A 72089-nucleotide genomic window follows, 5' to 3' on the forward strand; every position below is an offset into this window, starting at 1 on the left:
CTGATTTACTTCGGTTGGTTAGAAAATTAGCTATCCAATTTGTAATCCTGCTGTTTATGTTAAGATTCGTCAGCTTCATTAATAAGCAGATGTGCGGAACTTTATCAAATGCTTTTTGCAAAATCAATAAATATAGCAATTATTTTTAGTCCACCTTGAACGGCTTCGTGGAGGTCAGTTACCAATTCGAATAGTTGGGTTTCACAGGAACGACCACGAAGGAAACCATGCTGATTGCTCGAGAAGAAATTGTGATCTGATAGAAATTTCATGACGGTGAATGATATGATGTGCTCTAGTAATTTACAACAGATGCTTGTCAATGATATGGGCCTGTAGTTTGAGACTAAGGAGGGATCACCAGATTTAAAAATGAGAATCACGCGTGCACACCTCGAGGCGTCAGGCACACATCCTGTATTAACTGACTGTTGAAAAATAGCTACCAAAATACGTGATATAGCTGGTTTTGTAAGTTTTAGCAATTTTGCGCAAATGTCATCTGGTCCGGGTGCCGAATCGACTGGCAGACGATCTATAGCGGCTTCTACACCTTCGCGAGTGATTATGAGGTCATGCATCGAAGTATTTAGGCTGATAAAGTTCTATTTTTATTACACGGCTCCGAAGAAAGAGATAGCGCTTGGTGCCCACCAGGGCTCATTGAATATGTTCCGCAGGAACATTTTCTGTAGCACATATATACCCTGAACGCAAGTAAGTGTTCCTGTCCAACTAGACTAAGTCACAATAGTTTAAGTGGATGTGGAAGAGAGAATTATAGAGTAGTAGCTTTATAGGCTTTGAAATGTTATATCTCAGACGACCAACTCCTTTTATCTGTGCCAGCTTTGTTGTTAAAGTGACATAACTGGCGCTCTCATGACATATTGCCAGAATCCTATGCCCAGGCACCTAAACTGGTCAACAATACCAATGTCTCTTGTGTTTAATACAATATCCAAGCTGCAAGGGAAAGGTTTGTTTTTAGGACGAGATATGACGGCTTTTGTTCTCGTGTCCTTTATGCGCGTGGAATTGATTCAGACAACCTTTGCAGTGCACTCATTATGTCATTGCATACATGAACGAAGAGGTTGATGTCATTTCCAGAAAAAGAAATGCTGGTATCATCAGCACACGTAACAGATTTGGCGGTGGGGTTGATTTTTGAGATATCACTCAAGTATAGATTAGAGAGTGAAGGTCCTAATGTACTGCCCTGTGAAACACCACAAAGCAAAATTTTGATTTCAGAGAGTGCCCTATCCAAATAAACAACCTCTTTTTTAGGGAAAAATACGGTTTGGAAAGCATCTGTGCCAGTCCACGAATTCCATAACGCTATAGCTTCACTTGAAGCACGTCGTGGTTCACTAAATCGAAAGCCTTCAAGAAGTCTACAAGAACCCCCATAACAAAGGATTTGTTTTCAAATTGTGTTAGAATGTACTCCTTCTTTTGAAGGAGCACTAATTCTGTATATTTACTTTTACAACCACCAAGATGACTCGGCGAAAGAAGGCGATTTTATCCCCGAAATTAGATAACCTTATGTACAAAATTTTTTTAAATGCTTCATAAAAATGGGGATTATAGACGCTGGCCTATAATTTCCTAAATAATTGCTGTCTCCCTTCTTATACAGGAGCATTACTTAAGCTGTCTGCAATTCCTGAGGAAATGTACCAATAGTTAAGGATATGTTAAATACATTTGTGAGAACTGGCACTATGATTTCAACAACATACTTCACGGGCGTTGATTGAGTGCCATCTATGTCCCAGCAGCATCTATTAATAATGTTTTTAATGACAGATATAGCTTCATCTTTCGTAACCGGTTGCAAAAACACTGCTTCTTTTTTATTGTGGGTATTACTATATTCATTTTGATCATGTGACGTGCTGGTGGGGGCAAGACTCGTAAAAAAAGTTACTAAACGCACCAGCGAGCTCTGCTCCTGATGTAACTTTATCATTAAGCATTATGTTCCGAGGAGTAGCACGTGGTTGCTCTCGCTTCAGTCATCCATTTAATTCAGACTACCATAAAACATGTCTCCGATCTTTAGCGTCAAGTAAGGCATAATAGTATGCCGTGCGAGCACGTCGTAGCTTCTTCGTTAATCTATTACTGTACGTTTTAAATTTACTAATATAACCAATTGAGCGTGAATGTAAACATAGTTTCTATAGTTTATCTTTAGTCTTAATTGGATGCCGTAAATCGTGTGGCACCCAACGTTTGCGTGTTTTACGCTTTCATTCTCGTACTTTTAATTTCAAATAATAATGGTATAACTGTTTACAGATTTCCACGAACTCATATAAGCTTCATTAGCGTCAATTGTAATGATCTCATCACATGTAGCTTGTGTCGGTGACTCGTAAAAATAATTAAGCGTTGTTTCAGTTATACACTGACACGTTACTTTTCCCTTTCGGTGAGTTATCTGTCCTGACCTATTCAAACAAAGGAAAACGGGTACGTGATCACTGCTCGCGCATAACACGCCGGCATTTGCATTGTGTAATGAAGAATTCGCAATTAGTAAGTCTAGTATAGATTCAATTTCTGGTTTAACCCTTGTTTGGTTGTTTACTACATCAACAAATGCATTAGAAACCTAAACAGGGCTAAATTCTCTTACAGAAGCGTTGTCCCTCACAATATCGGTATTAAAATCTCCACCAGCAGTCAGAGTGTAGTTATTATTGGCGATAAAAGACAGAAAATGCTTATTTAGGATGCACTTTGGGTTATTCTCACTGGGAGGGCGGTAGCAAATGTAAAACACGAACCTTCCAGTACAAACGGATAAACTCTCAACATCGTCGGCAATTTGACTATACATGTCCGACATGTCGCATTCAATATCATCCAAAACATGCAAGGAAACGCCATTACAGCGGAGGCCAGTGCGGTTGGAGTAATATTGTCGCAGCACTGCGCGACTGGGGCAAAAAAAGAAGCAGAGTGTGCGCGCGTGATCTCGCGGTACTCTGCGCCGGCTGGGCCTGGCCTGTAGCTTCCATCTCGGACCTCGTTTCACCCTGTAAATAAAAATCATTCGTAACATCTTTGGTGGACGTGCGGGGCAAATCTTGGACGATCCTGGACAACCCAGCTCTACCAACTGTTCGACGGAGTAGACGCTTGGCCGGTCTACAACCACAAGCAGCGGACATGACCGATTCCGGAGAAGGCAATGAAGACCCCGCCTGTGGCGGACCAGCCAGCAATCACGCAGGTCAGGCTGGCTACTGGACACCGCTGCAAGAGCCACCCACCTTTTCGGGGAAGGCGAATGAAGACGTCGACGACTGGCTTAAACACTACAACAGAGTGAGTCGCCACAACCATTAGAACACTGCGAAGCAGCTCGAAAACGTGTTTTTTTTCTCGCTGGAAGCGCGCTCCTCTAGTTTGAAAACCACGAGGGCGTTCTGACAAGCTGGGATAATTTTGTAGAAGAATTCACCAAGTGCTTCGGGGAACCGATCTCTAAGAAAAAGAAGGCTGAGCAGACGCTTTCCCGACGAGCTCAATTACCTGGCGAAACGTGTACAACGTACATAGAGGCTATTCTGAAATTATGCGGAACATCTGCCTAAAGGAATCGCCGAAGATGTTTATAATTTTCTTATAACGAAGGAAGGTCTTAGTACTCCGTCTGATCTGAACAAACACTGCCGGGCGTTTGAAGCGCTGAAAATGAGAAGGATTGGGCCAAAGTTTGGACGCTTGGACAATGTTACTACTATTACAAGTGTGTCCGTCCCAACCCACGACGACATCTCCTCGGTGATTCGGCAAATGGTTAAAGAAGAGCTTGAACGTCTTAAAGTTGTTGACGACGCTCATGTGTGCCATCAGTGTGCATTTGATCATCGCACTCGTGTGCCACCGGCCACCTAGGCACCTCGGAGTTACCGAGAACCTCGCAGAACCTATGCTGATTGCATGGTGAGCCGCAACTTGCCACCGCAGCCGACAAGTCTGGGACGCCGACAAGATGCACCACAACGATTTGTTCCGCGGGCTCTTCCTTCCTACAACCAGCCTGAGAGTACGTTTCCACCCATAACACCCATGTCACCAGGTGTCACCCGCGACAAGCCGCGACTCCCGCATTTGCTACAGCTGTGGTGTGCCTGGACACATTGCTAGGTATTGCCACCGCCGCCAGCAGCGTGCTCCACGGTTTAATTCCTACACACCCCGCGTACCCGCTGACGAGTCGTGGCCGTATCCCAGTTTATTCCAGCGGCTGCAGCAGGGACGCGCAAACCGCATTGATCGTTTCCGATCGCAGCCTCACACCACCACCGACACGACAACGACGCTCTCCATCACCTCGTCGTCGCTCGTTATCACCGCCACCGCTTGGAAACTAGCTGGTGCGACCAACGGGGGTGAGGCCGCAATATGTTCATCTTCATCAAGACCCCCTTGTGTAAAATTGTTTAAAAACAAAGTGTGCGTTTTAGTTGACAATGTGAGTGCTTTTGGTTTAGTTGACACCGGGGCGACAGTTTCTGTTATGAGCCTGTCCTTCAAAAACCTTCTTGGACAAAAAGTTATGTTTTCTTGGGATCGGAACGCTACCTTCCGTGGAGTTATGCCCACTTGGGGTCTGTTCTGTTTCAGTTACGATAGGGGACGAGACATTTCGAAGTGAATTTCCTGTGCTTGAACGTGCAGCGCATGACATTATTTTAGAAATTGATTTCTTGCGTGAGTGGGGGGCAACTTTGGATTGTGGAAGTGGCGTGATTTCTCTTCGCCGCGACGCGCGAACTTCAATGACAGATAGCTCCAATGATGCCGCCGACGTCCTCTCCGTGTCACGAGATGTGTGTTTGCCCCCTCAGACAGCAATGTTTGTACCTGTGAATACTTCTCGCCCTCGTACAGCTTCTTGTTGTGGTTGAGCCGAGCCCAATTATGACAATGCACTCAAGAAAAATGCGATAGTCCCTCGCTCCTTCGTTGTCACCACTGATGGTTCTACTCCTTTCTGGACAGTGAACGTTTCAACCCAATCCATAACATTGCCGCTAGGACTTAAACTGGCAAGTTTTGATGAACAAGCCATGGTCAGCGTCGGAACGGTCGAAATGTCAAGTGCCGAAAAAAATCCAACCCCGATTCCAACCATGATTATTCTGCTGACTTTCAGCGCATGATTAACAAGTCGCTGCCTTCTAGTGAGCAGTGTCTGCTGGAGGCTGTGCTCGCTCGCTACGCCACAGTGTTTGATTTTGCTCAAGGCCAACGAGCGTCCCATACACCACCGGCGTCTCGTATGCAACACCGCATTCATACAGGGTAAGCAACGCCAATTCGCCAGAAGCCCTACCGCGTTTCACCTTCAGGGAGAAAAGTCATCGCCGAGCAGGTCGAAAAAATGTTACAGAAAGAAGCGATCCAGAAATCATGTAGCCCTTGGGCTGCTCCTGTGATCCTAGCGAAGAAAAAAGACAACTCATGGAGATTCTGTCTGGACTATCGCCGCCTAAATACCATCATAAAGAAAGACGTGTACCCTCTCCCACGAAAAGATGACGCCGTCGACTGCCTCCACTCCGCGTCGTATTTCTCTTCTGTTGATTTACGGTCAGGATATTGGCAAATTCCCATGCACCCCTCAGACAAGGAGAAGACAGCCTTCGTGACACCTGACGGTCTCTTTGAGTTCAACGTTATGCCCTTTGGCTTATGCAACGCTCCAGCGACATTCGAGAGATTTATGGATACCATGCTCCGCGGACTCAAATGGGAAATTTGCATGTGCTATTTAGACGACGTCATTATCTACGGCCGGACATTTCACGAGCACAATCAGCGCCTGTCGATCGTTCTTGACTTGTATTCAGCAAGGTGGCCTTATTTTAAACTCGAAGGAATGTCATTTCGGTGAGCGTCAAGCCCTCGTACTAGGCTTTCTGGTCGACAAAGACGGCATACGACCAGACCCTGAAAAGAGAGCAGCAGTTCGCGACTTCCAACAGCCACAAACGGTGAAAGATCTGCGAAGCTTTCTGGGCCTTTGTTCATATTTCCGGCGCTTTATCAAGAATTTCGCACAGCTTGCCTCTCCCCTCACGTCTCTCCTTCACAAAGACACCCCATACTTGTGGACTGCTGACTGCGAGTCGGCGTTTCAACAGCTGAAATTTTTGCTGACTTCTGGACCGGTACTGCGGCATTTTGATCCGGAAGCGTCAACTGAGCCGCACACTGACGCCAGCGGTGCGGGTGTCGGCGCTGTCCTTGTTCAGCTCTGCGATGGCCGTGAGCATGTCATTGTTTACCCTAGTCGGACACTTACAAAAGCGGAAACAAACTACACCGTTACTGAACTCGAGTGCCAAGCCGTCGTATTCGCCATTCAGAAGTTCCGTCCATATCTACATGGCTGCACATTCACGATAGTGACTGACCATCATTCACTCTGTTGGCTGGTTGGGCTGCGTGACCCGGCTGGCCGGTTGGCCCGCTGGGCTTCGCGCCTTCAAGAGTACAGCTTTTCCGTTAACTACAAGAGCGGACGCTGTCACACGGATGCTGATTGCCTATACCGTCTCCCTTCGCCGCACACTAAAGCTGAGGATGATGACTTCGATGACTACCTAGTTTCCATCTCTTCCGACTTTCCAGACCTGCGTATCTTCGAGAGCGAGCAACGTTGCGACCTTACCTTTAAATCCCCACGTACAGTTGCACGTGAGCCAGCAGGAACAACACCGTTTACTTTTCGTAATGGTTTGCTGTACAAAATAAATTACTCGGCTGATGGTCCCCCATTGCTTCTAGTTGTGCCCGAAAACCTGCACCCTGCTGTCCTTCGTTCCAAGCATGACGATATCACGTCCGGGCACCTTGGCTTTGCACGCACACTACACAGACTTAGACAGATTTTTCTGGCCCAAGCTCTGGAAAACAACGAAGCAGTATGCCGCCAGCTGTAATGCTTGCCAGCGCCACAAGCAAACAACGACGGCCCCAGCAGGCTATTTAGAACCAGTTAGGCCACCGACGTTACCCTTTGAAAAAGTCGGCATCGACTTGCTTGGCCCGCTCCCAAAGACGGCAGCTGGCTATCGTCGGATTGTAGTATGCGTAGATTATCCTACTCGCTACACGAAAACGGCGGCACTTCCATCTGCCACTGCAGCAGATGTCTCTTCATTTTTGTTGCATCACATCATACTGCGTCACGGCGCTCCCCGGGTTGTCATCAGTGACCGTGGACGGCAATTCACCGCCGTCGTCGTTGAAGAACTTTACGGCTTTGTGGTTCTGCATATCGTCATTCCACTCCTTACCACCCGCAAACCAATGGCCTCACGGAGCAGACGAATCGAACCCTTACCAACATGTTATCAATGTATGTCGCTGCTGACCACTAGAATTCGGACGCCGTCTTACCTTTTGTAACGTACGCGCACAATAGTGCCAAGCACGAAGTTACTGGATATGCACCGTTCTTTTTGCTGTACGCGCGCGCTCCCCAGAGCTTTCTGGACACTATTCTACCTTTATCGTGCCAAGAAGATCCTTCCATCGCCCAAACTCTGTGTCGCGCTTAGGAAGCACGTCGACTGGCGCATCTTAGGACGTTGTCCTCACAAGACCACAGCAAGATTCGCTGTGATGCTCGGCATATCCCCGTCAGCTTTACTCCCGGTGATTATGTTTTTTTGTGTGGACACCTGTTCGCAAAAAGGGATTGTACCGCCAGTTTCTCGCCACTTACACATTCGTTATACTCAGCTGCTTGAGTGATGTCAACTATGTCGTCGCCAAAGTGACGGCAAGTAATCGGCGTTCACGTGCGATGCAAGTTGTTCACGTGGCCAGACTCAAGCAGTACAATCACAGGTCCCTTTAACTAGCTCAGCGAACTTCGTCTGCCCCCGGGGAAAATGTCGCAGCACTGCGCGAATGAGGCAGAGAAAGAAGAAGTAGAGCGTGCGCGCGTGATCTCGGGGTACTCTGCGCCGGCTGGGCCTGGCCTGTAGCTTCCATCTCGGACCTAGTTTCCCCTGTAAATAAACGTAACTCGTAACAATATGTTTTGTAGTAGGTCAGCCCGTATACATCAAAACTGTTTGTACTGCAAGTTTCAGTGAACATAATAGTAGAGAACACAAATGAAACTTCGCCAAATAATTCTTCCAAACACGCTGTCAGGGAGCGAGCATTGCTTTCCCCTTTCCACCCTGCTGTTCTTGTCCTTTCCCGCTAGTTCATATGGCCCCTCTTTAGCCAAGTCCGACAATGACGGCACAGGTTCCACATAAACAGCTTCGCTGTAAAATATCGCGATAAGGCTCCAAGTCGCGGCGTGTTTCAGCAGCCTGCGTAGGAAGAAGGTCGGGTACAGCTATTTTGCTTCGGCTATCTGGTGTAGGATTGGGTTGATGGAATTTCCCTGCGGATGATGGCGGAACTTTCGCGTCCAATAGAGATATCTCGCAGTCATCTATACAAGAGATATCAACCAACGACATGCCTCTCTGGACAACTTGTGCGAAGTAGTTAAAGTTCAGGAAATGTAGTGTGGTCCGGTTGTCAGCCACGGTGAGTAGGGTGGGCGGAAAGGCGACATGCCTTTCAAGCATTACGCATGCACTCGGACACACCACATAGACGCCGTCGCGAACAGGTGGAAATGAGGTCACACTAGCGTATTTGGTGGCTTGCGGTGGCAGGCAGATGTCATCGAAGGGAACATAAGCGCCGCCATGTCTCTTGTGGATTGTCGCATCTTTGGGGCAGTTGAAGTTTAATCACACCAAACGCGCCGTCAAAGAGGTTGGAATGAGATGATAACAAGTCTGATCCTAGAATAATGCCGAGAGGGCACTGATTCAAAACTACAAGCAAAACAGTGCTAAGGAGCTCTGCGATGCTCAACCGAGCAGTGCACATTGCGGGCATGGCAGGCGTTCCCCCGTCAGCGACGTGGAGGGTACGTGATGCAGAAGGTGTGAGCACTTTGTTCAAGTGGTGGTGCAGTTGGCCCTCATCACAGATAGTTGCGCACCAGTGCCAATCAATGCCGGAATGTTTACGTCGTTGACTGTAACGTCTATCACGTTTTCTCATGTAGTTAAAGTGAGCTGTGGAATTTTAAGTCGAGTCGTCAGTGCAGCGTCACCTCCGAGAGCTACAGCAGTTAGTTTTCCGGGGAAGAGTGTCGGAAGTTGATTGGGGCAGGCGGGCAACGAGCCTGAGGCGATAGGAAAACGGCCCACGAGCTAGTGGCGAACGGGACCGGCAACGTTAAAATAAAGTAGCGGAACTCTTCCATGTAAAAAAAAATTATGGGGTTTTACGTGCCAAAACCCCTTTTGATTATGAGGCACGCCGTAGTGGAGGACTCCGGAAATTTTGACCACCTGGGGATCATTAACATGCACCTAAATCAAAGTACACGGGTGTTTTCGCATTTCGCCCCATCGAAATGCGGCCGCTGTGGCCGGGATTCAATCCCGCGACCTCGTGCTCAGCAACCCAACACCATAGCCACTGAGCAACCCCGGCGGGTATGTTCCATGTAGCAGTAGCATCGGGGTTCGGCGGTCGCTGTTCAAATGGAGGCTGGAGATGGCGTAGGCTCTCACCGGAGCGGTAGTAACCATAGGTTGGTCGTGGAAGTAAAGAAGCAATAGGGTTACGGAAATGGCGGGCAAGCTGACTGTTTCGATGGCAGGCAATACAGATAGGTCGATTATCGGCAGGCTGGATTATCGGCAGGGTGGCTTAACGGGGGAGCCAACGAAACACTGCCATTCCGCAGGGTTTCGATAGCCTGGAGGGCACCGCTGGCTAGGCGAAGGATAAGGTCCATCAGCCAGTCGTGGAGTTGCAATAGAGGAAACGGTATGAACTCCAAGATTTCGGAGTTACTCGCACACTATTTCTTAAACAAACACTGGGCAAGCTGTAGGATCACTGGCGCGTGGACAAAGGGGGCGGTGACACTGCTTTAATTTCGCGCCGAACGATTCGTGTCACGTGTTCTGAAGTCAATGGTCGCTGCGTTCTTCTGACCTCGCATGAGAAAGTCGAACCTGTGTTCGGCAAGCGGGCGAACGACGCTGGCAATGTTGCAACGCGGCGCCTCTTTACCTGGTGAAAGCGTTGGCACTCCTTGGTAACGTTGCCTACTGTCGCACAGTTCTAACACATTATCAGATAGACAGCATCATCGAAGTATATCGCGTACTGCAAGGCTTTTACTAGTTCATGACGTGTTGTCAGACGTGCAAATCAAAGTGGAATAGCCACAGAACCAATGTTCCCGCATGCAAAGGTAACACGGGCTTATCCGAACGATCCGCTCCCCCTGCGGATGTTGCGCTTGCCACAGCCATTCCGATTTGCAGCACAATCTTGCCGAGAAGCTGAAGTTCACTAACTAAATTCGCTGGGTAAAACTCACCATCCTGTCCTTCGTGAGAACTTCAAAGAAATGTCAAAGCGTAGGCAGCGCAAGCACTGAGTCTATCTGCGGTCGCCTCGCTTGGCAGCTCGGAGCCGTTGGAGCAGCACGTGGCGCCACCGCGCTTTGAAAATGGTGACACTCAATTTTCTTTTTCTGTGTTCTGATGTATAAGCGACGTGCGTGGACGTTTGCAGACGAGTCGCTAGTTCTTTCTTAGCGGCGTTCTTCCACCTGAATGGACGGCGAAACAAGTCCTTCTACTTCTGCATACACGTTTCCCAGTCCGCAAGTTTATCTTCGTACTTGTCAAACCACACCATCGCCGTGCCTTGCAGGTAGACCATCAAGTTGGACAACACAACCGTTGCGTCGCACCTGTTGTGCGTACTCACACCCTCGTACATGGCAATCCATTCAGCCACGTCAGGGTCACTAGTGCCGCAGAACGTTCCTGGATCTTTCGGATACGCGAGTTAAATGGTTCAAGATATCGCCACTGGTGCAGGTCCCACCTCCTACATCATGATATCAATACCAAGGCGAGGACTATTGCGGAGCTCCGTGGTTACTTGAGAATGCCTCGGTACCTCCACCAAAATGCCACGGGGCGGAAACAGTCAAACGAAGGTGCATATGCAGCTATGTACAAATTGCAGCAACGCTGGATACACAAGATGGCTCCCGGAAAGTGCCACGCGCTCACTTCACCAAACCGTCACGCTATGTCCCACTGCGCCGTAACATATATATATATATATATATATATATATATATGTTATGTGTGTGTGTGTGTGTGTGTGTGTGTGTGTGTGTGTGTGTGTGTGTGTGTGTGTGTGTGTGTGTGTGTGTGTGTGTGTGTGTGTGTGTGTGTGTGTGTGTATAATATCGCGGTACCGCACAGATGGACGAGACCAATGATGTCAAATATTGCAGTCCAGATTACGACACTTTTCGAAGGACGGTTCATATATATTAACCATTTCATCCCTGAATTTCTTAACGTGCATAATCTTTTAACCATCGTTTTGTATAGATTTATTACCGCCTAAGAAACACCAAAATATTTATTATATTCGAATTACCCCATCAGTACAAAATATGGCGTCATGTCTTATATAGAGGGAATTGCAGCTAACTTTAGCCAGAGGTTAAAAATATGCCAAGGCACTCTAAGACGACGCGACCGAATGCTAGTTGCTCGCTTTTGTATGAAGTGCGTCAGGCTATTATTTTTTGGGTCATTGGATAATTAGTTAAGAACAATTTACCCACTTCTGAAGCAAGGAGGTTAGGCAAAATTTCCAAATAGAAAGTTCTATAGTGCTTTGCAAGATGTCCGATTAAACAGTTTCCAACTTTCTATATATTAGGTTTACTGCGCATGCCCATGAAATACAAAAACATACCACGTGACATACCCGCTTGCGCGCCATGATTGCAGCGCTCCTGAACTGTCCACATAGAAACGAACACATCATCTAGCCGGGCGTGCTCGCGCCTAAAAGGCCACAAGGCAGTTACGAAGGCGTTGGCTGTGTGATTTACGCCAGCGATGTGCTGCCCTTGCGACGGTTCATGACAGCGATAAGCAAACTCAGCGACAGCACACCCGGCTAAATGATATGTTCGTTTCTGCGCGGAACGCTTGGGAGCAGTGCAATCACGACGCGCCAGCAGGCATGTCACGTGGTGCTTTTTTTTTTATTTCGCGGGCATCCGCAGCAAGCTAAAGAACTGTAATACTTAAAAGATAGACAGACAGAAACTCTTAATGCGGACGTTTTGCAAACTGCTTTGCAACTTTCTAATTGGAATGTTTTTCTAACTTCGTTGCTTCACAAGTTGGTTCATTAATCTTGTCGAATTATCTAATTAAGCAAAGTACAAAAAGTATCGTGACACACTACATATAAAAGTGAGCAACATGGATTTGGTCGTGTCATCTCAGAATGCACTGGCATATTTTTAAGCTCTGGCTAAAGTTAGCTTAAGCGCCCTGCATAGGACACCGGGGCTTAGTGGTTGTAAAGAGCGATGTGAAATATTTCGAAATTGCGTATAATTATCAACTGTATCACGCATTTAAATGCAGACAACTTGCATTGTGGCAATCTGACAGTGGTTTTTATGCGTTTAAACCTTAAAAACATTCTTTGGGCTCGTTACAGGCGTGTTATCATTGCACATGAATGGCCTCCTTGTGCTTGATAGTCGATGTGTCAGATGCACATTGTTATAGATGGCCAATTCTTCGTATAAGATGCAGCAAAAGCTCTCCTCAGTCCTGCAAGAGGAAATTTTATATTGTCCTCGTCTTCTACCTCCAACACGCATACTTCTGTAATTATTGCAATTGGCCTCAATGGCCTCAATCTACTTGACAGTCACTTTGTCGGATGTACTCTCGTCAAATATGACCAATTCTTCGTAAACGATGCAGCAAAAGCGTTCCCCACTCTTCCAGAAGCAAATTATATATCGTCATCGTCTTGTACCTCGAACACGCAAATTTCCCTCATTATTGAACTTGAAGGGCCTCCATCTACTTGACAGTCACTTTGTGGGATGTAGTTTCGTCAGACATAACTATTTGATCGTCTACTGTGCAGCAATTACTCCTCCCCAAGCCTGCAAGAGCAAACTGTATATCCTTCTTTCCATCGTAGACGCCTTCTACCTCCAGCGCGCACACATCCTATAGAGCAGCAAACCTATTTGGGTCCTTGATAAACAGACTTTCTGCTATAGGATTCCTCTTGCCACTGAGTACAGCAGCTCAGGCAGAGTTCTCGCCTCTGTAATAATAAAACAAGAAATGGGAAGCTGTCACAAGCAACAGCGTCCTCCCTCTACATTCAATACATGCAGGGCCCTTCACAAACACTGAGCCCTGGTGGCCTTTATTTAGCACTCGTAGACAATGCCGTGCCGTGCATATGCGCAAATGCGCAAATGAGAAGCAAAACTCTCTGATATATATATACACCCCTAAGCATATCAGAAACAACAAACTAAATTATAATCGTTATCGAGGCAGTAGATGTTGAGCGAAATATTATCAAGAGAATTTGATACTGCTGCAGACAGCTTCCTTGTCTTCCGCCATATTGTTTTCCCCAATAGGGCTTTCCGATGAACACAAGGACAAAGAACGACACGGCATCCATGTCGTGACGATGACACCTAATGTGCCACTCTTGGTGCAGATTGCCGCTGGATGCCTTATTCTCGCTTCGGCTCGCGAACAACGATTTCGACAAGCGACGGACGCTGCTGGCATGGCGCTGAATTGAGAGCTCCGGTGTCACTTCGTTTCGACAACGCTTTCGGTACCTTCCCTACGCCCCCAACAATCTCAGCTACTACGCATGTGCATGATGCCTACGAAGGACCGTGCAAAGCTACGATGACGTCACTCACAGTTGAGTGGATCGCCTCGCAGTTGGGTTTAAAAGAGCTACCAGCACCTGCGTTCTTCAGTGGGTAAGGCAACTCTGTCGTGACCATGACACCTAATGTGCCGCTCTTGGTGCAGATTGCCGCTGGATGCTTTATTCTCGCTTCAGCAAGCGAACAACGATTTGGACAAGCGACGGATGCTGCTGGCGTGGCGCTGAATTCGGAGCTCCGGTGCCACTTCGTTTCGACAACGCTTTCGGTACCTTCCCTATGCCCCCAACAATCTCAGCTGCTACGCATGTGCATGATGCCTACGGAGGACCGTGCGAAGTACGATGACATCACTCACAGTTAAGTGGATCGCCTCGCCGTTGGGTTTAAAAGAGCTACCAGCAGCTGCTTTCTTCAGTGGACAAGGCAACCCTGTCGCGACGATGGCACCTAATGTGCCGCTCTTCGTGCAGGTTGGTGGTCGAAAAACAGGCTTTTCGAAGAATTCCTTATGTTTTATTGTGTTGCCGCGTCCACAAATAGTGCTGGATTGTTTGAAGGATGTGTTTTCAATGGCAAGCCTGTTATGCTTTCCGGAAACGTAGAAGAAAACCCTTGGCTTCTGCTGGTGAATATGGTTAAACAAATGCTTCAAAAACTTTCACCTATGCAGAGGCAGGTGTATGAAGAATAGCTCAAGTAATTTCACAATTTAGAACAATTTCTTTTTGTATCCTTTCTTATAGGACACCAGGGCCGAAACCGTTAAATATGCATATTAAATTAGTATTTTATATATATATATATATTGTCGCGAAGCACTTTGAGCAGTAAACTTTCGCGACTAGAACGTTGGAGCAGCGAGAGGTAGTGTAGCGGACCGAGCACCGAAACAAGGTTGTTCTTTCTCGTCGTCGTCTCTCTCCTAGCTACAGCCCCACTGCTCCCTATTTTACAGTACAGTTATCTCCCCCGCGGAAAAGGAAGCCGTGCCGGCGACCTACGGGTAGGACAGTACAGGCGGATCATAGTAGGGCTTGAGACGCTGGGCATGCACATTTTCGCGTCCACGACGGCGATGATCCAAAGGTAGCTCGAGGGGTTCCACAATATATTTGACTGGAGACGTTTGGTTGATCACGCGGTATGGGCCTTGGTACTTCGATGCGAGTTTCGGGGACAGTCCAGTGGTAGAGGCTGGAACCCAAAGCCACACTAGCGAGCCAGGAGCATAGGATACAGGAGCATTGGAACTTTCTCGATGGTGCTTCTGGCGTTGCTGGCCTTCTGACGTAAATATACGGGAAAGCTTGCGACACTCTTCTGCGTGTGCAGCAGCTACGGATAGGGTAGCTGTTTCCGTGCAGTCAGGGCGGTACGGAAGGATAGTATCCATTGTGGAAAAAGGTTCGCGTCCGTACAGGAGAAAGAAGGGCGAAAATCCCGTGGTAGTCTGCGTGGCGGTGTTGTAAGCGTAGGTCAGAAAAGTTAGAACATGGTCCCATTTGGTTTGGTCGTACATGGCCAGCATGTCACCAAGAGTGCGATTAAAGCGCTCGGTCATGCCATTAGTCTGCGGATGATACGCAGTAGTGGTACGATGAATGATGCGGCATTCTTTGAGGAGAGCCTCGATGACGTCGGAGAAGAAGACGCGGCCTCTGTCACTGAGTAATTCCCTGGGAGCTCCGTGGCGAAGGATCACGTGGCGCAGGAGAAACCAGGCGTCGTCACGTGCAGAAGCACTGAACAAAGGAGAAGTTTCCGCATAGCGCGTAAGATGGTCGATGGCCACGATTACCCAGCGATTGCCATCTGATGTGGTTGGCAAAGGTCCATAAATGTCGATGCCTACTCGATCAAAAGCACGTGCTGGGCAAGGCAAAGGCTGCAATGGGGCGGTTGAACGACGAGGGGGATCTTTACGGCGTTGGCAAACCAGACAGGAGCGGACATAATGATGGATGAATCGATACATCCCCCGCCAGTAGTAACGAAGGCGTAGACGCGCGTATGTCTTCAGTACCCCTGCATACGCGCACTGGGGATCGTCGTGGAACGCTGCGCAAATATCCGAACGCAGGTGTCGCGGGATGACAAGCAACCATTTGCGGCCGTCCGGGAGGTAGTTGCGACGGTATAAGAGCCCATCGCGAATGGAGAAGTGATGTGCTTGGCTACGTAATGCGCGATTGTTAGTGGGTGTCGATGGGCTGGACAAAAAAACGCAGCATGGACACAATCCATGGGTCTTTCTTCTGCTCCAGAAGAATGTCCGTGGCAGCAAGGGAAGACTCGGACAACGAGGCCTTCGGGAAGCTAGCCTCGTCTGTTAGTGGCGAACGAGACAAGGCATCCACATCCGAATGTTTTCGGCCAGAACGATACAGCACGCGAATGTCGTTTTCCTGCAGTCGAAGGGCCCATCGAGCAAGACGACCGGATGGTTCTTTTAAGGACGACAGCCAGCACAGCGAATGGTGATCATTTATGACGTCAAACGGGCGGCCCTAAAGATACGGACGGAATTTGGTTATGGCCCCAATTATAGCCAGGCATTCCTTTTCTGTGACAGAATAGTTCGATTCAGGTTTGGTGAGTGCATGACTGGCGAAGGCAACGACGTACTCATCGAAGCCAGCCTTTCTCTGAGCGAGAACGGCGGCAAGGCCAATGCCACTGGCATCCGTGTGTATTTCAGTTGGAGCACTTGGGTCAAATTGGCGCAGGATTGGTGGTGACGTCAAGAGACGACGCAGCTTTGTGAAGGCGGCATCGCAATCCGGTGACCAGGTTGAAAGATTGTGGCCACCATGAAGAAGCTGCGTTAAAGGTGCTATTATAGTGGCAAAATTGCGGATGAAACGGCGAAAGTATGACGCTAACCCAATGAAGCTGCGCAGTTCTTTCAAAGTCGTTGGTCGTGGAAACTGGGCAGCAGCTTGTCGTTTCGCGGATCAGGGAGTACACCTTCTTTCGACACGACATGGCTGAGGATGACCAGCTGCCGGGCAGCGAAGTGACACTTCTTCAAGTTAAGCTGGAGGCCAGCATCGGCGATGCACTTTAGGACGCGTTCAAGTCGAAGTAAGTGGGAAGGAAAGTCCGGTGAAAAGATAACGATGTCGTCCAGATAACAGAGGCATATCTGCCATTTGAGGCCGCGCAAGATGTTGTCCATCATCCTTTCAAATGTGGCAGGCGCATTACACAGGCCAAATGGCATCACGGTGAATTCAAATAAACCGTCAGGTGTGATGAAGGCCGTTTTCGGATGGCCTGACTCAGCCACTGGCACTTGCCAATACCCGGATCGTAAGTCTAAGGATGAGTAGAATTCAGCGCCTTGGAGGCAGTCTAGCGCGTCGTCAATACGGGGTAGCGGATAAACGTCCTTGCGTGTGATCTTATTAAGTCGCCGGTAGTCCACGCAAAAGCGAATTTTGCCATCTTTCTTTTTTACCAGCAGTACAGGAGAAGCCCAGGGACTGTGCGAAGGTTGTAGGACATCGCGTTGGAGAATGTCTGCAACTTGCTCAGCGATCACGCTACGCTCCGTGGCGGATACACGATACGGCCTGTGGCGTAAAGGCGCATGGTTACCGATGTCGATGTGATGGACAACAGTGGAAGTACGGCCTAAGCGAGATTGTTGTAGGTCAAATGACGTGCGAAAGCGGTCTAGAAGATGGACGATCTGGGCATGCTGCGCTGGAGTGAGGTTGGGATCAATACTCTGGTAAAATGTTGGGTCACACGGCGGCGTGGGAGGAGAAACTTGAAGGGCCAGAGCGTCAACCGGAGTAGAAGCCGGGTCGTCAGGCACATCGTAAAGGAAGCTTGGTTCGACTTCATCGGCATAACCAAGACACTCATTGTGGAGCAGCCTAGCAGGGCAAGGAAACAGGTTCGATACATAAAGTGCGCTCGAACCTTGTCGAATGGCAAGAAGGGCAAAAGGAAGCAAGAAAGGATGGCGGCGAGCAACAAGCTTAGACGGCGTCAAAAGCAATGTGGAGTCGGAAAACCCAACGCAGGAAACGGGCACAAGTGCGGCAGAGTATGGAGGAATCTCGGTGTCGGCGGTGACGAACACACGACCGTAAGTGTCATCAGTATCTTCAAAAACGTTGGTGCCGAATGGCGACAGCGCGAGTTCAGCATGGGCACAATCTATAACGGCATGATGAGAGGACAGAAAGTCCCATCCTAAAATCATGGCATGGGAGCAGCGAGGCAGAACAACGAACTCAATATGGTATAAAGCGCCGCTTATAACAACACGCATGGTACACTTCCCCAAGGGTTCAATCGGCGCAGCGCTTGCTGTACGTAATGAAATGGCTGAATAAGTGGTCGCGACTTTTCTAAGGGTAAGACGAAGCTGGTCCGAAATCACTGATATTGCTGCTCCCGTGTCTACAAGCGCATGAACGGCAATGTCTTCTGCATAAACTTCAAGGACGTTCGCAGGAAATAAATGAGGTCTTGAGGAGTTTGCTGAGATCGCAGTTCTTGCCTCCGGAACTGCGGTCCTTAGTTTTCGTCTCGGATAGCTTCAGGACGACGGATAAGCGGCGACAGAGAACGCCGACGGGGAGACGGAGACCGACGGATATTGAAGCGTCGGGAAGCAGGAGGCGAGGCTTCGAAGAGCTGAGCGGCAGTAGCGGAACGGGACGGAGAGTCGAAACCGTTACTTTGTGCCCCCGGAGGATCCGAAGGATACCATCCACGCCGGCGGCAAAGCCGTGCTACATGCCCAGGTAGGCCGCACGAATAACAGATAGGCCGATCGTCATGGGTGCGCCATGGATTGAGAACAGCGGGCGGAGACTGTTGGAAATATTGGCGAGGTGGGCGCACGGGCTGCTGTGGCGGCCAGTAGCTGCTTGGGGGGGCAGGAGAATATGTTGCAGCCGCTTGCGGAGGTGAGGGAAAGGCGCTGGTAAGTCTGGATTGATTACCTGCAGAAGGAGCCCTTGGATTAGCGACAACGGCAGCGTACGTAAGTGGCACAGGCGTAGGAGGCGGTTGATGAACAAATGGTACTGCGTTAGCGACTTGTTCTTGTATCATGTGACGGAGATCTGGAGACAAGCGCAGCTCTGAGGCTGGAGCGACTGGCAGAAGAGAGAGTTGGCGCGCCACTTCTTCTCGTACAAATTGCTTGATTTTGTCGGAAATTGCTGAACTGCAAGGAGTAGCACTGACACCATCACTCAGAGCTGAAAGCGCGACGTCCGGAGCGAGTGCTTGGCGCGTAGAAAGCCGTTGTTTGCGCAGCTCCTCATAGCTCTGGCAAAGCGTTATGATGTCGTTGACCATCTGAGGATTCCTTGCCAAGAGCATTTGGAAGGCGTCATCTTCTATGCCTTTCAAGATGTTCTTGACCCTGTCATCTTCGGTCATATCTGGGTCTATACGCCGGCAGATGTCAACTACATCTTCAATGTAGCTCGTAAAGGTTTCGCCCTTTTGTTGGGCACGACAGCGAAGCTGTTGTTCAGCCCGAAGTTTGCGCACAGCAGGGCGACCGAATACTTCTTGAAGTGCCGTTCGGAATGCTGTCCAGGTGGAAAAGTCAGCCTCATGGTTGCGGAACCAAAGATGGGCGACCCCGGAAAGGTAGAATGGGACGTAGCCAAGCTTGTCAGCTTCAGACCATTTGTTGTGGGCACTCACTCGGTTGTATGATGACAGCCAGTCCTCTACGTCATGATCATCAGTGCCAATGGATATGGGAGGATCCTGTTGGCGCGGCGCACCAGGACAGACTAATGGAGGCGGTGCCATGGGTGGCGCGATAGGACTAGCCTCCTCAGGCATGGGAGATGTGACAGGGATCGTCCGGCTTCGGAGTTCCAGGTTTGCAATAAGTCCAGCACCTTCCACCAAATGTCGCGAAGCACTTTGAGCAGTAAGCGTTCGCGACTGGAACGTTGGAGCAGCGAGAAGTAGTGTAGCCGACCGAGCACCGAAACAAGGTTGTTCTTTCTCGTCGTCGTTGTCTCTCTCCTAGCCACAGCCCCACTGCTACTTATCTTACAGTACAATATATATATATATATATATATATATATATATATATATATATATATATATATATATATATATATATGCGCTTATAGTTGAAGAAACGAAGGAGCACACTTTAGAAAATTTCGTTTTTAATGTTTTACGTTTCGGCCGTGGCATGGCCTTCGTCAGATGAAACACAGATACAAGTGCGTACCCGCTTTTATGGCCATGCACACGTGGGCATAATCAGCAGTACATGCACATGTACACTTGAAAATAATAACAGAAAAGTTCAGGAGTAAGTATCACTTGAGCACGATAATTGATATGGATGAAATATTAAGGTATCACGATGATTGTACATGATGTTACAAAGCGATATAAATTGCGACGTGCAAACTAGGAACAAAATGATTTGGCATGGTTTGTCAATTCTCTACAAGAACATACACATCAACATATGGCAGAAAGGAACGACACTTTTCCTCCGTTCCCGTTGATACCAGATGACACAGTGTTAAACTTATGAATGACTCACACTTCTCGATCATGGTGCGATTGGAAACCTGATTGTATTACTGTTACTTTGATGTCCTGAAACGTATGACCTGGCAGTAGAGCATGTTTAGATATTGTAAGGTGCGGCAAGCTTTAACGTGTGTTTTGTGGTTGTTGAATCTGATACGAAAAGATGTTTTGGTCTGATCGATACACTGCATATGACACACTGAACATTCAAGCAGATAGATGATGTTAGTACGGTCGCAAGTGATATCGACGTTGATTTTAACAGAAAAATTGGGTGCCGTGCTTCTAGCAGTCTTTGATGTGGTCATATGTGTACAAACTTTACAACGGGGCTTATTGTAGGGATGACAACCAGCAGGAGCAATCGCTTTAGTCTTGGAAGAGGTTACTAGGTCACGCAGATTCCTCAAGCGACGATAGACCCCCGTTGGTAATTCCTCGAAAATGTTTTTAAGACGGTCGCTGTGTGTGAGTACGTTATAGTGCTTTCTGAGAATATGCGACACGTTAGGAATAGGTGCAGAGTGTGTTAGGATAAGAATATTTCGTGAAATTGGCGCCGATCGCTTCTGCGTACAGATCAGTTCTTTCCGGTCGAGACAGCCAACCCGTTTGAGGGCATCGTCAATTATTTGTGAAGGGTATTTCTGGACGGTTGGTGCGTTACGTAACTGGTTACAGTTGCGAGTGAATTCACTGTCGTCCGAACAAATTCTTTTGAACGGGATAGCTTGGCTGCCGGGAATGCTCGTTTTGCAACGTTTGACATGACCGCTCTTGAAATGCAGATATCGCTGTCGTTCAATGGGCTTTATGTAAAGACTTGTCGTTCAGTTACCATTGCACAGAGATACCGAGACGTCAAGGAATTTTATGCTGAGTGATGAATCGGAAAAGGGAATTGGCGGTGCGGCGTTGTTAAAGTCAGTAATGAATGAAAGTAATGCAGCTTCACCATGGCACCAAATTAGGAAAATGTCATCGATGAAGCGTTTGTAATAGAATGGTTTGAGGTCACGAGTAGCGAGCAAATTCTTTTCTAGCATACCCATAAGAATGTTAGCATAATAGGACCTATCTATGTGCCCATGGAAGTACGACTAACTTGAACATAATGTTCGCCGTGAAAATCAAAGTTGTTAAGTTCAAAGATTAGTGTAAGAATTATGTCAAGCGCAGAATCGTCGATAGGTTTGTCATCTACAGAGTTGTTATATGCCCGGAGTACGGATTGAATCCCATCTGTATGGGGAATATTCGTGTACAGCGACGCCACGTCTAGTGTGAATAGAAGAGCGTCGCTTGGAACACGCAAGTCAGCGATATCAGACAGAAAGTGGTTACTATCTTTGATATAAGAAGAAAATTTAGGAGGAATTGAACTGATAAGGTTACCTAAATAGCGGGACAAATTCTCTGTGATGGCACCTATTCCTGAAACTATTGGTCGCCCTGGGTTGTTTTTGTTATGGATTTTGGGAAGGAGATAAAATCTGCTAGCTACCGCGATTAGGGACACTAATGACTTATCTACACATTTTTAAATCTTTCTTTCGCCGACACTGTCTAAAGTTTCCTTTACCATGGTTTTGAACTGTTCGGTCGGGTCGTAACTCAGGTGCCTATGAAATGACTGATCATTAGGTTGTATGTGAGCCTCACTTAGATAACTGGCTTTGTCCATAATGATGACTACACCACCTTTATCAGCAGGTTTAATGATGATGTCGTCACGGTTAGCGAATGTTTGAATTGCATCACTTTCTTTAGGACTAAGGTTCCAACGGAATGGTAATTGCATTTTGTATGCTTCAAGTACATCCCCCATCACAGCTCGAGGCATTCATCTCTTTGAGAAGGAGGAGTCCAGTGCTTTGTCGAAAATAAAGATGTCTTCTTAGAGGTGCCCCGATCGTGGAAGTACTCGCGTAACCTCATGTTTCTTTCAAAATTGTGCAAATCAATACTTAGCTGAAATGCATTGTATGCGCCAGTGGCGGGACAAAAGTTTAAACCCCGTGATAGGACACTATATTCTTCCCTCGTTAACGTGCTACAAGAAATATTCACTAGATTTCCTGTTTCTGCGCGGCTCGAATGTGTCGAAGTCGTTGCATCTGCAGGGGTGCTCACACTAGTACAGACCGTGTCACGTATGAACCTCTTATATTTCTTCTGGTTAAGTTCGCGCGTTTTATCTTGCCTGTAATAGTTTAGCAATGACCTCTCCTCGGTAGTGAAGTTATGAGTAGCATAAAGTTGCTTCTCTTTGCTTGTGAACTGTTTCGCGGATGACTCATAATGGTTCATAACAATACACGTTAGGTCCAGTGAAGCTTGTTTGAGGGTATTGTCCCACCTCGACAAGTTGCTATGGGACATTTCAGACGTGGCAGGTCTTAAAATGAGGCGTAAACGTTTAGGCACAGTAGATGCAGCAATGTACGTTTTTAAAGCGGAAGCATAAAGGCTACACTGAATGCGTTTTTGAATAACCTGTCCAATCTGCAAAAAAATGTACAGAGGCGTCCCCAAAGGGTGTCTTACCCCGGCAAGATGTTGTTAGTCAATTGGTCCCATTGGCTGATTCAGACCGCGTGCATGTATATATATATATATATATATATATATATATATATATATATATATATATATATATATATATATATATATATATGATTATGTAACTGTATTTCTGCATCAAAAACACTTAAGTTCAGATGACTAGTTAAAATGCCATAGGCCTCATCACCCGCCGTGGTTGCTCAGTGGCTATGGTGTTGGGCTGCTGAGCACGAGGTCGCGGGATCGAATCCCGGCCACGGCGGCCGCATTTCGATCGGGGCGAAATGCGAAAACACCCGTGTGCTTAGATTTAGGTGCACGTTAAAGAACCCCAGGTGGTCAAAATTTCCGGAGTCCTCCACTACGGCGTGCCTCATAATCAGAAAGTGGTTTTGGCACGTAAAACCCAAAATATTATTATTATTATAGGCCTCATCATTCAGTAAACTGTGCCACTTTAATGCTCTTCAAGCTTTTTAACACACATGGTATAGGGGCTGCGCATCTATCTTGGCACGCTTCACAGTGGGGGTTAAATCAGGAAAAATAAATGTAGGGTGTATGTGGCACAGCTTGGATGAGGTGTTCTCACAACACTCTACAGATTCTTTACATAGGCGCTCTTGTTATTGCGTGTGCCAAAAATCTCCTTATAAAAGGCGTGCTAGTATACAAGCTGATGGTGTCTCCTTTTCGACAAGCCTATTCGCGCCCTTATGGCTATAAAAACATTCACTGTGTATTTTTGTTCGTTGGAAGGTATCCGCGTCTTTGTCGTCCTGCGGCGACGGGTAGAGAGGGTGCGAGACGAGCGCTCGGAATCTGAATGTTTTCATCGTTACTTGTAAATCAGGGTTATGTCAAATTTATGCAGTCTGAAGTTTGATCGTGCAAGGTTTTCTGCAGCTTCCTTTAGATTTGCCGGTCAAAACACAGCGTGGCGGTCGCTTCAGACTTTCAAGGGTCAAACCTATCTGTAAAGCCAAAATTTCGCAGTAGCCCAAAAGATGGCAAGGCGTTTATCTCTTTGGTAAAATAACTACCTTCGGCTTTCGACAGCGAGCGGCAAGCGTAAGCTATGACCCTTTGAAATCCATCTTTTCATTGGGCAAGCATGGCGCCGAGGCCTACAGTACTTGTGTCGGTGTTGATTTCGGTATCGACATCTTCGCAGAAGTGAGCGAGTATTGTTGCTGAATGCAGGCGTTGTTTACGCTCTTCAAATGCCTCGACTTGGAGTGCCATCCCCTTAAGTTTGACATTTGAATTCGTGAGATGAGTTAACGGCTCTGTAATAAAGTGGAAAATTTGGCGAGTTGGTATGCATTCGTAATGGTAACAGCGCGAACAAAACGATGACAGAGTGAAAGGACACAGGAGGAGCGCTGACCCACAACAAAGTTTGCAGAAACACACATCAAGGAATATAAGGGAAAACACGGGCAAGGCGGGAGACGGATATTCAAGACTATGAGCAAGACGAGAACAAGGTGAAAGCAGGAGCCAACGTTTCGACAAGTGGACTTGTCTTCTTCAAGGCGACATAAGCCCGATCTGAGGCTGGCTAATGCACCACGTGCCCTTTCGCTCAATGTCGGCTGCTTCCACGACTAATCTCGGGGATACATGAGCATGCTTAAACGAAATTGTTTTCTCTTTGCGCAGAGTCTTACACTTGCATTGTCGGAAATGGAGAACAATGGACAAGCTTGCACGAGAATAACAAGGATCTTTATCAAATCAAATCATATTTTATTCTCCAGCAATTATCTGGATGGTCACCTGGGCTAAATGCTGTATGAACAGCTTGACGAAGGCCCAGGAAACCATTACGTAGCAGCACCAGACAGAACGAAATAACAATAGCAATGGGCATGTGTCTGTCCACTGTCGACAATGTAAGCGTAAGCCTCTGCTGAAAGAGAGAGAGAGAAGTGACTTTATTTGCACCCTTCAAATAGATGACGGAGTAGAGGCTTCAGCCTAAACCCACACTCATCCTCCCTAACCGTCGGCCGGGATCCCTTGGGACATGGCGGCGGCCAGGGTGAAACCGATGACTTGTCGTTGAGCAGTTTCTTCTTCGTTGAGTAGCAAGGACTCCCAGGATTCTCTACATCTATTTGGCTCATCAAAGCTAAGACAGGTCCAAACTATGTGGACTAAGTCCGCTATACCATCACACTGCCTACACCGAAGGCTATACACCGAGAGATGCCATTTCCTCAACAGTTGTTGGTTCGAAATACCCCCGTTCTCAGCTTCCTCGCTTTAAGTAAGATTCTTATCCGCTGTCGGATAAGTCTTACGCACCAGCTTATAATGGTTGAGAATTTCCTCAAAAGTGTTCAGTTCGTCACCGGTCTGTAGGGGTTTCTCACATTGGGGGGGGGGGGGGGGAGGGGGGCTTGTCGAGACAGCGCTGGGATCCCGGAATGTGAGACCTCAGGCCAGCGCGTGCGCCTTCCTTTTCCCTCGCAAATCCTCATGAGTCGGTGTTCAAATTAGCGAAACCTGCTCCGTCGGGGGCTGCCCGACGGCTGTGTACAGCTGCGGCTGAGATCCTGCCCACATCAAAATTTGTCTTTGCAGATTTCGAATCACTAACAATAACTCTCATATACTTTTGAGTCAGAGCCACCGCAATGGCGACTTCTTCCGCCTCCGTTACTCCTAAATGTCTCACGCTACAGCACGAGGCAGGGCCTCTGGTTTAGGGTGTAACTACGGCTGCGTATACTTTGCCGTGTATGTATTCGACCGCGTCCGTGTATATCACATCCTGCCTGCCTTCCCGTCTTTTCTGCAGCGCCTCGGCTCTGTCCCTTCGCCTGCCCTCGTGATTTTTGGGAAACGGGAGTATTCTCAGCCTGTCCTTGACTCGCGCTGGGACTTTGCCTGTCTGCTTGGAACATGCCTGAATCTCGAAGCCCAGCTGCTCCAGGATGCCAGCCTGACTACGCAGCAGTCTCTTATATTGCGATATTGTCGCCGCTTCAATTAGCTCGTCTAAGGTTTAGGACACCCCTAAACTTAAGATTTTGTTCGTTCATGTGTTCGGGGGAAGACCGGGAGCCGTCTTGAGCTCATTGCTAATAATGATCTCAGCCTTGTCTTTCTATGGTCTGGTAAATTTTATGTAGGGGGCTACATATGCGACCCTGCTAATTAGAAAGATTGCAGTAACCTTAGGAGGTTCGCCTCCTTCATACCCGCGTGTTTGCTCTCCATTCGCTTGAGTAATCGGCACGTCTGTGTGGTACTCGCTTTCAGTCGTTGGAGCGTATCGGCGTTTTTCCCGTTTACTTGAATCAGCAAACCCAAGACCCTGATACTGTCGACAGTGCGAATAATGTTACCGTTTACCAGCAGCTCGATGCCGTGTCCCGGGTCCTATCCCCTTTCCCGCCGCCGCGCCAGCGATGTTAAGAAAAGGGCCTCCGATTTCGCCGAGCACCTGAGGCTAATCGGCTCCAGATATTTCTCGATAGCTTTGATTGCCCTCTGCAGCATCTCCTCGATCTGCCTGTCACTGCCTCCGCTCATCCATAGCGTGACATCGTCCGCGTAGAGCGGGTGGTTCAGTCATTTTATACCTGCCAGCTTCCCGGGGACACCCATGATCGCGACGTTAAACAAGGTGGCTGACAAAACTGATCCCTGCGGCGTACCCTTGCTTCCAAGTTTAATACCTTCCAATGACTGCCCTCCCAAGCTGATCATTGCCGTTCCATTCGTAAGAAAATCCTTTATGTAATTGTAAGTCTTCGTGCCCGCATTGAGAGCTCCGAGACTCTCCAATATGGCCAAATGCTTCACATAATGTAATGCTTTAGAAATGTCTAATCCCACGACTACCCTGGTGTCTACCGTTTTGTTGTCTATCACCTGTTATTTTAGCTGGAGCATGACATCGCATGTCGATAGATGAGACCTAAAACCAATGATGGTGTGCGGGTACAGTCCCCTATCTTCCAGAAACCTATTCAGCCTGCTCTGGATAGCATGTTAAATTAATTTGGCCACGCACGAAGTGAAATGGGCCTTAGATGTCCAAAACTCGGTTTATTTCCCCGGCTTTGGAATGAAGACGAGGTTGGCATCCTTTCAAAAAATGAAGAGCTGACGGTAACGGCACACAAAGAAGGAACAAAAGACCAGGACAAGGCGCTACTTGCACCTGTTTATTGAAGTCAAAGGTGGCTGATTATATAACCATGGGGAGAGGGAACAAAAAAAGAGGGACACTGATTATGTCAGTGCGCACGTGCGAGAACACTGAAGATATATTCAAAGTGAATAGCGATTATTCAAAATCTAAAACTTATCTAAAAACATGCTTTCATTGTTATAAATGTTCCGAGACGGGGTACTCACACAGGCGTCCCCTCTTTTCTTAATCTGGTTTGCCTCCGACAATTCACGCGCCACAGAATCTTTACTGGGAAACATGATTGTTGTGTCATGAAGTCTTGCTTCACATGCTTGTTTCTTCCCATTCCCTCAGGCCTTGCAATGAAGCGGCAAGTTTGAACCATAACTGTTTTTCAATGAAAGCTCATGCTCCCGCAGGCGTTCATAGATACATCGGCCTGTTTGGCCGATATACTCTTTCCCACACTTGAGTGGTATGCGGTATACTACTCCTTCTTCACACTTAACAAAAGGTTTCGTATGTTTAATAGAACACCCTACTTTCTTCGAGTCATCAGAACCAATCAGGCGGCACAAATTCAAGCAAGACTTCAAGCATGTGAAGCAGGACTTCATGACACAACAATCATGTTTACAAGTAAAGATTCGGTGGCGCATGAATTGTTGGAGGCCAACAAGATTAAGAAAAGAGGGGACGCCTGTGTCTCTGAACATTTATAACAATGGAAGAGTGTTTTAGATAAATTTTAGATTTCGATTAACCGCGATTCCCTTCGAATATGTCTTCTGTGTTCTCGCATGGCCTTGCTGAGTAACTCAGGGGACCAACTGCAATCCATGCTCACCGACCTGGAGAGGCAAAGCCGAAGAGTGGGTCTAAAAATTAATCTGCAGAAAATTAAGGTAATGTTTAACAGTCTCGGAAGAGAACAGCAGTTTACAATAGGTAGTGAGGCACTGGAAGTGGTAAGGGAATACATCTACTTAGGACAGGTAGTGACTGGACATCCGTATCATGAGACTGAAATAATCATAAGAATAAGAATGGGCTGGGGTGCGTTTGGCAGGCATTCTCAGATGATGAACAGCAGGTTGCGAATATCCCTCAAGAGAAAAGTTTATAACAGCTGTGTCTTACCAGTACTCACGTACGGGGCAGAAACCTGGAGGCTTACGAAAAGGGTTCTACTTAAATTGAGGACTACGCAACGAGCTATGAAAAGAAGAATGATAGGTTTAACGTGACGGATAAGGAAAGAGCAGATTGGGTGAGGGAACAAACGCGAGTTAATGATATCTTAGTTGAAATCAAGAAAAAGAAATGGGGGCATGGGCAGGACACGTAATGAGGAGGGAAGATAACCGATGGTCATTAAGAGTTACGGAATGGATCCCAAGGGAAGGGAGGCGTAGCAACGGGTGGCAGAAAGTTAGGTGGGCGGATGAGATTAAGAAATTTGCAGGGACAACACGGCCACAATTAGTACATGACCGGGGTAGTTGGAGAAGTATGGGAGAGGCCTGTGCCCTGCTGTGGGCGTAACCAGGCTGATGATGATGATGATGTTCTCGCACGTGCGCACTGACATAATCAGTGTCCCTCTTTTTTCATCCCCTCTCCCCATGGCTACATAATCAGCCACCTTTGACTTCAATAAACAGTTGCAAGTAGCGCCTTGTCCTGGTCTTTTGTTTCTTTTTTGTGTGCCGTTACCGTTGGCGCTTCATTTTTTGAAAGATATGCACCAACTAGCCCCACAACGTGTTTTATTGGCATCCTTCCACTACGGCGGATGCTGCCCTATGTCCCAACAGTCCTGCATGTACTCTGTCAGATTTCTGACCGACGCATCGTCCAGATTTGTAAGCATCTTATTACTTATCCTATCCGGCCCTGCAGCCGTTTTCCCCTCAGACGGTCTATCTCGGCCCTGACCTCACCTACCGTGATCGCGCTGCCAAGATCTGGGTTCACTAAATCCGAATACTCAGGCAGGGACCCAGACCCCGCACAGCTGAGATATCTATGCCTGACCTCGACGATGAGCTCATCGGTCGTTCCTTCGTATTTGTAAATAAGGTTTTGTAGCTGCTGCCTAGCCTCTAGCTTGGATTTGTCTGGGTCTAGCAAGTTCCGCAGCAGATGCCAAGTCCTTGCACTACCACGTCTGTGGTCCATTTGTTCGCAAATGCTGCTCCAGTTTTGCTTGGTGAGGGTCAAAGCGTATTCCTCTATCTGCTTATTCAATGCAGCCAACTGCCTGCCGACATTTCCATCACCTCTTTTCTGCGCGAGCCTCAAGTTGAGCTCTTGCTTCTTGCGCCACAGGTTTATCATATGTCTGCTAATCCATTCCTGGTTCTCATCCACCTCGATTTCCTCAGTGGCATCGCGGACCGATTTAATAACTACCCTGCTCCATTCATCTATGTCTTCTATGCCATCCTGGCCGGACCAACTCGCCCTGAAGGCATGCCGATTGATAGCTTCTAGCTTTTTCGTGCGAGCTACTGAAGGACCGTCCTCTACGACTATCTTAATTATTCTGCGATCGCTACCCAGATCTTACCCGTGTTGAAACACGTAGCCGAGATCCTTCCTCCAACAAGAGTGAGGTCCGGCGTGGTGTCCTGCGACACACTGTTAGCCTGTCTAGTTGGCCGCAAGGGATCCGTCAATAGGGTCAGACCGTTATGCTGTATGCTATTCCGCAAATCCTTTCCTTTAACCTGTGCAAACCTGTATCCCCACGCGGGGTGATCTGCGTTCAAGTTACCTACTACGAGGAGAGGGCTACGCTTCGCGATCATCCTGGCTTTGGCGAAGAGATCGTCAAAACCGCTGTTACACCTCTACCTAGGGAAACTGTGCACATTTAATACAAAAAGATTTTTATCCTTCCGCTTACGAGGGACTAGCTCGATCAGTACATGATCCATCTGCATCGACCTCGTCTCGTGCTGCAGCAGTGTGACGTTCCGTTTGACCAGAGTGAGGACCTGAGTATTGCCCCTCGTCCCGCATATGATTTATAGTTTGCAAGCTTCGCGTTGTTACCACATTCCTGTAGCGCTGTGACTTCCGGATTATCCCCGCTGGTCAGGAACGACTGAAGAATGGCCCGTTTGCGCGAGAAACCCCTGGAGTTCCACTGCCAGATTGGGTTACGTTGCTGGGCCATATTTAAACTTCTGAATTCCTTGGCACAGCCATTGCCATTACCTGTCTTTGTTCGCGGCCTCAGCCCTCATTTGCTCATTCATCTGCTGAATCATACCATGAAGCAACTTCGTGTCTTGTTCAATTTTGTCGAAACGTTGCTCGTAGTTGTTTGCTGTTTCCACATCCTTCACCCACTTGCTTTTAGGAGGAGGATCTCCACTTGGTGTTTCCGACACAGATTGTTACCTACGCTCCATCATCAATGTGCTTATTTGCCAATGTTATCTGCTCTCGGAGCTCTCTGTTTTGCTCCTGCAGGTTGTATTGTTCCTGCATGGTTCTTATCTGTTCCTGCATGAGCCTGTTTTGTTAATTAAGAGCCTTTGCCATTGCGGAATCCTGAGAGCCCTTGTCCCACCAACCCACCTGTGAGTTCGGTGGTGCCGTCTTCTGTGAGCTCTTAGAATATTGCTTTGGACTAGAAGAGGCCTCTTTTCGCGTCGACGGTGTAAGCCTGGGGAACGATGCCAAGTGGTCCCTCGGCGTGCTCTTGGATCTCTCGCAGGCATCGTCTTGACGCTGCATCGCCTCTGTTTTTATCGCTGCAGCGGTGTTTTTGGCGCTTCCTCTTCTTTTGGTCCCGCTGCAAGCTTCGCCTCCCACTGTCGTTTCCTTATAATATATGGCATACGGAACAACATCATGTACTTCTTATCCCCAGTCAAATGTTCTCTGCCGCACAAACGACACTGGCACATACTAGTGGCCCTCCGGCGGTGATAACATACCACACCCGTGGCACTTGGCTTGTGAACTGTTGCAAACGTCCCACCTGTAGCCCAGTTCGCTGCACCAATAGCACACTTCGTAGCGTTTCTTGAACAGCAAGCACTTCATGACCATGCCGAAACACACGAGCGTACGTGGCACCTCTGCTTCCACGAAGGTGATGACCGTGGTAGATAGGCCCGTTCTTCTAATGCCGAGAATCTCTGGGTCCTGTTCGTGACCGGCGAACCCTCCATTATCGTCTCCTCAGTCATGCGTATGTCCATTCCATGCCCGACCACCTTTCTACAGTTTTTCAGGTGCCACCATGTACACGGTCACCTCATGGCCCTATCTTCGATCTTCAGAGTTTTGATACTCATGACCTTCTACGCACACTCAAAGTTCAAGAGGTATGGAAAAGAATCGCGCCTTGTTTGTCGCTCACGAAGAGAAGATCAGTCTTTGTCTTCTTCCACTCAAGTGACGCAGCCCTAAGCACAGCTTTGCCGAGTATTGGTTGTGAAGTGTTTTTATCCCTGCTAGACCCCCTTTTGGTCTGATAATTACTTTGCATCCGTCGTCCGGGAGACGCGATGCCACATGCCGTTCAGATATCTTCCTCCCCACTGCTTTGTACGAGCGAACGTCGCTACAGATTTTGGCTCCAGCCACCTTGCTACCGGTTTCCTCCTCACCTCCGCAGTGCGCCGCAATCTTGGCGTCGCCGGCGCCTTCTAGAACTTTCAAGCCTCGGCGCTTTTTGACACACTTTTGAGTTTGACGACCCATCCTTTTCTTTCCATCGCATTCAGCTCGATGTCAGTACCTGAAAGAGAATTTTATTTAAGCGTACCGATGTGTTCGCCATGTATCGTAGAAGCAGCCCACATTGACCGAAAGGTCACGTGGGGCATTAGAAAGCCTTCGATCGCGATTTATCAGCAGGAATTAGTTTACCTAGGTAGCTCCATACGGTAACAGATGCCATGTGTCCATGTGGCCTGGTTGTGGGTTCCTCGATTGCCCATGTTATCGCCTGTGTCACTTATATACCTTGATGTATGTGTTTGAGTAAACTTAATTGTGAGTCAGCGCTCGTCCTGTGTCCTTTCACTCCGCCGTCGTTTCGTTCGCTCTGTAACAATTATCAACGACTGTAATATATCTCAAGCCACAGCTGCGACGTGCCAATGATGTGCACCTTCACCTATCTGTGCATATGTATATGTTCGTCTTGCAATAAACACATTCATTCTGTCGAGTGCCCGGCGAGTCATGCCACGCATCCGTCGCGGCCCGATGCATGATGTCAGGAGTGGCGAGTCCACGCCATTTTAGCAATGGAAAAGGAACAAGTACACATCAGCAAATTGGTTCTTCTAAGGCCACCGGGACGTTTAACTGCGACTGGGGAAAAAAAGCAAGAACTGGCAGACCTTGAAGCAGACGTTTGAGCTGTTCTGGACGGCAACTAGTGGCAACAGTGGCAACTAGCAATTCTAGTGGCGGCAGTTGCGAGCGTGCACGAGGGAGCCTCTGGCAATCGTGCTAATAAGCATCTGCTGTTCTCTACACAGATATCCCAAGGCGCGCGGATCTGGTGATACTGTGTCCTGAAGTTTGCTTCTGCGCATGGTCCAGCGGACTAGGTCCTGATCGCCGACCTCTGCGCAGTGAGGCACCGTCACTTCCGTCAGCGACAGCACCGTCTGCTTCTGAGCCCATATATACCCAACACGCCCAGATCATCGGCACTAATGGCGGCAGCTGCGAACGTGCACGAGGGAACCTCTGGCAATCCTGCTAATAAGCGTCTACTATTCTTTACACAGGTGGGCTTTGGTTTTCATTTTTTCCTAACTCTTGCATAACGCAACTGCTGTCACTATTACAGTTTTTGTCTCGGTGCTTTGTATGCATCATGCCCTCAAATGCTGAACTCGCGAAGCATCTTGATGCGCTTGAAAGTGTTCTGCAGGGAAAACTGGCTACGGTGGCTCAACAAGTTCTGGCGATCATTAAATCGAAGATAGCCACTTAACCAGAAACGATTACCGGTAACTTCAAGAAAGACTTTGAGGAATTCCAGGGGAGCCTAGCTCACTTAAATGAAATTGTGGAGGAACTGAAGTCTGGAACGAGAAACTGAAAATAACGAACTTGGCACTTACAACTAGAAACGCAGCCTTGGAACAGAAAGTAAGTGAACCAGAGCAGTGCTCACGCAAAAATAATGTTGAACTAAAGGGTGTACCCTGCACTCAAGGTGAAGACTGTGTGGCAATTCTTCAGGCTGTTGGAAGTAAAATTGACTTCCCGGTATCGAGGGACGACATCGAAATTGCCCATCGAGTGCCATCTGTCTCAAGCACGAAAAACTTAATCGCAATGTTCACCTCGAGGGCAAAGAAAGCAGAATTCGTAAGCAAGGCGCGTAAGGCGTGTGTACAGACTCGCGACATTGTATTTCATGGAGCTGAGTCAAAGGTGATTTACGTCAACGACCATCTGACACAGGAAAACAAAAACATATTTTCGAATGCTTTGTCACTGAAAAAAAGAAAATCACTGGCAGTTCCTATGAACTGACGACTGCCTAATCAAGGCAAGGAAGAAAACTGATCGCAGGGTTTTTCGACTTCGAAACTAGGCAGATCCGACAATTTTCACTAACCATGCGTAATAGCAGTTCGCTTCTTCCAACATGGCTTACGTTGCATCAACCGAACTGGCATCGTTCTTGTCAAATTCCAGACGCTCAGCTATCCATTTCAATTCAAGAAGTCTGAAAAAACGCTATGCTTAATTTCATCTGCTGTTATCATCGATCAATATTTTCTTTTCACTTGTTTGTGTAACAGAGACATAGTTAGGAGATAGCGATAAGAATTTGTTTTCATTTCCATCATACACTCCGGAATACTGTCATCGTGTGTCATCCAGCCACCGCGGTTCTGCAATCTTTATTTCACAAGATATAGAGTATAAAGGCAGGCTAGATTTGAATCTTAGTACGCCCGATTGCCGAAGTAGTGTGGATCGAAATCAATAATTTATGTTTCAATAGCGATGAAAAAAGCACTGTATTTGGCTCCATCGACCGATCACCGAGCTCTAGTGTAAACACGTTTTGCTGCGCTCTATATGAAATTTTGCACACTGTTTCGAATGAACACAAGAACAAGGTTATCATGGGAGACATAAATATCAATATTCTGGATGAGTACTGCGCTTACAGCAGAGAATACATTAGCATCTCTCATGGATACGGTATCGTGTCTTTGTTACAACTACCTACAAGGTGCGTCTCAAACTCGAGTACTCTCATCGATTATGCACTAACAAATCTACTTTATCCCCCTAAGGCTTTTATAGTACAAATCAACATAACCGACCAACTTCCAATTGTGCTCTGTTTACCACGTCTGAATCACGACTTGGAAACTCTCTACACAAAACCCAGGTTTGACAAAGAACATTTCACAGAGCTAGTTAACAGTTCAGACTGGTCGCGCGTAACATCAATAAATGACGCTGAACCCTCTTATAATGAGCTATCTGGCATAAATAAAGCTTGTATATCCTCAGCAACAACAATATTTAAGTGCCGTAAATATTTTGCCTCCCCTTTAAACCCTTGGCTTACATCAGGATTCTTGAAGAGCATGCGCAAAAAAAGAAAACCTGTATCGTAAATGCAAAAATAGACCATTTAACCAATGTCTTAAGCTTCGGTACAAGAAGTTTTGCACCCTACTAACATATCTACTTAAACAAGCAAAGAAAACTTACTATGAAAATGTAATAAATCAAACCGGGAACGCTTCCCGGAAGCAATGGCAGACACCTAATGCGTTTCTGAATAAGAATCTTGCTAGGAATAGAATAACGAAAATTCAAGAAAAAGACTGCACACTTACAAATCCTGAAGATATTGCATGCGCATTCAGCAACTTTTTTGCTACTGTGCCTGATATCCCTGGCGGTAATGACACTCACATGTCGCGCTTGTCATTACAATAATTTTATCTCTTCCCAACTACCCCCAGTGAAGTTCGCGCAACAATTATGAATCTTGAAAATTGCAGTCCTGGTTTTGATTCTATATGCTCATATCATACCAAAGAAATTGTTGACAGCATATGTGAAGCTTCTAGTCACGTTGTGAATTTAATCTTTAATACTGCCGTTTTTCCTAGTGACTTGAAAAGATCAAAAATGATTCCTGTGCACAAAAAAGGAAACGTAACCATACTAGCAAACTACAGGCCTATATCCATCTTGCCGTGTTTCAGTAAAGCAACAGAAAAGCTAATACCGCAGCGCCTAACTACTTGGACATGCTCCAACTATTAACACCAAGACAGTTTGGTTTTCGTGCTAGCTATTCTACTAACCTAGCTTTAATCACCCTCACTGACAAGATCAAAGGAGAAATTAAAGGGGGCAGATTCGCAGGATCTCTATTTATCGGTTACTGGAAAGCCTTCGATTCCCTTAATCACAACATTCTATTTTCCAAACTCGGCGCATATGGCATAATAGGTGCATCTTTAGAGCTACTGCGAAGCTATTTGCACGACAGACAGCAACAGGTTTGCATTTCAGGACTGCTGTCTGACACAAAAATAATTAACACTGGCGTTCCACAGGGGTCCATAGTCGGTCCCCTTTTATTTTTAATCTTCATTAATGATTTCCCAAACTACCTAACTTCTACAGAATGTCTTTTATACGCGGATGACACCACTGTTTACGCCTCCCATAACGACATATTTACGCTAACTGAGCGTTTAAATAATGAACTAAATAATATCAGTAGTTGGTGCAAAAAATAAATTGCTAATTAACCCTCAGAAAACAAAGTTTATGGTTTGTTCACCCCATAAACCTCGACCTAACCTTCCACCACTGTACATAGCTTCTCACCCAATATTACCATCTAATGAGTGCTCATTTTTGGGTGTTCAATTAGGCTCCTTTCTAAAGAACAATTTGCATGTCAGCTTCATAAAAAAGAAGGCAGCCTATGGTATCAGGGTGCTTTTAAAGGCCAGACAGTACTTTCAAAAGCACACTCTCCTGACATTGTATTATGCCTTAATTTATAGCCATTTAAATTACTGTATCAGGTCTTCGGGTCTTACATGTCGCTACCCTTGCAGCACACCCAAAATAACGCTGTCCTTATCATCGCTTCAGCTCCTTATCACCAATCATCACTGAGTCAAGTATCCTCACAATAAATAAAATTATCTGGTACAACCACGATATCGTTTTTAACCGCCTTCTTAAAAACCCACAATTACATTATATCATTGGCAGGAATAGTCTTGCTAATCCTAACACTACCAGGTTGTCCTTACAAAATAACCTTTTACTTCCACAATCACGCAGCAACTATGGCAAACTAACTGTTGATTTTGCTAGTGTGAAAATGTGGAATGATTTACCTGCTCACGTGAAATCCTCACCTAAATTATCGTCATACTAACGTTCACTGAGAGCTTATAATAATATCGTGTAAACTGCATCTCTTCTGTGAAGTATTTTTATGTTGCTTATTATGTACATTTTCTTTATGTTGTGATGTGTTGCCATAGGTTTTATTACTTTAACACTGTAGAAACTGTGTAATCCGTTCTTTGTATATAACCGCAATTGACGCCTTTTTATTTATATATTATTATGTAACTAAGACTAAGAGGTCCAGCTGCAGCTTCTAACTGTGGGACCTCTTTCTGCATAATTTCTACTGCATGTATGTACCACTAATGAATGAAGGAATAAATTTGAATCTTGAAACTTGAAACAGCGACATCCAAAAGCCACGCGCAGAGTTGACGAAAACAGCCCTATTTCTAAACGTCGCCGGCGAAGAAACCATCGGCGTTTTCAACACGTTCAACTTCGCAGAAGCTGAGGATGGCAATGACTATGAGAATGGTAAAAAGTTTGAGGAATACTGCATGACTCAAAGCAATGAATAGCACGAGTGCTACGTCTTCCGGAACAGGATTCAATCCCAAGGTGAGCCCTTTGAGCACTTCTTAAGGCACCTGAAGACCCAATCACGCGCCTGCATCTTTGATGCCACAAAGGAGTTTATGATCCGAGATCAAGGTGTTTTCGGAATCAGCGACGACAAGTTACAAGACAAGATGCTGAGAGACAATAGTTTGACTTTGCAAAAAGCTGAACAGATTTGCAAAGCAACAGAGGTGACAACAGCACACCTGGAAATCTGGTCTCGTGAACAACAACAGGTAGATTCTGTTTGCAGGCTGAGTCCAATGTCACAGCTCGAAGATTACAAGTACCGCAAATGCGGACTCGCAGATATGCCGCGAAATTACCCTGCCTTTCGACAGACAGGCAGAAAGTGATAAAACACTGAATCACTTCACTATTTGTTGCAGGACACCTTGGCAAGTTGGCGATCTTCGAAACAGTGAAGCTAACTTCGACAGATTGAAGTTATCTGCCAGGAGCGTGCTTAGTCAATGGGACTGGATGGTTCAGGAGTACGTCGAAAATGTACCAGTCGAGATGAAGGTCGACGCAGGCTCACAAGCTAGCTTCCTGTCACTTGAAAGTTAAAGCAATATATAGCCTAGCTGCCTTTCCAACCAAGTAGTGCAGTATTACGCTCCTAAGGAGGAGGCATAATCAAGCATGTGGGTGTCAACCAAACAAATGTAAGGCTGGTGGAGCCCAGTGAAGCACTTGATTTCCTCTTGGTACGCGAGGGCTGTCAACCAATCCTGAGCATGCAGGGCAGTGAGCACCTGGGTCTACTGTTAAGCGTACACAGCGTATCCCAGGACAGCTGCGAAGAAATAGGAAGGCTTTCGACACCTATTCACTAGTACTGAATGCGTCAGACAGGTCTAACGCATGGTTCTTCAAGAAGGAGGGCAAAGCCAGTAGTACACTCAGCGCCGCGTGCCCTTGGCTGTGCAAGAGCCTCTTACAGAAGAGCTGAAGCTCATGAAGCGCGCCGTAATCATCAAGAAAGTTACGGAACCTACCGAGAGGGCGAGTCCTCTTGTGCTCGTTCGAAAAATGGATGGAAAAATTTGTGTCTGCATTGACCCGATAAACATGAACTGAAACATTAAAAGAGAGCGCTATGCTGTGCCCCAACGAGAGGACATCCGGCCGGTGCCAAAGTAGTTACGCGCCTAGAAGCAACAAGGGGATCCATCAAATTCCTTTGGGTGACACAACGTCGCATATTTGCAATTTTGAAGCACCATTTGGCCCCTACCGATTTTTTTATTTTACGCCTACGCTTTGGTATATCATACGCCACGGACGTATTCCAGAGAAACCGTAATGGGGATCTTCGAGGGCATTCAGGCCATCTAGAGTGTATGTCGATGACATAGTAGTGTGGGGTTCGTCAAAGGAGGAACACGGCTCTCGACTCAGGAGAGTGTTATTGGCAGCCAGGCAGGTTGGGCTAACGTTTAATCCGGACAAATGCACTATTGGCGTCGAGAGAATCCAATTACTCGGAGAGATGTGATTGACCAAGATGGCATTAAACCAAGCAGGTCCTTGATAAAGACTCGAAGGCGAAAGCTAGCACCAAGTAACAAGTTAAGACTGCAAAGACTAAGCACGAGGTCACGGGATCTAATCCCGGCTATGGCGGGCGCATGTCAATGGGGGCGAAATGCGAAAACAGCCGTGTACTTAGATAAGGGGCATGCTAAAGAACCCAGCTGGTTCAAATTTGCGGAGTCCCCGACTATGGCGTGCCTCATAGTCAGAAAGTGGTTTTTGTACATAAATCCCATAATTTATTTTATTAAAGACTACAAAAAATGCTTGGCGTGGTAAACTACTTCAGCAAATTTTTGCCTTCACTGGCTCACAGGACAATGTCATTAAGGGACCTAATCAAACGGGACACCATTTCCGAATGGACGGCTGACCAACAAAGGGAATGGCAGGAAATGTGTGATAGCCTGAGGAAATCGCCACTGCTAGCTATATTTGATCCCAGTAGAGCTACAAAAGTTTCTTTTCATGCATGGCAACATGGGATCAGAGCGGCGTTGCTGCAATGCCACGGCGACACGTGGGAGCCAGTTGCATTCACTTCTAAGGCACGAACGGAAACGCGGCAAAGGTACTCTCAAATTCAAAAAGAGGCTATGACGGAGGCGTACGGCTGCAAAAAATTCGATAATTTCGGGTACGGTTGAAAGTTTATAATCGAGACTGACCATCGTCCATCGGTAGCAATCTCGCAGAAAGCTATATGAGATGTGCTGCCCAGACTGCAGCGTTTCTTTATGCATTTGCTGCTCTAGGACATCGAAATCAAATATGTTCCAGGAAAGGTCATGATACTGGCCGATCTACACTCAAGGGCCAGAGCCACCGATGACTCAAGCGACGCCGACAGTAATTACGTACAAGGGCATGCAGTAAGCATTGTCTCGTCACTTAGCGATACCATGTGGAAACGGCTGCCTCCTGAAACGAGCCGCGACGAGCAATTAATGACGGTTCTCGAGAACACGCAAAGTGGCAAACCACTCGAGGGCCGGTGGCAACCATTTGAAGGAGTACACGTAACGGTGTACTCCTAAAAAAACTGCAGAGTTTGATCCAAGCGGCATTGAAAAACAAATTAATACAGCGGATCCACTAGGGCCATTTAGTTATCAACAAAGCTGCTATCAGCAAGGCGGCTGGTCTTTTGTTTTTGGACCGGCCTAAATTCTGCCATTGAGGAATGCAAAAAATTTCCGTATATCCAGCCACAAGAGCCACTTAAGATGCGTACTGTCCCGGACCAGCCAGGGTACCGAGTGGAAATTGATATTTTCGAGTATGCCCGCAAATCGTGCTTAGACGCTTATGATGCCGTTTCAAGCTTTACGGAAGTACATCAGTTAAAAGACACATCCGCAAGGGCTGTTTTTCAATACACATGCAAAAAAAGACACAGCTGCAAGTGCAATTTTCGTCCGCTACGGTATACCGGTGGAAGTTTGTCCGATAGTGGGCCGCAGTTGTTAAGTAGAGAACTTGCGTAGTTTGCGCGAACATATGATTTTAACCATATTACCATAGATAATCATACCTAGGTAAAGCGGAAATATTCGAGCCGTTTTGCAGCCGAGCAAGCAGAGACGCTCCTATCAAGCACAATGAACTTACTAAATTCTTTTACTTAGGGCGAAGGGTTTTCCCGCCGCCTCACCCCTACCTAAGCAGGCCGCAGGCGGTCACACTCAGGCTCTTGCAAACGAACTCCTACCCAATTCCGGCGTCCCTTAATAGCCTATATCCCGAGGTTTATCCGAATTGTTCTTGCGTGGCCTGTGGTGAGGTTACTACTTTGCCGCATATGCTCTGGGAGTGCGGATCTCTGGGCCACAAGTTCACCAAGTAAGAGTGGGACGCACTCCTGCTAAGTCCCATCTTTGAGGACCGAATCCCAGCCGTCCAGCGCGCCCGTGATCGGGCGGGCAGGCTAGATCTGTCAGTCCCGTCGTGGGATTAGCCGGGTGCGCGTTCTATCGCGTTTTGCTGGGCCAAATAAAAGTTTAATCACTCACTCAGGAATAGGCAAAAATCAGATGTATGAGTTAAGAGACAAATCCTGCATTATCTTGACTAATATGGACGAGATAATTCAAGTGGCTGAGGAGTTCTATAGATATTTATACAGTACCAGTGGCAGCCACGATGATAATGGAAGAGAGAATATACTAGAGGATATACTAGAGGAATAATTTACGGAGTCTGGCCACCCGCCAGGCCGCGTAGCGATTTGCGCTTCTACTTTACATCAAAGGTACACAGCTTATCTTACGTCTACGGGTGTTACGTCCGCGCATCCGGTTTCAACAGAGAAGCTGATGCTGGGCCCCTCCTGTGCCACTGCGTGAGCGTGAGCAGTGTAATGCGCATTTCGGTTTGTTTTGGGAACGATGTTTACCTCACTGCAGGCGGCAAGCGTCTGGTCCCTTCGCAAGTGCCACATTTGCTTGACGCGTTGCTTATCATTGGTAAAACCTTCTTATAGTTTGCTTATTTGTCAAGTGTGTGATAAAGTATCTTTTGGTCTAATTCACTATGTAAACAAAAAAAAGTACACTTTGTTGTGTAGAGCCACTGCTTCCTATTGTGTGGAACTGGGAAAAGCAGCTCAGGAACGGTAAAAGAATTGCTATAGAGAGAGTCCTGGTCGGATTATATTTCTAATCTGCATGGGCTGGTTCCGTCATTGTTCTTCGAGGAAATTGACGGCTTTTCAGTAGTATGTTAGCGATCCGCGAGTTTATTACGTCCATTCGTACGGCATGTTTAAAAATAAATATTAAAGCTCTTGCACGTACGAGACGACGTACTGAACAAAAGGTAAACCAGAATCGAAAGCATTGTTATCGAAACCGAAACCAAGACAGAGCTACACCACGCGTTTGAAATCTGGGAAGACGCAATTAGCGGTCTTACCAGCAAGTTCGGAGCACTCCTGGCACTACAGTAGCTCGGCCGCAGGGCCCTACGAGAGGGTCCGCTCTTTGCCAATATGTTTTTTCCCATGATTTAACGTCCAGTACCCGGTTAAACGCATTTTGAAGACACTGAGGCTGAGCACAACTTTTGGCTTGGTCTCCTTGCTTAGAGAACAAAACCACTGGAGGCCGGCCTGGAGACTGCCGAAATAGTGCAAGGCCGAAGGCTACGCACAACGCCACCTGACGCGCAAGGTAACTCTAGATGCGTCCTACCTAGGCGTCGTCAGAAGAGCTGCGCACGAAGGTCGTTGCCATTCTTCGCGCCTGAAGGCTCGGTCAGCGTCAAGAACTCTGCTTGGGAAACAAAAGATCAAGTCATTCAGCCCACTCGGTTTCCTGAATCCTATGACGTACTGATTGAGGATGCGATACGACTTTGACGAAATCGTCAGCACCTATTGCCAACTAAGGAGTGCTTCATCCATCACGGCTAGGAAGACAGCGATGATGACACGACTGATGATGATACCGTTGCCGCAATGCCACGTCCTGTCTGACCCACGGAGCGTGATACACCGCCAAGCACCCATAGACCCCCTCAAAATGATGCGACAACTGCACGAAGGCGGTCAATCAGACAGCGAAGACCACCAAGGCGTCTGACATACGACAAACGTAGCGTACAACTACCGTGACTTTCCCTAGCAGCCATTGCTTGCTAAAAGAGATGTTTTTTTGCGGTAAGTTAGAACACGCACAAAAAGGAAGACACATAAAGACAACACGGACGCAATTTCAATCGGTATATTTGGGCTGTGACCCATGAATATATATAATAGCTGCGAAGCAACTCACCACGGTGGCGGTCAGACCTGTGACGCAAAAGAGGGTGCTAAGAATCTCTAGGTCCGGAGAGGCCGCCATTGAAATCTGAACCTGGCAATGTTTAACAATAGAACTTTATCTAGTGAAGCGATTCTAGCACACCTACTGTAGGAATAGCGTGCAGTAAATGGGGTAAAATAGCGCTCAGTGAGGCCAGGAGGACAAAAGAAGCATATACCGTGCTAAAAATTGGCAGCGTCCTGTGCTACCGGGGCTTAGCGGAGAGACGAAAACTAGGAATCGGATTCCTAATTAATACGGATATAGCTGGTAACATACAGAAACTCTATAGCATTAACGGGAGGGTGGCAGGTCTTGTTGTAAAACTTAATAAGAGGTACAAATTGAAGGTCTCACAGGAATACGCGCCTACATCCAGTCATGATGACTAGGAAGTCTAAAGCTTCTATGAAGATGTGGAATCGGCGATGGGTGAAGTACAAAATAATACACTATACGGGTGGGCGATTTCAATGCCAGGGTAGGCAAGAAGCAGGCTGGAGACAAGTCAGTGGGGGAATATGGCATATATTAAAGGAATAGCAGGGGAGAGTTATTAGTATAGTTTGCAGAACGGAATTATTTAGCGATATAAAATACCTTCTTCGGCAGGCGGGATAATCGAAAGTGGACGTGGCGGAGCCCGAATGGTGAGACTATGAATGAAATAGACCTCATACTCTGCGCTAACCCTGGCATCATACAAGATCTGTACGTACTCGGCAAGGTGCGCTGCAGTGACCATAGGATGGTAAGAACTCGACTAGGCCAAGACTTGAGGAGGGAACGGAAGAAACTAGTACATAAGAAGCCAGGAATGAGTTAGCAGTAAGCGGGAAAGTAGAGGAATTCCGGATCAAGCTACAGAACAGGTATTTGGCTTTAACTCAGAAAGAGGACCTTAGTGTTGAAGCAATGAACGACATTCTTTTGGGCATCATTAAGCAGTGTGCAATAGAAGGCGGTGGTAACTCCGTTAGACAGGATACCAGTAGGCTATCGCAGGAGACGAAAGGCCTGATCAAGAAACGCCAATGTATGAAAGCCTCTAACCCTACAGCTACAATAGAACTGGCAGAATTTTCGAAGTTAATCAACAAGCTTAAGACACCTGAGATAAGGAAGTATAATATGGACAGGAGCGATCATGCTCTCAGGAACGGAGGAAGCTTAAAAGCAGTGTAGCAGAAACTAGGAATAGGCAAGAATCAGATGTATGTGTTAAGAGACAAATCCGGTAATATCATTACTAATAAGGACGAGATAATTCAAGTGGCTGAGGAGTTCTATAGAGATTTATACAGTACCAGTGGCAGCCACGATGATAATGGAAGAGAGAATAGTCTAGAGGAATTTGAAATCCCACACGTAACACCGGAAGAAGTAAAGAAAGCCTTGAAAGCTATGGAAAGGGGGAAGGCAGCTGGGGAGGATCAGGTAACAGCATATTTGTCGAAGGATGGGGCAGATTGTTCTAGAAAAACTTGCCACCCTCTATACGCAATGTCTCATGACCTCGAGCCTACCGGAATCTTCGAAGAACGCTAACCTAATCCTAATCCACAAGAAAGGGGACGCCAAGGACGTGAAAAATTATAGATCGACCAGCTTACTGTCCGTTGCCTACAATGTATTGACTAAGGTAAAAGCAAATACAATCAGGAGCACCTTAGACTTCCGTCAGCCAAAAAAGCATTTCGTAAAGGCTACTCAACAATAGACAATATTCACACTATTAGTCAGGTGATAGAGAAATATGCGGAATATAACCAACCCTTATATATAGCTTTCATTCATTACGAGGAAACGTTTGATTCTGTCGAAATCTCAGCAGTAATGCCGGCATTACGAAATCAGGGTGTAGACGAGCCGTATGTAAAACTACTGAAAGATATACATAGCGGCTCCACAGCCACCATAGTCCTCCATAAAAAAAGCAACAAAATCCCACTAAAGAAGGACGTGAGGCAAGGAGATACGATCTCTCCAATGCTATTCACAGCGTGTTTAGAGGAGGTATTAAGCGACCTGGATCGGGAGGAATTGTGGATAAGAGTTAATGGAGAATACCTTAGTAACTTGCAATTCGCTGATGATATAGCCTTGCTTATTAACACAGGGGACCGATTGCGATGCACGCTCACTGACCTGGATAGGCAAAGCACAGCTCATTTCTCCTCCAGAAATACAAGGCCTATTTTTGTCGTGTTCAAGGATTCGACGAACACCACTCGGTTAGCTGCTACTCCATGTGAGATATTGTTAGTGATGGACCGACTGCTTACTGGCAAATTGAAATGTACGACGTGGACCGAGAGAAGACCGCGTTTACCTCAATGGACGTGTTGTGGAAATTGAGGTCATGTTATTCGGACTTTGCTCAGCACCTTGAACATTCCAGTGGGGCATGGGCACAGTGTTGTGTGGCTCGAAGTGGGCCGACCTGCTTTGTCTACAGGGATGACGTCGTCAATTTGTTGACCAGTTTCGACGAGCACCTTAGGCACCTCCGAACTGTATAACACAAGATGAAGCGGTACTCTACCTGAAACCTGAAACGTGCCGTTTTTCGTACGAAGAGCTGCTGTTTTGGGGGCACTTTATCAGCAACACAGAAGACAGCTGCAATCACATTTCCAGCTGCACGTCGACGAGATGGGAGTGCGCAGAGTCCTTAGCCTGTCCGCATATTAGAGGCGATTTCTCAAGAACTCGCCTAAATCGCCAAGCCTGTATCGCGTCGTGACGAATGCGAGGCAGGACGCGCCGGGTGCTCGCCAGAACGAATGTCGTTCTTGCAAGACGAGCATGCATATACAGGTTGTCCCCCATATCTTGAACCAAAGTGTTAAAAATGAAATGCACTCCCGACGCGAGTTCAACCAAATGCATGATGTTTGCACTGGCCTAGAGTGACTAAGGGTATTTTTTATTTTACCCTTAACTAACAGATTCATCATCAGCATCATCATAAGCCTGGCTACATCCACTGCATGACAAAGGCCTCTCCCATACTTCTCCAACTACCCCGGTCATGTGCTAATTGTGACCATGTTGTCCCTTCAAACTTCTTAATCCCATCCATCCACCTAACTTCCTGCCGCCCCCTGCTACGCTTCCATTCTCTTGGAATCCAGTCTGTAGCCCTTAATGGCCACCGGTCATCTTCCGTCCTCATTATATTCCCTGCCCATGCCCCCCCCCCCATTTCTTTTTCTTGATTTCAACTAAGATGTAATCAACTCGCGTTTGTTCTCTCCCCCAATCTGCTCTCTTTTTATGCCTTAATGTTACACCTATCATTCTTCTTTCCATAGCTCGTTGCGTTGTCCTCAATTTAACTAGAACCATTTTCGTAAGCCTCCAGGTTTCTGACCCGTAGATGAGTACTGGTAAGGCACAGCTGTTATACATCTTAATCTTGAGGAATAATGGCAACCTGATCTTCATGATCTGAAAATGCCTGCCAAACGCACGCCAGCCCATTCTTATTCTTCTGATTATTTCAGTCTCATGATCCGGACCCACGATCACTACCTGCCCTAAGTAGATGTATTCCTTTACCACTTCCAGTGCCTCGCTACCTATCGTGAATTGCTGTTCTCTTGCGATACGGTGAAGCATTAAGTTAGTTTTCTGCAGATAAATTTTTAGACCCACCCTTCTGCTTCCTTAGGCCTGGAAAGACGGGGTTAATAGCTAAAGCTGGTTTAGAAGCAAGGACTGTCGGGTAGGTTCGGTAGGATCCGAGAGGAAAAACGTATTGCTGACTACAGTAACTTCTATATATGCAATTTTCATGCCTTTGTTCAAGTGTCTAAATTCCTGGCTGAAGTTTGTCACCATTACCGGTGCTTTTCTTCCTCGATAGTTCACGATTCAAAGAAATAAAATACAGGCTTTTATAGACAACGAATACACACTTGTCAAGGTGATTGACGGAAAGGCAAACTAGTGCCTGAGAAAGCGTGAAAAACCTTTCCCACCAGGTGACACTGTATAGCGGGGGAAATATTAGATAGTAAAAAATAAATCTTACAATAAAAGAAAAGGCGAATCATATGCCGACAGGGCAACGAGAAGGAGTTTAATTAGTTTAAATCATGTGTTGATGCAATTATACACTTACAGGAGATATCACGACATAGAAACAATGCATGAAAATAATATGCCGATTCTAAATAGTTGTCAAAAATGGGTAAATAATAAAAAAAGTTAACGCGCGCTTACTTATCTCTAGTGGGAAGATCCGCAAGTATTGCGACCACGTCAGCAGAGGCGTGGCGCTGTTCGGCGCAGTAACGTGACTCAAGTGGCCACATAAGCAGAAGTGCCGGAACTGACCAACAGTGCTCGTCACAAGGTGCGCACAACGCAAGGCCATAGGTTCGACTCCCACTGCATGTCGTGGGTTGAAGTGCTTAATTAAATTTGCCTAGCTGTGCATTGATTAACGTCCCCTTAATTAGCACCGAAGGTCGAGGGCTCTACCAAAGGTCGGGCATTGAGTGTCCTAATTACCTCCACCTTAATTAACTTTGACATAATTAGCACCAAACGTCGTGGGATCGATTCCCACCAAAGATGGAAGATTCATTACCTTTTGCACCATGGCGTGGTCCCGCCAACAACGCCGGATTTTCTGCCTCGTGGAACATATTATGCTTTGGTATAAATAAACGAAAATACTTTACATTGATGCGAAAACGATTATATTATTCGTTCATAAATGGGGAGGGACAAAAAAAACTTGGCGACTTTTTAGGTGTGCTAGAACCTTTTTACACAATCATAGGTATAACGGCGGAATTACGGTTGAGGAAGTCCAGTAGTAGGAAACCTCAGCAGTCATGGAGGCATTACGGAATCAGGGTGTAGATGAGCCATATGTAAAAATACTGGAAGATATCTATAGCGGCTCCACAGCCACCGTAGTCCTCCATAAAGCAAGCAACAGAATCCCAATAAAGAAAGGCGTCAGGCAGGGAGATACGATATCTCCAATGCTATTCACAGCGTGTTTACAGGAGGTATTCAGAGACCTGGATTGGGAAGAATTGGGGATAAACGTTAATGGAGAATACCTTAGTAACTTGGGATTCACTGATGATATTGCCTTGCTTTGTAACTCAGGGGACCAATTACAATGCATGCTCACTGACCTGGACAGGCAAAGTAGAAGGGTGGGTCTAAAAATTAATCTGCAGAAAACTAAAGTAATGCTTAACAGTCTCGGAAGAGAACAGCAGTTTACGATAGGCAGCGATGCACTGGATGTCGTAAGAGAATACTACATCTACTTTTGGGCAGGTAGTCACCGTGGATCCGGATCATGAAACTGAAATAATCAGAATAAGAATGGGCTGGGGTGCGTTTTGCAGGCATTCTCAGATCATGAACAGCAGGTTCCCATTATCCTTCAAGAGAAAAATTTATAACAGCTGTGTCTTACAGTACTCCTCTAAGGGGCAGAAACCTGGAGGCTCACGAAAAGTGTTCTACATAAATTGAGGACTACGCAATGAGATAGGGAAAAAAGAATGATGGGTGTAACGTTAAGGGATAAGAAGAGAGCAGATTGGGTGAGGGAACAAACGCGAGTTAGTGACACCTTAGTTGAAATCAAGAAAAATAAATGGGGGCCATGGGCAGTGCAGGTATTGAGGATGGAAGATAACCGATGGTCATTAAGGGTTACGGATTGGATCCCAAGGGAAGGGAAGCGTAGCAGGGGGCGGCAGAAAGTTAGGTGGGCGGATGAGATTAAGAAGTTTGCAGGGACGGCATGGCCACAATTAGTACATGACCGGGGTTGTTGGAGAAGTATGGGAGAGGCCTTTGCCCTGCAGTGGGCGTAACCAGGCTGATGATGATGATGATGATGATGAAGTCCAGTATTTCGTAGGCAAATTTTTGAGTTCCATTATAAGTGCGTATTTTCTTCTTGTGATAATATTTGTGCAGGGAATCACAATGCTGTTTCCTATCGAAATAGACAAAAATGAGTCTGGTTGAGTCTTCATTTTGTTATATATAACAAGGGCTAGCTTCGTTTTAGTATTTTTAATACTTAACATTGATTGTTTACTAAGGAGTGGGGAGCTGTGATTGAGGTACAATCTGTTTTCAATTACGCGTAAAATTATATTTGTAACATAAACAGCCTATAAATAAGTTGGTTTTGTTTATGCTTGCTGCACAACTGCTCCTTTAGCCACGCGGGCAGTCTAAATCTAGAAGTGATTCCAATTGAAACAGCAGGTGTAACTTTATTCATTTGAAGTGACCTATTTAAGACTCCCGGAGACGCATGCCAAAACAATATTGCGCGTGCTAACGCTCTCAATAGGAAGACCAAAGTATTTAACGGTTATTGGACTGGAAAAGGCCGGTTCAGTGGATGAAAAATGCCGCATTTTTTGCATTTTTTTCAACGTTATTTATTTGTAGATAAGTTTCCAGGCCTACAAGGCAACTATTATCTTCCTCGGAAGCGTGATCAGGTCTGCTCCAGAAAAAAAAAAACACATTTTTGTCATCAGTGTAAAGTAAAATGCGTCGTGTGTGGGGTACGTTCATGACGTCATTTACGTATAACAAAAACAAATGTCGGCCCAGATTGCAGCCCCACGGGACACGATATTTAACGTTACCTGTCTCTGATTTGGCGCGTTTTTCACAATCACTACTCGGTGATGGTGAAAAAAAGAGCTTCGAAACCGATGATGACATTTTATTGGGTGGACATGAGCCCACGAAAGCATGTTACACTCAAGGCATAACGATAGCAGCGAATACAGTCAGCGTTACTTGAAAGCTGATCAGCGGTTCCAGCGCGTCGGCCTTTATAAATGAGTCATTGAAGGTTCCAGAGTGATTTCTTGTGCCTGCGTGTCTTCCAGAAGGTACTATACAATTCGCGTCGCGCATACAAGTAATCAGATTACACAAGGCTCGGGGACAGCTGACAGCGGATAGAACTGTCGATAACATTCGAGAAACTTCCGATACATGCAGGCGCAACCTGCGCTCAGCGATAACTTTTGTTACACGGTGGCCCGTCGTCATCCGATAAGAATAAACTGTTGCACGTGTCCATACCTCCCCCTTTAAAGGCATCGTCCCGATACTACAAAGACAAAAGTTAAAGCGAAGCCACGCATAATAAATACAACACAACAACAGCGAAGCAAAAAACATTGCATTGGTTCAGAACCGCACTGCCAGATTCCTTCTTTCTGACTATTCCTATAACACAACTGTTTCAGCATTGAATTGCCGTTTGCGTCTTCCCTCGCTCACCTCCCGCTGTAAAAGTGATCGTCTTATTTCTTTAGGTTCTTTCATTCACAGCCCACAGGCTGTGTCCTCATTCCAGCCCATCGCTTCCCCCGCCACACGCATCCTGGGTATCTACCACTCGCCCATTCCTCTACGTATCAACGTTCTTTTCTCTTACAAACAGCCCGTGAATGGAACACCTTTCCTGCTGACATCGCCCTCATCACTCACATTTCTCGTTTCAAAGCTGCCATAGGAGACCATCTTTCAAGTCGCACTACCTAACCTGACATGCCGTTTTTCAATATGGGCCGTTTGTGGGTGATGCGTATTTCAGGGCACCACCCCTCATGTATAGTCCCGTTTAGGACCTTTCTAATAATTAAATAAATAGATAAAGAGAAAGTATAACCCCCATTTCGTCAATGGACGTAGAAAGGCTGAAGACGCACCACGTGGATGACTTCAGGTCATGCGCGGTGCCGCTGTGATTGCGAAATGTCATCTGGCACGACCTCGTAGTCCAGTGCGCCAATATGTCGGCTGATCTTGTGGGGTCCAACTGAGTGTCGCAACAGTTTCTCGTTAAGTCCTCGTCGGCGTATCGGAGTCCAGATCCAAACACGGTCGGCGGTCTGCGCCGGCTGGCTGTCTTTTGCTGGTTATATATGCGAATGCGGCCCACCAGTCGGGCTTTTTCGGCGGACAAGAGATAGGTGGCGACGTCGAAATTCTCTTGGTCTATGACGTGTGGTATCATGGCGTGGAGAGTCGCCATCGGGTTTAATCCGTAAACCAGCTCGAATGGCGTGTTCTGCGTTGTTTCCTGCACCACCATGTTGTAAGCGAAGGCTACGTATATACGATAGGACGGCATCTCACGTCTTGCGCTCGGCGTCAACGTACATTGCCAGCATGTCGGCGAGGGTCTTGTTCAGCCGCAGTCGTCCTCCTGTGACTTGTTTGGCTGTATTGCAGAATTGTATGGGCGAACTCTGCAGTAAAGGTCGTTGCTCTGTGGGTAATGAGTATTTCTGGGGCACCATGTCGCAGCAGGATGTTCTCGAGGACGCACTCCTACGGCCAGAGCTTTGATTTCGGTGTTGCGGGAAAGGTAGCCGGTAAGCACGACGATCCACTTCTTTCCAGATGTTGACGTAGAAAAGGCACCCAACAAGTCCATCCTGATCTGCTTAAACGGTCGGCAAGGAGGCTCGATCGGCTATGGTAATTCCGCCGGCCACAACGGTGGTGCCTTACGTCCGGGACAGTTTCGACATGTCCAGGCGACTTTCGCGGTCAGGCGCGGCTAATAGTACTTCGCTGCTATTCTTGTGAGCGTACGGCACAATCCGAGGTGCCCGGCTGTTTTTTCATCTTGGAGAGCGCGCAGGGCTTTTTTGTAAGTTCTTTATCTGGGCAAAACAAATACGAGGTTTGCCAACAAGGTAAGGTAAAAGGAGAGCGTAAACCTCCTGACTAAGGCCTTTACTTCGCCGGCGTAGCAGAAGTAGTAGTTTACAAATATCAATAATATTAAAACCAAATACAACTAATAACACAGAGAACATCAACGCTATTAAAAGCAAAATTTTAGACACGCTGCAAAGTATCAACTGTTTGCAAAATAGCAATAAATAAATAAATGCAGCACTGCAAAAAAAATAACCTTCTGGTACTAACATAAGTTGCACATTTAGAATATAACATTGAAAACATCAGTATTGACATCAAACAATTTAGAATTCCATTAACATTCGTTAAATATGTCGTGATCAGAATATACCACTTTTTGAATTGAATATTTAAATTTGTGAATATTCCTACAATTTTTAGCTGCGTCAACAATGTTAGGGCACGTATTGCATAAACACATATTTCATATTCGATCGTCTGCATGCCATATTTGGTCCTTGGTAATATCGATGTGCGAAGTAGGCTGTATCCTCTCTCTACTCAGGCAGACACAGGTACGACGAGAAGGAAGTCTGGGCGGGCGGGCGGAAAGTTATTCACCAAGACATCGTTTCGTAAGAAGAGCGAGGCCAGTCCGCGCCCAAATACCCTCGGAACAAGGTCGGTCTTGCCCTGCAAGTACTTAGCAAGGTTCTGAGCTCCGGGTCCACTCGCTGCTGCTCGGCAAATTCGTCTGCACTTATTGTACCTAAAAAGACGTCTTCGTCTTGGTCATCTTGGGGCGGCGGGTCCATGGGAGCGCGAGACAGGCAGTCGGAATCAGAGTGTTTTCGTGCGGACTTGTCGATTACAATGATGTGGTACTCGTGCAGTTTGACGCTCCACCGCGCCAGGTGTTCTGAAGGGTCCTTTAAATTCGGTAGGAAACACGACGCGCGATGGTCGCTGACGACTTTGCGCGGCCTGTCATATAGATAATGGCGGAATTTAGCTGTAGCTAAAAGGACGACCAGGCATTTCTTTTCGCACGTAAAATAATTTGCTTCCGCTTTTGACAACGACCGGTTAGCGTAAGGTAGCACCCGTTCAAGTCCGTCTTTCTTCTGGAATAGGACGGCACCGAGGCCTAGGCTACTGGCGTCACTGGGGATTTATGCATCAGCGTCCTCGCTTAAGTGCGCAAGTGCCGATGACGACCGCATACGTCGTTTGCGTTCTTGAAATGCGTCGACCAGTGGGATTTCGCAAGAGAACTGAAGAGCACAATTACTTATCTGTGTCAGCTGCTCAGCGCTGTGGGAAAACGCCTTGACAAAGCGCCTGTAGTAGGCACGCATGACAGGGGATCTACGCACTGCCTTCTTGTCAATGGGCTGCTGAAACTTTTGCGATGACCGCTGTCTTCTGCGGGTCCGGGCAGACTCCAGATTTGCAGATGGCGTCGCCCAATAACAAAAGCTCATTGCAAGCGAAGCGGCACTTATCCGGCTTCAGGGTGCACGCTGTTGACCCGAGGGCCTCTAGTACTGCCACAACCCGCCTAAGGTTGTCGTCGAAATATCTGGCGAAGACAACGACATCATTCATCCAAGTAAACAAGAAAGGTCTGTCACTGGAAGGTTGCAGGCACCGAGCACAGTCCGAATGACATGACCTAACTTATAGAGGCCGTCTGGCGTGATGTAGGCGGGCCTTTCTCGATCCTCCTCCTGGACTTCTATTTGCCAGTAGCGTGACTTCAGGTCCGTCGACGAAAACTATTTAGCGTTGCAGAACCGATCTAATGCGTCGTCTATTCTTGAGAGAGGGTATACGTCCTTCTTCGCGGTCTTGTTCAATCCGCGATAATCGACGAGGAAACGTAGAGCTCCGTCCTTTTTCTTCACCGAGACTACAGGCGATGCCCGCGGGCTTTTCAACAGCTGCATGATGTCCTGGCGTACCATTTCGTCGACTTGTTGCCTTGTAGCTTCTCTTTTTCACGTCGAAACTCTTTCAGGGCTTTGGCGGAGTGGTCGAACGCACTCTTTCGCTATTATGCCGTGCTTTGCGACTAGTGTTTGTCGAATATTTCGATGATGTCAAAAAGCAGTCTGAATGATGGGAGAACAGTTCTCAGCTGTTGCTGCTTACTCATAGGGAGACTTGGATTTATGTCGAAGTCCGGTTCGTGAACTATGGTCGTCGGGGTAGGTGCGGCAAAATCCGAGAGGACAAACGCATTGTTGGATTCCACAATTTCCATGATGTATGCCATCATCGCACCCTTGTTGATGTGCTTGAACTCCTGGCACCCGCCGTGGTTGCTCAGTGGCTATGGTGTTGGGCTGCTGAGCACGAGGTCACGGGATCAAATCCCGGCCACGGCAGCCGCATTTCGATGGGGGCCGAAATGCGAAAAACACCCGTGTACTTAGGTTTAGGTGCACGTTAAAGAAACCCAGATAGTCAAAATTTCCCGAGTCCTCCACTACAGCGTGTTTCATAATCATAAAGTGGTTTTGGCACGTTAAACCCCACAATTTAATTTTCTTTTTGAACTTCTGGCGGAAGTTTGTCAGCATCACTTTCGTTTTCCCTCCGTTCATGCAGTCGAGTGATCGCTTTCGCGACGCAAATTTCATGGCCGAGCAGTAAACGTTGGTCGCCCTGTAAGACGCCCTCTACGTCTGCGAGTGTTTCACGTCCCACGAAAATGGCAATGCTTGAGCGAAGAATCCTGACATTGTCCTCAAGTACCCTCAAGGCATGCTGACAGGAAGCATCCCCATCGGTATCGCTTGGTATGTGGGTCTGTGAACAGCGTTATCGACTTCGACCTCGAGCCTATGATTCTTCCGTGTTGCTTCAGGAAGTCCATGCCGATAATAACGTCGCAGAAGCACTTTTGTGGGACACCGAAGGTCGCAGGGTAAGTGTGGTCACCAACTGCAATTCTTACCGTGCAAATTCCAGTCGGGCTTATGAGGTGACCTCCAGCTGTCCGAATTTGAGGGCCTTCCGATGCAGTCTACGCTTTTTTCGAGTAGGCCGCGATGGGGTACACTCACGACGGAGTAGTCTGCTCCTGTGTCCACTGAAGCGGTGACTACGTGGCCGTCTGGAAGCACTTCGAGGTCGGTGATTCTTTATCTTGCCTTCCATCTAGGTCTTGGCTTCAGATCATGGCTGCCTCGTGTTGACCTGTGGCTAAACCGTCGTGTCGTCAGGTATTGTTTTGTCCGCGTATTTCCTTGCTTCTAGGCTTCCTCGGTAAGGCGGTGTCTCGTTGATATGTCGTCATGATAGTCTTTTCGGCATCTTCATTGTCGGCGGAGGATGATGGGTGGCGAACGGACGTCGAGGGCTCCGATGAGTGCCGGCGAGGTAGTCGGCGATATTGCGAGGGCTTCCACCTGGCTGCCGGCGTGGAGCGTTGACGGCGAGCCCTCGCAGTCCCATTTCGTGGTATACGCATCGGCGGTATACGTGGGCCGCTCCTCCGCAGTTCCATGTGTTTTCATCCTTAATTATGTCTAAAATATTTATAGAATCTTCTCAATCCTCAGTGTTACCAAGCGATTGGAAGGTGGTACAGTTGTTTCAGTCCTGTGACACTCATTCTCCCACCAAATATAGACCAAGTTACTTGACTAGCATTCCGTGCAAACTCTTTCAGCGTATATTCTACTCCAATCGGGTTACCTTTCTTGGAAATGACTCTTTCTTTACACCACATCAGCATGGCTTTCGGAAATTTTTTGCATGCGAGTGACAGCTCATCTCTTTCACTGACGAAATTTTCGCAGCCATAGACTTTCGATTCTACATCGCTGCATATTCCTTGATTTCTCCAAGACATTTGATCTTATTAACCGTCAACTACTTTGTTTGAAGCTTAGCAAATTAAACATTGATCTCAACCTTTTAGCGTGGATCGAGAACTTTCTTCTTAACAGAACACAGTTTGTGTGCGCTCATAACTCTTACTTTTCTCCTTCTCGAGTTTACTCCGGTGTACCCCAGCGTTCCATGCTGGGACCATTACTCTTGCTTATCTACATTAATGCATTGCCTGACAACCTGAACACACCTATTTGGTTATTCGCCGATGACTGCGTTATTTACAGAATAATCGCTTCAATCACTGACTCCCTTCAACTTCAGCCTGACAGTAAAAATATATTACAGTGGTGTAATACCTGGAAAATGTATCTTAACTCTAATAAGTGCAAAGCAATGAGACTTTCCCGGAAAACGCCTGCTGTTTCCACTGGTGCTTTTGCTTACGAGATGGAAGGTCTTTCATTAAAATACGTAACGTTTTACCAATACCTACGTGTTTACATAACCAATAATCTGTCATGACATACATATATAAACTTCATGGCCAACAATGACAATCACATGCTTGTTTATTTAAGGCGCAATTCCTTTATGACACCATCCTGATTAAAACGTTTACTCTATAAATCACTCGTACGCCCAAAACTGGAATACGGATGCTCGGTGTGGCATCCTGGTGTCTCATTCAAACTTCGGAATCACTGCAAAATCACAGCGCAAGATTCACTCTCGTCTATCTCGTGTGTCCACCATGAAAGCTGCTTTGAATCTTCTTCTCCTTTCCTTACGAAGAATAGTGTCTCGGTTATCACTCTTTCACAAAATCTATCATCGTTGCCATGTTAAAGAAGTCCTTCTAGCTGAGCCAGAGTACATTTGATCACGTAGAGATCACCTTCATCAAGTAGGCGGCCCGTTTTCTCGAACTAACTTGTATTTTGACTCATTCATTCCTAAGACATGTGACGATTGGAACCGCCTGCCCCACCTCGATAACCACTGTTACAATCTCGACCGGGTGAGGTGGGTCTTCGCCGCACGAATCAGGAAACGACGACGAAGCTGGGCATCGTGATGATGAAAAAATAAGGTAGAAAATATTGTATTCACTTCATTGCTACATGGACCTGACTCTCATCTGAGTCTCGAGCGGTTCTTATTAACACGGCGACCAGCATGGCCTTAACCAACCTCTGTCGGTCTTCTGGTCGTCACTGTCTTTTTCCAGAGCCTGTCTTTCCCTTTGCCCATTCCTGGTGTCAGCTCGAAGAAAAGAGTGAGTTCATCTTGACCTTCGGTTTATTCTATCCTTTTGCGTACTCGGAAAACGACTGACGTCTTCTTGACCTTCGATTTCTTCTTGTATCTTTTTTTTTTTGTCAGCTCGGAGAAAGGGTTACGTCGTCTCGACCTTCGGTTTCTGCTTCTATCCTTTAGCGTCAGCTCGTGGAGAACGGGGTGGCGTCGTCTTGACCTTTGCCCATCCTTAATCTAATCTCGGGGAAAAGGGTGACGTCGTCTTGACCTTGGTTTATTCTTATATCTTTATCTGTCAGCTCGCGGAGAACTGGTTGGCGTCGTCTTGACCTTGTGGACTGCTTTTCCTTTTTCCCCAATCATTTCGTGTCAGGTCGGGGAAAGGATGACACCATTTCAGAGAAGAGGGCAATTATGTTGACGTGAGGAAGCTCGTTTTAACGCTTCTCACACCTGACAGGTCGATCATAACAGCCAGTCCGTCGACACAGGAGGTCTCGAAGGGGCCGCAAGATCCAAGCACCTTAAAGATACCGATAGACCCCGCACTCCTTGCTTCGTTTCGCCGATCGTCCCAAGGCGCGGCTGGTGACACCTGGAAATACACCACGCCCAGCCCAAGGCACAACAAACAGCGAGCACCCAACCAACCACGAGAAATGACAAGTTCACATGTTCTTCACATAGAAGCTTATCAGAATCGTACCTGCAGCCCTCGCTCAAGATTTCTGAAAATACTAACAACGGAGAAAATCAGATTTCAGTGCGTCTTTTAACCAGCCTAATGCCTAACGCTCTTGTGTTCCCTTTTCCTGAGAATGCCACGTTTGCTGAGAGACTGAGAATGCATTGAAACCCGGCGATAGCGTTAATTCTAAATTCAAAACCGACTAGCAAAATGCATTCGAAGAAAAGCAAAGAACGAAAGGGGACCTTTACAACATTGTACGTCACACAGGGAAGCTGCGGCTGAGGCCATCTGCGTTGGCATGGCCGCGTCCTTTCCTGTACCGCGCATGAAAGCAGTGGCCCTGCCGACTAAGGCTTCCGCGAAGAAGTCTGCCGTTCTTTGGGTACATATTTCTAAGCTTCGTCACAGGCAGTGGTCAGTTTCTACTAGGAACCAGGATCCGGCCAGATAGCACGGGAGCTTGTGGATTCTATAACCAGGCAAGCGGCAGTTTTTTTCTGAAGTACTATAGGCCTGTTCGTGGACATTCACCTTCAGGCGTACGAACGCTACTGGGTGTTCCTCCCCGTTTTAATTTTTCCCACTGAGCACTGTGCCCGTGCATCAATCACTTGCATCGCACTGCAGAATGAAAGGAAGATCATAAGCAGAAGCTCTGAAGACCGGTTTAGCGGCTAAAGCGGCTTTTAGGTTTGACAAAGGATGAGAAAAGAACTTTTTAGTCGTTGCACGCAAGTTTCACGGATTCACTCTTTCGTAAACTTCCTGTGAGGGGACTCGCGATTACTGGAAAGTTACGGTTGTAATGTTGATAATAACCCATTAGTCTTTGAAAAAAAAGGACATCTGTTTTCGTTACAGGTCTTGGGTTGCAGGGGAGTCTGTCAGGGGCGTCTTGTAGCCTAAGTAGTTAACCTCGGCTTTTCCTAGTGGACATTTTTTCACCTTTCAGGGTCAAACCGGTCGCACACAAGCTCTCCAGCACTTTCTTTAGGTGCTGCAAATGATCCTTCCAAGTATGAGAGAAGACTGCGATGTCATCTAAGTAGGAGCGCGCGGAGTCTTGCATTTCATTCAGAACCTGGTTCATAGGTCATGAGAAACAAAATGGAGCGTTTTTTATTCCGAAGATGAGAACAAGAGGCCGAAAGCTACCCAAAGGAGATCTAAAGGCGGCGTAATGATTAGATAGCTCGGTCAATGGTACCTGCTCTGGTTAAGTCTAGCATGGATACATATTCAGCTCGGCTGATTGTTTCTACCCGCTCTTCCAGTTGAGGAATAGGGTAATTCGGATCTTTGGTTATGGCATTTAGCTTGCGGTAATCGATGCAAGTCCTGGAGCTTTTCCCTGGAGCCTTCACGAGAATTAGCGGGGACGTGTACTGGCTTTCGGAGGGAACAATTAACCCTCGCTCTAACGTCCTCTGGATTTCTATTTTCAAAATTCGCCTCTGCCTAGGGGAAACTTGGTAGGGCCTGCACTGAATAGGCGCGTCCAATACCAGCCTAATCTCATACTCTTTCGAGCTAGTTCTACTTGATCGAATGAAAAAACAGTCTTCAAAGCCACACACGACCTCTCGCAGTTCGCTTTGCAGGCGTGCATTTAAATTTTGGTCGGCATCTTTGTCCGTGAAAATTTTAGAAAGTGAAAGTTCCGTTGTCAACGTCGGATAAGCAAATTTTGTTTCCGCGTCTTCGTGTATATTTAGGGCCAGATAAACTATGGCTTCGCGCGATCAGTATGGCTTCATTAGGTTCGTGTGGTACATCCTCAGCTCTTTACGCCAGCTCGGTAATTTCATGACATAGTTCGTTTCCGATACCTTCTCTATCACCTCCACAGGTCCCTTCCAAGGAACTTCTGGCTTGTTTTTTTTGGATGCCGTTCGCAAAAGCACCTTATCTCCTACAGTGAAAGTCCGCCTACGAGCGTTCCTATTGTAATATACTTTAGCTTTCCTTTGGGCGGATTCTATGTTTGCCACTTGCAGCTCTTGACAAGATTGCAACCGCCCTAGCAGTTCTAATACGTACTCAACAACTGTAGGATCATCTCCATGCCCTTCCCATGCATTGCGCACCATTTGAAGCGGAAATAGAAGCGACCTCCTATAAAGAGCTCGGCTGGGCTTAACCCTGTGGCTTCATGCAGCACCGTACACAAGGCAAACATAGTGGCTGCTAAGCACACTTCTCCGTCCTTTGTTTGTTCGTAACGCAAAGCCCGCAGTACCCTTTACAGCTCAAAGTACCAGGCTTCTACAATGTTGCTCTGTGGACGCCACACTGAACTGTGGATGATGCGAATGCCGCACCTTTGTAGGAAAGTGGCAGTAAGGGCGCAGGGGAATACGCTGCCCTGTTCGCTTTGCAGATCAGATGGGAAACCTAATCGAGAGAAGATCGAAAGTAAAGCTTCAACTACCTTGACTGAATTGATTTATTTTAGGGGAACTGCCTCTAGAAACCTGGTTGTGGGGCAAATTATTGTGAAAATGTATTTGTACTCTAAACTAGTCACCGGGACGGGTCCCACCACATCAACCACTAAGCGTTTGAAGGGTTCGGTGGTTACAGGAGCCAATTTGATAGGGGCGTTCCTTGTTTCTTGTGATTTTCCCACTTTCTGACAAGCCTCGCATATCTGGAGATAATTTTCTATATCGTTGAAGCATCCCGACCAATAAAATTTTCGTAGCAACCTATCTTCAATCCTGTCGTTTGTGTCCTTCAGTCCTGGTCTTTTGCGCCTTGCCTTTACTCATTCAAGCATGAACCAACTAGCCCAAGCAAGAGTTTTACTTATATGAGTTGAACCTACTGCGAGTAGCCCACGTTAAGGGAATCCCGAGGCTTTCAGACGAGACACTTCTAGGTCGAATTTATTGACGTGTCTACTTGTCTTTATCGGGCGACACGTTTCACCGCCTAACAAATGTTATCGCACAGCGCATGACGCTCTTGCATGTGTGGGAAGTTTCTGGAATGTTATCGATGGTTCCATTCACTGCCTGAGACCGAAACTTGTGTAATCTGATTGCATGTGTGCGCGACGCGAATAATGTAGAACTTTGTGGAAGACGCGCGGGTCCCAGCGATTAGTCTGGAACATTCGACGATTGATGTATAAAAGCCGACGCGCTTGAAAGTTTGAAAGTTTATTTAACATAATGAACGTATACAATTGCAAAGTACACACTTTTGGGACCCAACAAATTTGTTAAGGGGTCCCTACCAATTGTTATCAGGAAAAAAACTTCTATGGCAGCTGTTTTTTTGTACTGCAAAATCACATAAAACCTAAATAGCTGAATAAGTAAAACAAGAAAATACAGTAGTAGGGAACATTTCACAAATGAGATACATTTTTCTAACAATTTTCTTTGTTACGTCATCGAAAACATCGGCACAGGAAAAGAAAAAGAAAGAAAAGTGAGGGAATGTGCAAGCATGCGCACTGTTACCCATTGTCAATAAGTGAGAGTGTTAATCGTTTAAGAAATGTATGCAATGTTCTTAGAGTGGTTAGGTCACTATCAAGCTTATTCCAAACTGAGGTACCTGTAAACTGTTGTGTAGAGCGACCGTAATTAGTATTTACCTTAGGCAATAAAAAACGACAGCGAGATGTGTTTCCAACATGGCGAAGTGAGGGATGGAGCGAGACTGTTGTCAAGGCCAGTTTCTCATGAACTATTTGATGCATGACGGAGGCGATGTTGCATGTTGTCAAATCGTAAATGTTGAGAATGTTAAGGGTTTTAAATAAATCTTCACTCTTAATATGCATACTGTTGGGTGCTATAATGCGAAGAGCTCTTTTTTGAAGTGTAAACACTGGTGACAGATCAGTTTTGTATGTGCAACCCCGGCTCGCTAAGCAGTAATTAATGTGAGAGTGAACAAATGCGTAGTAAAGATTTATAAGTATGTGGGGAGGGAAATAGTTTCGACATTTCGACAGCACATGCAAGCCATATGAAGCCTTTTGAACTACGTAACGCACATGAAGGCGGAATTTTAAATGGTTATCGATAATAACACCAAGAAATTTTGTCTCACTAGATTGTTTTATCGGATGGTTATTGTAAAAGACATCTGAATGAATAGCCGTTTTCCTTTTTTTCAGAGTGAAATAAAATAAAAACTGTCTTAGTTGGGTTAAGGTGAAGGGCATTCATTGTACACCAACGGTGCAAAATTTGTAATTCAGAGTAAGTTTATTAATTAGGTTGCATTCTTCATAATCTGCTATAATAGGGTTAGTATCGTCTGCATAGAGTACAGGGGTAGCACACACAAGCTGCGAAGGCAGGTCATTTATATAGAGTAAAAAAAAATAAAGGTCCAAGTACGGATCCCTGGGGAACGCCAAGGTTAATAACGGTGCTGTTGGACTGAAAATCACCTAGTTGAACAATTTGTTGACGATTTTCCAAGTAACTGCGAATTAACGTCAAAGGTATTCCATTAATTCCGTAACGAAGCAATTTATCGCTGAATATAAAATGATTGAGGGAATCGAAAGCTTTCGCAAAATCTATGAACAATCCCGCGAACAGATAACCACTGTCTATTGATATTCTAATTAGGTCTGTAAATGTTGAGACTGCAGTTTGTGTGGAAAGGCCGTTTCTAAAACCAAATTGATGCCGATAAAGAATGTTGTGCTTGTGCAGGTAGTCATTAAGGCGCCTCGCGAATATTTTTTCGGGTATTTTGCTGAAGAACGGTAGCACTGAAATTCTACAGTATTTTTCTATTCTATGCTTGTCTTTTGACTTGTACAGTGGCAGCACCTTGGCAATTTTCATCCGTTCTGGAAACACACCCGTGACGAATATAGTAATGACGATATGCGCGAGAACTGGTGACACGATGTCAGTTACAAGTTTAACGACATGCGCCGAAGCATTGTCGATTCCAGAGGCTGTGTTTCACAAATTAAATATAACTGAAGCCACCTCAAGCTCATCTGTAGGGTAAAGGTAAAAAGAAGCATTTGTACGTGGAATGTACGTTGCATCAAAATCCTTACTAGTTGAGTTAATGTTGGATGAAAAATAGGCACTGAAAGCATTACAGATACCTTCCGGTGTAGTGTACACAACATCATTGTATATCATTTTTTCTAGGGGATGTGGTTTTATGTCTCGCCCTAGAAACTAGTTGAGAAGGGACCAGTTTTTTTTTTTTCGAATCCTTCCCGTTCTGTTCAATGCGATTGCTAAAATAAGCTTTCTTTGCTGCATAAACTGTTCTATTAAGAGTTTGCGAATACGCAGAGTATCTGTCCTTCAAGGAAGTGTTATAAGGTTGCCTTTTTAATTTCCTATACATGTTATATTTCGTTTTAATAGAACGCAAGAGCGCGCCCGTGACCCAAGGATCTCGCGGGATTGCATGTCTATTACGCACACAGTAAGTGGTGGAGGCGGTGGTGATCGCCTCAGTAAACATGTCTACAAACATGTCGTAATTATTGTCAGAATTTTTCGAAGAGTATACACGTGACCAATCAATTGCGCGTACATTATTTGCAAGTACGTCAGCGTTAAATAATGTCCGCGTAAAACACTTCTTGCTTGAGTTCAGGCAGTCAGCCATTACAAAAAGCACAGGGTAGTGATCAGTAATACTAACATCTAAAACTTCCGCATATTTGCAAACAGGAGTGTTAGACAACACGTGGTCTATAAGTGTACTACTGTGTTCTGTTACACGCGTTGGTTTGTCTACAAGCAATGAGTAACCATAACTAGTAAAACAAGACACATATTCATAACAAGAAGAAGAATCAATGTCACTTACATCAATATTAACATCACCCAATATTACCACACGAGCATTAGAACTCAACAACGCATTAGATATACAGTCAAGGTCATCGCAAAAGCCGTGATAAAATGCAGACGGCGACCTATATATAACGCCCACAATAAGGTTCTGTGACGGCTGCAAATGACTTTTATCCACTTCAATCCATACTGATTCACAATGAGGTGTCTTCAATTCAGTATCGTGTCGTCTCCTGTACGTAATGCTATCGTCTATGTACAGGGCAGCACCACCATGGGCGATGCCAGATTGGTTGTAGGTTGCGCGGCAGTTCGAATCTAGCTTGTAACCAGGTTTATTGTGAAGTCCGACTTCATTTTCCATCAACCATGTCTCTGATATGCCAACAAAGGAGAAATTCTTGCTAAATAGGCTAATAAAATTACGCATTTGGTCCTGGTTTTTCCGTAAACTGCGCGCATTGAAGTGTGCACCCAGTAGCACGTTTTCAGAAACTGTCTTTTGATTGAAATCGTCTACTGACATGTACGCCATGATGTCTGTGATTTGCTAGCTAGCTGATACGACTAAGATCAGCCTCACAAGTAACACGTACAACAGGGCTATCTGTTGCTTTCCGTGCTTTGATTTGACCTTGATCTGTCCAAACAAACATCCACTTCTTTTCCCTTTTTCGCTTCAGTGCCTCAGCCAACCATTTCTTGTTCTCACGTGTGAGATGCTCATTTACGTAGATTGCCTGTTTTCTGATGGAAGAAAAGGCCAGCGCATCCGTGGAAAGCCGCGCTTTTTTCGCTCGCTGATAAAATTCATTTCGGACTTTCCTTGAAGCAAAACGAACGATTATGTTTTTTTCAGTGGTATTGTGCGCAAGAGATACACGATGGCAAACATCGATGTCTTTGGTATCAATGGGGTAACTAATTGGCTCTCCTATCTTCTGGACTAGTAATTCACAGTTCTCATTTCGTGTCATACGTAAACCCTTGATTTCGATGTTGTTGCCCCTTGAATATTGCTCCAGGGACATCACACGGCTGAACAGCTCTTCTTTTTGTCGCTTCAGATACTCGTTACTTTCGCGCAAGGTTGCGTTTTCCTTCACTATTTCATCACATTTGAGATTCAAAGTTGGAATTTATAAGCTTCATGCTTTCTTCCATGCCAATGACCTGGTTTGGTAATTGCGCAAGACGGTCCAGACGTATAGTCATGTCATCCAGTCTGGAGGTAAGTGCATTCACACTCTGACTATTGGAGCTACCTGTCTGTGCGGTAGGACCCTGAATTTCGTTCTCGTCTGTCGTGGTGTCCGCAGCAGCCGAGCTACCCTTGCTGAGCAGCATGTCGGACACTTGCACGTCCTTCGAGCAGCTTCATTCTTTCCTTTAAAGAATGTTTAATTTGTACCAGAACACTTTTCTGCGTGATAAATGTAATCGCATTCGTAACAAGTAATCCTATTTCAGTCATTGCCGATTGTCTTCTTGCACGAAAGGCAAACGTCACGCGTCATGGTAATTGTTCTCTGCAAATGGAAAACACTGACACTTTCTGGCAGCAGCGGCGGCAAGGACTAGCGGAAAAGTTCTGAAATGTAGAACTAACCTGTAATTACACGACGAAGCAGTTAGAACACGTCCAGTCTGCTCCACCGCCGCTGCCAGAATAATGTGGACGAAGGCACATTCAGTGTCTCGAAAGGTTGTAGAGTGGTGTCGATGCATTCGCTTGAAGGGGGCGTCAATGGAAGATAGTGACGGGATTATGGCCAGGTTCATCTGCACCCAAGAAGGACAGCGTAGATCATTCTTGCTTGTGTTCTGCGCAGAAGCTGTAAATACACGACGAAGCAGTCAGAACACGTCCAGTCCGCTCCACCGCCGCTGCCAGAATCGTTGATCAGATTTTCGACGATCGCGTACTGTGTTCGCCGCTCTCGTTGTGCTTTAAGCGTAGTCTGATTTGTGGGCACAGGTTCGCTCAATAAAAGCTAGTTTTGCCTTTCACAGTATTGTTACTGTGTTCTTTGACGTCACGACCACGTGACGCCATGACCAACCCTGTGTGCACAAGGTTTGGTCAGAGATGACTTGATGCACGATGAAGCTGTACCTGATTTTGCAAGTTTGGTGAGAGAGGAGTCAATAGGCAAAATGGCCTTCTTATAAAGCGGAAAATATTCCCAACAAAGGTGTTCGTCACAGTTAAAACAGAGCCGTCGTGTGAGTTCATGGTCGACTCCTGTCGTGTGAGCCCACTGATTTAACCAACCACCGGCTAAGTGCCATAAATACGTTGCTAGAAGGGGCTACCCTCTCTGCGTAGTCAGGTTAAAATTGTTGATCCTCCGTGGATGTATTGAAATATAACTTTAAGTTTGACCATTGAATTACGCTTGTGCATTCCCGTGAAGTACCACAGAATTTGCCCAGAATTCCTGGATATGAGAAGCAGCGTATTAAACGTGTTTTACCAGTTTTGTAGTATGCTTGCCCTGTGTGGGATCCGTTTTGCGGTGTGCATATTAATGCATCAGAAAAATTCAATTCGACGCGGCAATGTATGTCCGGGGTAAATGCGGCCGCTTTGTAAGTATACTAGCAATGAAAAAATAGTTTGCTGTGATCTCTTTGTTTGAACAATGAAACAGATTACGACTTAAGCTGGTGTATCCAATCTTCAAAAATCGTACGGGGGTATGCTCACCAGAAGGTCTGGGATTACGTTTCCTCGCGTAAAATCCATCCACTTAAAGCTAAGCAGTACATTTCCAGATGTGAGTACTTTGAATGTTCATTGTTTCTAAAAACTATTATTGCTTAGTACTCGGTACCTGCGGTTGGGGTGCATCGCACCATGTTGATGTTTGCCGAACGCAATAATGCCTCAATGGTTCCGTGGTTCTTGTATCAATAAAAAATAAAGTTAAAATAATCCATGACATGCGCATACATTTACATTGATTAGCGTTCATTTCAATGAACCATTCGTTACACCAATCATTTACGGCGTCAAAGTCGGAGAGAAGTATAATAATATCTTTGCCATACACTTTTCTTTTCATTTCTCTACATAACTCCATCATCAAAGAACATATACGTTACGGGATCACACTATAGTGTCGCGCTTACAAAATTCAACCCTAACTTGCTTGAGTCAAAGTTAAACAAATGAAAATAGACGAATTTGTAAGAATTCAAGACACTTCGAAATTTGAACTTGCAGTTAGCACTTACCACGTTTCGCCTTTCCTCGTCTGATCGCCATGTTTCCTTGTTTTCCCAACAAGAAATTGTTGACAGGTACTCTAACTATTGATTAACTTTAGGTTAAATTCGATAGCGGTACAATTGGTGGCGGCTGATGATATCAGCATAGCGAAAGAAATTAGCAGTTGCTTCACTGCAACACCAAATCATCATTCACAAGCTCAACTATAGGCTGAGCAAATAATTAGCCACTATTGCATTTTCCCTGTTTTCATACGTAATAGGATGCACGTAGCAGACATCCCCATTGCCTTTGTTCAGCTGAAGTAGGCAAAAATTTCATATTTTTAGAAATGGGGCATGTTACGTCAAATAGTGTCGGTTACTTACGGCTTGTGTCGCTCATCGTTCTTGCAAACTGCAGATCCAGAGCGCTTTCCTGCTTAATCAGAGCTACAATTCTTCCGCATGAAGTCAAGCTAATGTGTGGCGGATTTATTCCTTTCTATGGCCATGCCATAAGGATTCGCAAGATTTCCTGCCTTTTTCGGGAAAGTCCCCAGCCTTGGGCCCGAGTTCGCCACCGTATCAGGGAAGTCAGCTCCCGAGCTGCTCTCATTTTTGCTCGATGGGTCGTCAGGGCTGCACCGGGCAATTATGGTGACCGTTGTGTGGGTGAGTGCATCAATTTACCATCTCGTAGAAAGAAAGCGGCGATTTATCAGCCTGTGCGATGGGTACAGCAGTTCTTGTGGGACAGCGGGTTATGCGTGTTGTTGGCAGACAAAGAGGAAGGCTTTGTCGTTCTCAATGAGTGGCAGTTCAAATTTAAGGTTGTAGAAGCAGTTTCTTCGGTAATGAAACGCTGGGATGATGACTCACTGCAGAAAGAAAAAGCTGGAGGAAAAAGGTTGTGTTCCTAATTTGACCTTCCCCGCCTGGCGAAATGTTTTCCTAAGAAATGAGGACCTTCATTTAAAGGACACGTTTTCTGTAAAGACTCAAAAATTAGATTCGCCGTTTAGAGTGATTGTTTCCGAAGGAGGTGCAACGCAGAATGTGCTGGCTAGTTTTCTGCAAGGCAAGCTTAGCCTTTTTCGTATCAAGTACCTTTTCATGGTGAGAAGCTCTAACGAGGTAGTAGAGTACCTTAAGAATAATCAATACAAAGGCATATGAGCCTACTCCATCGATATTAACGACTTGTTCGACTCCATGCCTCTAGCTGCCCTATTGCGATGTACTGAAGGTTGCATAGATACCTGGCGTAATTGCATTCCGAACTGAGACAGGCATTTCATGCAGCAGGTTCCTAGAGATTCTAGCGTTTTATCTAAGGTGTCCTATGTTGAACGTGACGTGCTCATTTATCTTCAAAAGGAAGGAGTGTGTATCGGGTCATGCCTGCGCCCTGCCTTGCGCAAACTTTTTCTTTAGACAGACGTCTAAAAAGAAGTCGCAACGCTAAAATTCTTAAATACTGCTACGTAGGAAGACACCGACGAAAAGCTATTTACAAGTATATTTACAAGGCAATACGCCGCAGTTGGCCAAGAGGCAACAGCCCGCGCTAGCTTCCAATCGTCGTCGTCGTCTTCTTACTGCTCGGCTCTTCGTCATTGGAAATACTATCCCGTAGCGCTACCCCCGGCAGCAAAAGCGCCGTCCCAGAGCGACTAAAGGCCGGACTCTGAAGCAGTGTAGTAGCTCTTGAGCCTACTGACGTGCACGACATCACTAGATGTCAGAGTAGATGACGAGGTTGAGCTCACCGGAGCAATTTCGTACGTCACAGGCGTCACCTGGCGCAGCACGCGGTAGGGCCCTGTGTATCGCGAAAGGAGCTTTTCTAAAAGTCCGACGTGACAAGAGGGCGACCACAGGAGCATGAGTGCACCAGGCGACAACTGTACGTCGCGGTGGCGGGCGTTGTACTGACGCTGCTGCGTGGTTTGCGACTGCGTCAGTCGAGCACGGGCAAGCTGGCGTGCATGGTCGGCGAGGGCGAAGGCGTCGCGCGCATACTCGGTTGTTGAGGTCGCAGCAGGAGGAAGTACCGTGTCAAGGGGCAAGGTCGGTTCGCGACCGTAGAGTAGATAAAATGGAGAAAATCCGGCGGTGTCGTGCCGGGAATAATTATAAGCAAATGTGACGTAAGGAAGGGCAACGTCCCAGTCGTGGTGGTCCTTCGAAACGTACTTGGACAGCATGTCGGCAAGAGTACAGTTTAACCGCTCTGTCAGGCCATTGGTTTGAGGATGGTATGAGGTAGTCAGCTTGTGTTGAATAGAGCAGGAACGCACAATATCGGCGATAACTTTCGAGAAGAAGTTACGACCACGGTCAGTAAGCAGCTGTCACGGGCCACCATGCACTAAGATAATGTCACACAAGAGAAAGTCCGCGACGTCAGTGGCGCAACTGGTAGGGAGAGCCCGCGCGATAGCGTATCGGGTGGCGTAATCAGTTGCGACGGCTACCCATTTGTTCCCAGAGGATGACGTGGGAAAGGGACCGAGGAGGTCTAATCCGACACGAAAGGCCGGCTCCACAGGGACGGTGATCGGCTGGAGATGACCGGAAGGTAGCACCTGAAGTGTTTTCCGACGCCGGCAGGGTTCACAGGCAGCAACATAGAGTCGCACGGAGCGAGCGAGACCAGGCCAATAGAAGCGGCGGCGGACGCGGTCGTACGTGCGGGTTACCCCAATATGTCCTGCAGTGGGTGCGTCATGCATCTCAAAGAGCACAGTCTGTCGTAGATGTTTTGGCACGACAAGAAGAAGATCAGGGCCACCAGGGAGGAAGTTCCTTCGGTACAGAATGCCGCCCTGGAGGACATATCGGCGAACGGATGCGTCGGTAGGTGTAGAGGGCAGACGCTCGATGAGTACTCGCAGCTATAGGTCTCGGCACTGCTCATCGGCGATGTTAGCGAAGGCAGACACAGATAAAATGGCGTCGGTGGTACTACTGTCGGCGTCGTCAGGCTCGTCTACCGGGTAGCGAGACAGGCAGTCAGCGTCCTTGTGTAGTCGGCCGGATTTGTAGGTGACAGAGAAGGAATATTCTTGGAGGCGTAAGGCCCAGCGACCAAGTCTTCCTGTAGGGTCTTTCAATGAGCATAACCAACGAAGTGCGTGATGGTCTGTGATAACGGAAAAGGGTCGGCCATATAACTATGGGCGGAACTTCGCAACCGCCCAAACTAGGACCAGACACTCACGCTCAGTGATGGAATAGTTGCGCTCCGCGGGCGAGAGGAGCCTGCTGGCGTAAGCGATAACACGGTCGTGGCCACGCTGGCATTGTGCCAGTACTGCACCAATTCCGTGACCGCTGGCATCAGTACGGACTTCGGTAGGCGCAGAAGGATCGAAATGGGCCAGAACGGGAGGCGTTGTGAGAAGGTTGATTAGAAGCGAGAATGCAGAGGCCTCGTTATCGCCCCACTGGAAAGGGGCGTCTTTTTTTCAAAAGCTCGGTTAGTGGTCGTGCTATGGCCGCGAAATTTTCCACGAAACGGCGGAAGTACGAGCAAAGGCCGATGAAGCTGCGCACATCCTTGACACACTTTGGAACAGGGAAGTGCGTAACAGCATGGATCTTGCCTGGGTCCGGTTGCACTCCATTCGCGTCAACGAGATGTCCAAGGACGGTAATCTGGCGACGGCCGAATTGGCACTTCGATGCGTTGAGTTGCAGACCGGCTCGCCGAAAAACGTCCAGGACTGCTGAGAGGCGCTCGAGGTGCGTAGCGAATGTGGGGGAGAAGACTATAACGTCGTCCAAGTAGCACAGGCATGTGGACCATTTGAAACCGTGAAGAAGGGAGTCCATCGTGCGTTCAAAAGTGGCAGGAGCGTTACATAGGCCGAACGGCATCACCTTGAATTGATAAAGACCGTCGGGTATTACAAAGGCAGTCTTCTCGCGGTCGACATCGTTCACGGCAATCTGCCAATAGCCGGAGCGAAGGTCAATAGAGGACAAATAGCGAGTACCGTGGAGGCAGTCAAGGGCGTCATCAATCAAAGGTAGGGGATGCACGTCCTTTTTGGTAACCCTGTTAAGGTGCCGATAATACACGCAAAAGCGCCATGAGCCATCCTTTTTTACCAGCACAACAGGTGACGCCCATGGACTACATGACGGTTCAATAATGTTCTTGGCAAGCATTTTGCGAACTTCGGTGTGAATAACTTGACGCTCAGCCGGTAATGCTCGATACGGGCGGCGATGAATAGGAGGGGCATCGCCGGTATTAATGCGATGTTTAACAGCTGTTGTTTGGGCCAAAGGACGATCGTTAATGTCAAAATTATCTTGGCAGGAAATCAGAACGCGGTAGAGCGCACGAGCGTGCTCGGGTGGCATGTCGGGTACAATCATTTTCTGTAAGTTGGCGATGGTACAAGTTGCCGACTGCGATGGTAGAGAAGGATCGGTTGAATTGTCGTCTACTGAAATCGATGCTACAGAGTGATCCTCGAATGAGCAAAGTTGGGCCAGAGACATCCCGCGTGGCAGCACTTGTGTCGTCAAGCCAAAATCGACCACTGGCAGGCAGACGCAATTCGCCGTAATAGATAAAACTGTATGAGGTAGTGTGATCCCGTGCGTAAGGAGGACGTCTTGCATAGGAGCCGCGATGTAGTGACCGTCGGGCACTGGTGGGGATGACACTAAGTCAACGTAAGTCAGTGCTGAAGGTGGCAAGCGAACGAAGTCGACGGAACTGAGGCGAGTAGGGTGTTGTTCAGCGGGATCCAGCACAGGCAGGTCGAGGCGGAGAGTACTGGTGGAGCAATCGATGAGAGCAGAATGTGCGGAGAGGAAGTCTAGGCCGAGGATGATGTCGTGGGGACAGTGAGCGATGACTGAATAGCACAGTAGTGGAGCGATCGGCGAAGGAGACGCGGGCGGCACACTTACCAATTACAGGGGCTGTTCCGCCATCGGCGACACGGACAACAGGCGTCGTGGTGGGCGTGATTATTTTCCTCAGCCGGTTACGAAGGTCAGCGCTCATTACCGACAAATGCGCCCCAGTGTCTATGAGAGCAGATACAGGAACACCGTCGACTTGCACGTCAAGAAGGTTCAGATGAGTGGGCAACGTCAGGAGAGGATTTGGTGGCGTAGGGAGCAATGCAGCGTCAACTCGAGGCGCTGCATCGTCTAGTTTTCCGGCTGGGAGCGGCGTCCGAAGGGAGTCGGCGAATAGGAGCGACGGGGCTGGGGGAGCGAGATTGTCGTCGTTGAGGCGAAGGCGAACGAGTATAGGGGCAGTTCGGCGCAGGAGAATCGGCGGCGGCATTATCTGAGCGGGCAGCATAGGGACGAGAAAGGCCACCTGGGGGGCGAGAGTAGGCAGTATATGTAGACTGGTTCAGGGAACTCCAGCGACTGCGACAGTGCCGAGAAATGTGCCCAATTCGATGGCAGTGAAAACAAATTGGCTTGTCGTCTGCAGTGCGCCATTCAGAGGGGTTGCGGAAACGTGGTGGGTAAGAAGGTGCGGGACGGGGTGGAATCGAAGAAGCCGGGTGGGTATCAGGGCGATGGGCCGAGCAGATGGTATGAATACCCATGTTGGCGAACTCCTGGCGGACAACTGCCTGGATCAGGGAAACAGTGACTGCAGGTGCATGGGAGGGGCTGGAGTCGAACGCAGCCGGATAGGCGGCCTCGATCTCACGCCGGACAATCCTGGTAACATTGCCAGTGTTGTTGGGACGAGGAGCGTCGGCACAGGAAGATGTCGCTGGGGTGTTGGGCAGACGGGCAAACTGTTGGTCGATACGTCGGCTTTTAGCGAATTCCAGGCGGCGGCACTCTTTTATAACGGCATTCACCGTCGCGACGTCGTTAAATACGAGCAAGTTGAAGGCGTCATCGGCAATGCCTTTGAGGATGTGGGAGACCTTGCCGGACTCAGTCATGTGTGCGTCAACTTTGCGGCATAGAGCCAAGACGTCCTGAACGTACGTGACGTAGGGCTCCGTTGACGTCTGCACACGACCGGAAAGCGCCTTCTGCGCGGCAAGTTGGTGACCGTAGGGGTTGCCGAACAAGTCTCAAAGCTTTTGCTTAAGCGAATCCCAACTGTTCAGCTCATCTTCGTTACTCGAGGTGTGCCACCGAGGTTAAAGACTACGTTGGCGAGCATGAT

Source organism: Dermacentor variabilis, chromosome 7 (assembly GCF_050947875.1).
Source record: "Dermacentor variabilis isolate Ectoservices chromosome 7, ASM5094787v1, whole genome shotgun sequence".
NCBI lineage: Eukaryota > Metazoa > Arthropoda > Arachnida > Ixodida > Ixodidae > Dermacentor > Dermacentor variabilis.